At 41.9% G+C, this 72,089-nt stretch overlaps 3 protein-coding genes across 10 annotated transcripts; 1 reads left to right on the forward strand and 2 right to left on the reverse strand.

Moving 5' to 3' along the window:
• Positions 1-2,317: 2,317 nt before the first annotated feature.
• On the reverse strand, positions 2,318-2,994 carry LOC139424642 (protein FAM174C-like). Its single transcript, XM_071176712.1, has 2 exons — positions 2,577-2,994; positions 2,318-2,453 (listed from the first exon to the last, which is right to left on the reverse strand). Exons 1-2 carry the CDS (start codon positions 2,849-2,851, stop codon positions 2,318-2,320), a joined length of 411 nt encoding a protein of 136 aa, XP_071032813.1. The 5' UTR covers positions 2,852-2,994.
• Positions 2,995-4,009: 1,015 nt separating this feature from the next.
• LOC139424711 (polypyrimidine tract-binding protein 1-like) lies at positions 4,010-31,076 on the reverse strand. 5 transcript variants are annotated; one of them, XM_071101285.1, is made up of 16 exons: positions 30,962-31,068; positions 30,150-30,203; positions 24,428-24,458; positions 16,425-16,488; positions 16,110-16,282; positions 15,723-15,869; positions 13,287-13,445; positions 13,100-13,210; positions 12,735-12,912; positions 11,306-11,386; positions 10,894-11,030; positions 8,637-8,670; positions 7,324-7,416; positions 6,980-7,196; positions 6,728-6,805; positions 4,010-6,601 (listed from the first exon to the last, which is right to left on the reverse strand). In XM_071101285.1, the coding sequence occupies exons 1-16, from the start codon at positions 30,967-30,969 to the stop codon at positions 6,469-6,471; spliced, it is 1,698 nt and encodes a 565-aa protein (XP_070957386.1). In that variant the 5' UTR covers positions 30,970-31,068; the 3' UTR covers positions 4,010-6,468. The 5 variants fall into 5 exon arrangements, with proteins under 5 accessions (XP_070957386.1, XP_070957628.1, XP_071032940.1 ...); XM_071176839.1 differs by having other exon boundaries at positions 4,012-6,601; positions 12,723-12,912; positions 30,962-31,075; XM_071101527.1 differs by lacking the exon at positions 24,428-24,458 and having other exon boundaries at positions 30,962-31,076.
• A 32,991-nt stretch (positions 31,077-64,067) lies between these two features.
• On the forward strand, positions 64,068-67,648 carry LOC139364675 (uncharacterized). Of its 4 annotated transcripts, none has more exons than XM_071101833.1 (4): positions 64,068-64,147; positions 64,663-64,793; positions 65,572-65,685; positions 65,829-67,173. In XM_071101833.1, the coding sequence occupies exons 3-4, from the start codon at positions 65,586-65,588 to the stop codon at positions 66,731-66,733; spliced, it is 1,005 nt and encodes a 334-aa protein (XP_070957934.1). In that variant the 5' UTR covers positions 64,068-64,147; positions 64,663-64,793; positions 65,572-65,585; the 3' UTR covers positions 66,734-67,173. The 4 variants fall into 4 exon arrangements, with proteins under 4 accessions (XP_070957934.1, XP_070957757.1, XP_070957848.1 ...); XM_071101656.1 differs by having other exon boundaries at positions 64,074-64,147; positions 64,663-64,965; positions 65,829-67,648; XM_071101923.1 differs by having other exon boundaries at positions 64,086-64,147; positions 64,663-64,826; positions 65,829-66,837.
• Positions 67,649-72,089: the final 4,441 nt, after the last annotated feature.

The following is a 72,089-nucleotide window of genomic DNA, read 5'->3' on the forward strand; positions in this document are numbered from 1 at the left end:
CCCTGGTAGTCAGTTCCAACTGTGTGCTCCCAGTCCCCCTACTCATTCTCTATAGAGGTCTGATGGCTGGAGAATAGTCTACATTGGCTGGGTGAGTGAGTGAGTTGCATACTCTGCAAAACAGACACTCATGGCACTTGATGCCAGATTCTGGACCCTATTCAAACAAGCAACAGTAACTGGGTTTTGTGGCATATGTTTTTGAGATAAGACTACACATTTGGATCCATGTACTTGACATAACAGTACAAATCAAAAAGGAGATGCTATATTAATTCAGAAATGCCATTTTCTGTCATGAGGGAAAATATAGTTTTACACTTATCCCAGAAACACAATCACAAGTTTCGCTTCTTGAATAGCATCCAAAATGACTTAAAGATACATTAGGGAGGGTATCAGGGTGATCAGCCAGATTAATGGGCCTGCTACTTTAGCCAGAGCAAAATGGCAGAGATATTGACATTGTTTAAAGGGTACAATCAATTTTTCCAATATGTGTAATCACAAGAGAGACACCTAGGAGTATTCTCAGCAGGATAGCTGCCCTTTTGAGAGAACTCTCTCTTCTGATTATCGGGAAGGTAACCTCACATTCTACTATCAATACAGTTACCTCCTGGAAAGAAAGGTACAATTAACCAAGATTTTACAATGTATAAAGCAGTGTGTTATATCGTTGGGTTTCCCCCTAGCAATTGCTATGGAAACAAGTACAGTAGTGACAGAGACTTCCAGGGATCCACTTAAAAAGTAAGTGCTTCAGCAACTTGAGTATGGTTTGGAAACGTAATACACAATAGATTCCAAAACTTATTTTGACTAACCAAGGATTGGTAAAGGATTTATTTTTTTTAAATAACGTAGTATCTTGTTTTTTTTGTTCTCTGGACAAAACACAGAGTAAATGTTTCAAAAAGTGAAAATAAACTTCATAAACATAAATACAATTTCAATCAGTCAACAGCAACCATGTGTAACAAAAAGCAAAGAACCAGCTCTGAAATTAGTCATTCTTTAGAAAATCCCATCATATGTTTTTTTTCTCTTTACAGTTTAACTGATATGAGTAACATCTTCTCTTACAAAGTTGCAGGTAAACATAAAGAAGGGCGTGATATTTATGATCGCCAGTGGAATTGCATATTGATTAGCCTGCATTTCCTAAATAAGGTGCTATAATTAGAGACAAATTCCATACTGTCTGAGATTGTAAAAATGTCTTAAGTCTTGCTTTCTGAAAAACTCTGTTGTGTTAATAGTATTGTGAACATATTAGGTCTGGGTCTTCCAAATAGAGCAGGTACATCCTACAGTACAACATTCTGGTGCTGGTGCATAGTTCAAATGGGGTGGGGATATTGGTAGGCTGGTTTAGTTTACAGTAGTTTGTAAACACAATCAGGCTATTAGCCACTAGCCTAACTAATGGTCCAGGTATGATTCAAGGTGGACATCAAAATATATAGGATGACATGGCAACAGTATTTTGAGACAAAGAAATAAAACCTTGGCAACACCACATCGACCGGGTTAATTGAGATATTTCATTTTGTTCATTGTTGTCTTTGTTATGCACAGTTCAAGATGGGCAGAGGGGACATAGTGGTCCACTTTACACAATACAACGCATTGTCGCTGAGCTGATTTGAAAACATTATTCTGCTCACATTCACTCAAGCAGCTTTGGCATCAGACCCAGCACAACTGGTTTGGTCTTGTAATGTTACAAATCCCATTTCTTCCTCTTCAGATAGAATCAAAGGTCGGTTTGGTCACCAAAAACACCATGTCTTCTTCATACCCAGGCAGCTATACAACATGAGTGTTCATCAGAGGATAGAGCAGTCATTTTGATAGCCAGTTTTGCTGTTTTCATGGCCAAGAGAATAAGAAAAACAATGATATGCAATAATAATCATTGAAAAATATGCTTTGGGAATATCTCCATTCTTTCCCTAGTCCAATATGTGTTCTTTGACAAGACCCGGACTTATCTGGCAAAGATAAAACAAAGACAGACAGAGCACAAGTTAGATCAATCAAGTAATAATGACACTAACAAGGTTTGAAGGTGTAATAATTGAATCAGGGGTCATTGTCTAATAACAAACCACACATGTTGACACAATAACATGTTCAATGTGATTGGTGGACCAAGTTACATGAAAAAAAGCTGTCCTTTAAAAAGTTTGAGGTACTGTTCTTTTATTTGAGTGATCTTTAGTCTCAGTATCAATGCAAACTTGCAAAGTAAAGGACTTTGTATAGTTAGTACAGGAGTAACATTGCGTGGACTGTAGACATGGTATCTAACTCACTTTCTCAGGGACCTGGCTTCATATACAGTGTCGTCCTCCTCCTCATCACTCTCCAGAGCAGCCATCTCCACGCTGTCATCATAGTTTGACAACAGGCCATATTTCTTCCGAGAGGTTGTTGTTTTCTTCAGCCTAAACATAACATAATTAAAATGTCATATACACACTGAAACAGGCATTCAAAGCTGAAATGAATTAGGCAACCATCGCTACCAACTACTAAGTAGTATGTTATAATCAACTTGTTATACTCACCGCACAGCTCTCACGAGGAAATAGAGCACTCCAATTGTGGTGATTCCAATAAGGACATACAATGTTCTTTGTATCATTGAATTATCTACATTGAAAGCGTTGAAAAAGTTCCGGTGATTGTTCTTGGACGTCGTGTTGTTGGCACTCGAATTCGTGATATGTTTGGTGTTGATGGCAGTAGTAATGCCTGTTGGCGAAATCGTGGATTCCTCTGCTATGGTTGAAATAGCCCACAACGTCGGTAAAATAATCCTCATGACTCCTTGAAATGGCATTTTTGTTGTCGGTTAACACTAAAAAAATATGGAGTAACACTAGAATTAAATCGGAACGTTGTTTCAATCGAGGTAATAGCAAGTTCACTCGAGCATTTCGTTGAAAGCATACGTGGTTTTGTTTGTTTTGATAAGTACATTCATCCACTGGGAAGTTCTTCCTGTAGTGACGCAGTTGTCCAGCAGTGTCACGGGTATTCGTGTACGTTTTAACGTTTAAATGTATACATGTCTTATTTTACTGTCAGGTGGGTCTACCTTCATTTACAATGTTTGGGGAAATGGAAAACGTAATGAAAGTAATAATACAATAGTAATTTTAACTAGAAACCTAATCAGCACAGCGTATCATGATTATCATCAGCCCAAATGCCAGCAGATGGCGATATTGAGTCGCTTAATCTGTAACGACCCAATATCGCCATCTGCCTGCATTTGGGCTAGATTATCATCTAACTAATTAATACATTGCTTAAATAGGCTCATCAGAAGAAAAAAACTATATAATATATAAAAAATCTGACCAGAGAAATCTCAAGGCCCTAGTTATAGCCACACATTTTCCTGGTCAGGCTGTCAGGAAAAACGGGCCCCTATCTATGACATGAAACAAAACTAGCAAGCTACTACACAATGCAGTTAATAAAGAAGTTGGCTCTCAGCGTTACTAGTATTTAGGATACAATACATTTACTCAGACTTTACTGAATTTGACCACCAGTGCCCCCTCAAACTTGTGATGTATGATGCCACACAAGGTACCTTCCAAAAGTAGTTAGGGACACAAATGCCCAGGCTCATAATACTCAAAAGTATTGTATGCAAGTTTTACCATTTCAAATCAATACTTTTTATTTTACCTTTAACTATTAACCTTGATTTAATAGTGCTGCTCATGTCCAGTTCTTTCATAAGTATTTGGGCAGATAAGCTCAAATAGGAACTATGGTCATTCGTGTGTGTTTGTAATATATTGAAAATTATGAGCATGCAGGGCTCTATTGCAAAAGAGACCTTGGTCTCAATGGGAACTCCTGTTAAAATAGATTCAAGTTAGTTAGTATTTAGCCCAGAAACCAATGGGAGCAGTCTTTATAGATCAAATGCTTTGCGGGACAAAGAAGAAACAGGTGAAGAACCTAAAGAGGAAATGACAAGTGAAAAGCAGAGAAAATATTTATTGAAGGCACAAGAACCAGGAAAGTGTGAGCTATACAGAACACTACACAATGACAAAACAATTTACATGTGTTACAAAACAAATGTCATTTGTTTCCTATGACACTTAACTGAGGCTCAAGAATGGTCCCAAGCTATAATCAAAATATTCATGTTTCATTGATATAAAACCTATATTGCTTCTGAATAGATACTTTTTGTGGTACAAAACAAAATCATTTTACGCAGCTTTTCATCCCAACCCCCCCGGCAAGCAACATCACCTTGAAGAAAATCTGCCATCTTTAGTGATCGAGGTTATAATTATTTTAAATGCTTTGCAATTTTGCATAATTGGTAAACCCACTCTTGCTATGGCCTGGGGTATGCAAAGTACGTAAAATGGCTTTATTGTCAACACATGCTACATATTGATATCGAAGCAAGTGTCACTTATCCTTAAGTCAGGTTGAGAAATTGTGATTCTTCTACATTGGAGTCCATGCATAGGTTAGCATGTAATAAACTGATATGGTCAAGGAACCTCAAGTGATTGAACAAAGCGGCTGAGCCCTATGACGCTGAAATTCTATTATTGCTTTTGCACCAGGTCAACATTATGAGAAACTGAGGAGTTGATGCACAACTAAATTGTGAAAAACTAAAAGAACCACGTACTCAACATTTCCAACAGAAAATGATGCACAAGTGAAATATCTATGAATTAATACCGACCTTTCAAGTAACTGTTCATAAGTGGTCTACGTGTCCAATGTAGCCAGCGTATAGAGTCACTGCTGACGTATAGTTGTCTGACGTGTGCAATTCCTACAAGTCTGAGGGCTTGTAAAGTCAGAAACATATACATTCATTACAACTAAACAGACAAAAAAAAAGGCTCCAACATTTGAAAAGCACCTGTCCAAAAATTGCTAAATGGATCTCAAATTGAGAGGCACGTTGTCCAGACGAGTCCAGTTCCTAGACTACCATGACAGAGAGGGTGCCATATAGCCGCTTTTAGCATTGACTGAATGTAAAATAAGTCCACTAACCCATGAGAAGGCCTTTGTGAACACTTATGAGTGACAGACTTTTGAAAATATTCACACATTTCTTAACATGTAAAATGACCATCATTCGTTCTTAGACGCAATTGTAAATGATATGACCGTCATTCATCTTGGCATTAAACCAACTGAGAAGCTTAATTCATAGATCACAGCAGCACAGTCACAAATAGTCTGCATATGTGTAAGACTCAAAAGAGCCTTGTAAATGTGCAACAATGTGCGGGCAGACTCCCACACTGGTAGTGAACTATGAATAAAGCTGTGAGTCTCATGTTAGCTACAATAACTTGCAAAAAAAGCCTCATTTGGTTTTGAGCTGAAGTGTATGACAGAAGTTGTACAAATGTACTAAATCAAACAGTCACTGCATCAGAGGGAGGCAAGCAATTAGGACAAAAATCATAAACAATACACTTTTATCAGGAAAGCTCAGCCAATAGACCTTTTGCAAAGGCACAGTGGTTAAGGCAACCACTGACCAAGACCTGCAACCACTGACCAATTGGCCACAATTGTTATATTGGAATAACAATTGTGGCCAATATTGGATTTGTACAAAAATGATTGCATACATTTCAGAAAATTCTAAACAACCTACATCTAGAGATACATTAAACAAGACTAGGAATATGAATCACATAACCCATTGTACCGGCGTGTGGGTGTGTATGTATATATAGCATTGTGGATTGAATCTTGCAACTAGTTATCTCAACTTTTAAAACAAGAGGGCACTTTAAAACAAGTCAAACAAATTATAAAAAAATACATGGGGGGGGGGGGGGAGGAGAAATGGGGGGGGAATGGACAACCTTGAAATACATTTCATACAAAATGGTAAACCCATAAATCAGCTGTAAACCTGGTCTTTGCAAACAAAGGGTTTGAGAGGGGAAGATGGCCAAAACAATTATCTTGTCAAATGCCCAAAATATACATTTGAAGGACGTAAGACTTCTTTAGTAAGGCACAGAAAACATCAGAAGGCAAAGAGGACATGAGGCATCACAGAAGTACCTCAGTGCCTAGTGGTACTGGACCCCAAAGGCAAATGGAACTTTGCAGTAGGCTGAAGTTTAGGCTAGGCGAGTGTCTTTAGTAAGACTCAGAAAGGCAAGTGTAAACTACTTGTGTCTGTGCAGAGAGACAGAGCAAGGAATTCATTCACCTCAAAAAGGCAAGATAATAGAAAACTAAGAATGTAAAACCCAAGTAAAACCAGGTGTTAAATTACTTTTTCCATAGGTCAATGTACATAGCTTTGCGTATATAAATATCATATACTAGGAATGATGTAAATTAATTCTGTGGTTGAGGCTACTATGAAGAGCCGAGTCACCACAACTCACTACGGCCCGTTAAGCAGTAGCGTTTTGGGTTGCCCCCTCAGATTGTGGATTTGGAGAAGGACACCCTCAGGTGGTGGTTCTCGCCCAGGTCATGATTGTGGAACTTGATGAGGGACTCGATGGCCTCCTCCACTGAGTCCATCTGGACCAAAGCCATCTTGCGGTCTTTCCTAAAAAACAATGCACCAAAACGTTTCACATACGGTCCGATATGCAGACATTCCTTAAAACATCATCCATACAACCACATAGAAAATAGACTGGTTTTTTTTAGAAATGGGGAAAAGATAACTTACTGGAAGAACTTGAAGGCCATGACCATTGCACCAGAGCTCGCAAACAGCATCTTAAGGTCATCCTCAACCACAGAGGGACTAAAAAGAAAGACACAATTGTAAAACTTGACAAGACTTTAGCAGTAGTTCACCAAGACATCCTGTAGCTATTGGCTGAGTTTTTCCTGTACCATGAAAGTGGTACCTGAGGACTAGCAGCTATCGAAAGAGTCAGTGGGCTCATTGCAGCAGAAACGCCTCCAGTCTACTTACGGGATGTTTGAGAGGTGCAGGGTGGCTGAGGGAGGGAATATGTTTGAGTAGTTCTTGGAGCCGGGCTTCTTGAAGCGGTGCAGAGGGGAGTTGCTGTAGTCCTTTGTCAGGCCCTGGTCCTCGTGGCCCTCACGGGGCAGCTGAACGTTGGTGTGTTTGGACAGGGTGACTCGCAGCGCTGTCCCGTGTAGCCTCTGGCCATTCAGGTGGCTCATTGCTGTTGGAAGCAGAGGTTAAGCACTGAGTCTTCAAATCCAAGATGTACATCGCTCCCTACATATGGTTTTGTTTAGCACTACTTTTCCTGGATTATTCCTTTCCAATAAAGTTTAGCTGGGCCTTACCTAGCTGCGCCTGAGTCCCATCAGACATCTGGATCAGAGCATTCTCCTTCTTGTTGAACAGGATCTTCACTCTCATTACATCACCATATACACCTTCACATACATTTAGGATGGGGAGAGAACAACAACTGTTTGAAACCATGTCTTTGAGCACCTTTAAGATTTTAACACCTATTTGGGCCCTATTGGGAAGCTTGTGTATATGAATAACTTCAGTTCACAATCAAGATGCTCCTCCATTTAGTCAAATGAGAAGGGGGTGAAATGCATTCTAGCAAGAGAGACTGAAGCCACTGATCATTAAAATGTTGCATCATGGCCACTATTGTGAATTACTCAAGAGGTACAGTTTGTGTGACTTCACTACACCATAAATGTTAATCAAAAAGAGTAGACTACCGTGTGGACATCGGTTTAAATAAACTCAAGGCAGTGGAACTGTGAAACGTAGCTACACTTGGATGGAAAAAGGGAAAATGAGGGTTTTATGTAGTTTATCAAGGAGGAAATGACGTGTGTCTACCAAGTGACCCCTCCCTGTTGAATTGGTAAATAACATTGAAGACCATTAATGGTTAGAAAAACTCAAACTAAAAAACAGGGACTGAGTCAGAAATAAGGATCCTAAACAATGCAAAAAAAATGGCCATATGTACTCTGACCATTAACCAAAAGCAATTGATACAGCGTTCGTAAAAAGGGCATGCAAAATGAAAAAAATCCAGCATGCAAATTTACCATGAAAGCTATGACTGAACAGACAAATTATAAAATCTCATGTAAGTTACAGCATCTCACTGAATTTCCCACAAGATATTCTTATCAATTCAAATGCACAACCTGCAGTCTTGTAATTTCGACTATGCTTAAGAGAATAGTAAACTCTGATAAAAACAATTATTCATAAGTTCTCAGGTCATGAAATGGTCAATAGTATTAAAGAGACTAGTCAGCAATATCTATATAGCGTGGGACCTAAAAATGCAGCCTTGAGAGATCGGCACAAAATTTGCATTGCTTTTAAGGTCCACATATATTCTTTACCAATTTGGCTGAAGTTGACGACCAGACTCAAACCATATCAACTATAGACATTTCAGATAAGGAAACATTTGTGACCAATCTATTCCTTTAAAACATTTGCTATGCCTGTGGACACAAACATTGAAAATGCTGCAACTTTTCCACCAAGTTTCTCAAATCAACACGCAAAACGCATGAAACCAAAACATTTGAAACAAACTGGTTATGAAAAATAGAACTGAACAAACAAGTAGTAATCATTTTTAAAAAAGGTGCCAATGACAACATACCGAAAAGAATAAAGAGGCTTTGGGGCGTAACTCTCTTTATAAGACAGCAGAGGAAGGCAGCGGAGGGAGGAAGGGACAGGAAAAAGATCGGAGGCAGGAGAGTGGAGGAGGTTCAACATATCATCCACAGCGGAGGCAGTTCCACGGGGTTGGATCATGAGGAGGGTTAATAAATTGGACAGGAGAGAGGAAGGGGAGGGGAGGGGGGGTATGTAACAACATGATATGAGCAGAGATGAGTGGATATGTTTATATGTGGTGTGTTGAAGATGTGGTGTAATGGTTCAGAGAAAGAAAGTGGATACATGGGGCGTGCAGTCAGTTTGGCAAAAAAAAAGGTTATATATATTTTTTAAAGAGGGTGAGATAGGGGGAATGGGGACAGAGAGAAACAAGAAAGAGGTAAAAAAAACAAAACAAGGTCAGTATACAAAGAAATATGAAGTGTTCCATCCAGCATAGAATGTGCTTTAAAAAGGGTTTAAATGATATAAAGATCACCGAACCTACAATGAAACTAGGAAGAATGATACACAAGTGGCTGAGACAATATTTATTCTATAATTCTGTCTGAGTTTAAGTGTACCATTGGCATTAACATAAATAGATACACTTTAAATGAATGATTGTAGAAATATAGGTTGGGCTTAAGCTGAAGGCCATGCAAACGATAAAAGCAATGTTGGCTCTAAATTGGATGAAAAATGGCTCTACATGTATGTGATAGGTTAGGGGAATGATTTCTCAAAGAACAATTTAAAGTGTATCATGTTTAGTAGATGAAGAGGGACTGGTAACATTATGTTGAGAAATTGAACGTTAATAGAAATTCCACACAGTTTATGTACAGTATGTAGGTCCTACTGCCTGCTTTAATGAAAACGTGCCAATATTTAGAATTATAATAATGATTGAATGAGTCAACATAAATGTATCTTCTGCCTGTGAAACACCAGTAACGGGATGGTACAACACAGGAGTGAGAGGGAAAAAAAACTAGGGAAGAAGAAACCAGGAGCTCTGCTACACTGTACTTGTATACAATGCCTTTTTGAAGGAGTTGACAGAGGAAAAGGGGGGTGCTATATTAGGGTTGGACGACTTCAACCTTTGTCCTTTCGTGACTAGGTGCCCATAAAACCTTGTGAAATACATTAGCCACCCCCAATTTGTTTTTCTTTTTTAAAATACATTTAAACTAAGCTAAAATGACAATTGGGCAAAAGCGCGAAATCGAATGCAACTGGACGAATCATGACAAAAAGCCTGGAAGCGCAGGTAATGGTAAAAATGTTCTAATGTTCCTTTCTGGTGGAAGAGCAAAATATGACAAGTTAGTGTCTTACCGTAGAGAGTTAGGTTATAGGCTAGATAGAAACAGTCTACCGTTTAAACAATTGCTTTATTTGCCTCACGAAACAATAGATAAATAAGTTGTTTGTTCTCTCTCATAAAGCTGTCATTGAGAATAGCCTATGCCTATAGACTTTAATTCTTGTTCATTTGTGAAAGTCACATCAACTCAGGACGACACCTTTGTAGGATACTATACATGTATTTGGGTAATAAGCTAGACAAGGTAGTTGAGAAGTGTCCATTATTTAAAAAAATAAATAGGTTTAGGCAATAGCCTAAATGCCCAGGCATCCGACAGAGAAACATTTTTGCACTGCTTTCGTGAATTAAGCTAAACCATTGTCTGTCACATCACGAGGTCGTCACCATCTATCATGGCTGTCAGAAGAGGCTATCGTAATATTGCCCCAGCTCTATGCTGCTGTATATCACCTAGGCATGACTTCATGCATGTGTGTGTGTGAGAGAGAAGGGGGGCAGAATTCTAAACATTTTCAATAGACATGGTACATTAACATAAATGTTTGAACACCGAGTGCCAGCATATAATACACAGCCATCAATGTACTTGGCATGTTTCATATGGACCCACTGAAGCAGCTCTCTCCACATACTGGCTGCAGTCCAATTCTCTACCCTTTTCCCCAAAGTGTGCACTCATTCACTTCCTCTCATGGATTTAAAAGTAAGTACCTGGCGGGACGAAATATGGTGTTGAGTAACCCAGACTTATGACAATCAACTTCCTTTAAAAACACATGAAGGAAGAGAGAGCAAGTGCACACTTGGGGGAACAGGGTAGGAAATAGGAAGGAAACCAACATCTACAGAGAAGCTCACAGCTGGAGACCCCGTTGACCTGGGCCACCAGGGTGCGAGAGTGAGGCAAGGCAGGACTAACCTCTGGGTTGAGGTTACTGAGCAGCAGAACAGAGTTGCCACCGGTGAGTTGGTGGAAGCCCATTCTGCCTGCAGCCACTGCAGCCCCAGGCATGGTCAGATGGGCCAGGCCTCCAGGAACCCCCTGCATCGTCAGGCCTGTGGAGGGAAGCAAATGGAGCGGGATAACAATTCAGTGAACAAGCTTCGAAATGGGTTGACAGATAAACGGCTGGACAGGAAGCCGCACAATTGACACTAATCTGCTCATAGGTAAAGGTCTGCAAAAGTATCAAAGTAGTCAGTGTAGCCACTCAATGGTAGTAGATGAGGACAGTTTCCCCCTTTAAATGTAAAGTTCTAGTGAACAAGTCTTATGTACAATCCAATGTTGGTCAGGAGCAAGCTGAGCGTCAGAGGAGGAGCCAACTAACCTGCAGCTTGCTGAATGGTGAAGGCTGGGGGGAAGGCGTGAGCTCCCGCATATGGGTTGGCCGAGATAATCCCAGGAGGACCTTGAGAAAAACACGTGGATACAGAGGAGTGTTAATCAATTGCTTGAATTTTCAATTTATTGTAAATTATACAAACATAAATGTTCAAATTATTGTACAGGGGAAAAGGTACAGGGGTCAGCCATATACAATATATACACACACAAAAAAAAGTATGTTGGCACCCCTTCAAATTAGTAGATTTGGCTATTTCAGCCACACCCATTGCTGACGGGTGTATAAATTGAGCACACAGCCATGCAATCTCCATAGACAAATACTGCCAGTAAAATGTCCTTACTGTAGAGCTTAGTGACTTTCAACGTAGCACCGTCATAAGATGCCACCTTTCCAAAAAGTCAGTTCGGCAAATCATGCTAGAGCAGCTCCGGTCAACTGTAGGTGCCATTCTTATGAAGTGGAATCGTCTAGGAGCAACAAAGGCACAGCCGCGAAGTGATCGGCCACACAAATTCACAGAATGGGAACACTGAGTGCTGAAGCGCATAAAAATTATCTGTCCTCAAAACTCGAGTTCCAAACTTCCTCTGGAAGCAAAGTCAGCACAATAACTGCTCGCCAGGAGCTTCATGAAATGGGTTTCGATGGTCGAGCAGCCGCACACAAGCCTAAAATCAACATGCGCAATGCCAAGCGTCAGCTGGAGTGGTGTAAAGCTCTCTGCCATTGGACTCTAGCGCAGTGGAAATGTATTCTCTGGAGTGATGAATCACACTTCACCGTCTGGCAGTCCGACGGACTAATTTGGGTTTGGCGGATGCCAGGAGAACGCTACCTGCCCCAATGCATAGTGCCAACTCTAAACTTCGGTGGAGGAGGAATAATGGTCTGGGGTTGTTTTTCATGGTTTGAGCTTGGCCCCTTAGTTCCAGTGAAGGGAAATCTTAACGCTACAGCATACAATGACCTTCAAGAAGATTCTGTGTTCCAACTTTGTGGCAACAGTTTGGGGAAGGCCCTTTCCTGTTTTAGCATGACAACACCCCTGTACACAAAGCGAAGTCCATACTGAAATGGTTTGTCGAGATAAGTGTGGAAGAACTGGCCTGCACAAAGCACACAACACCAGTACCCAACCTCACTAATGCTCGTGGCTGAATGGAAGCAAGTCCCCGCAGTAATGTTCCAATATCTAGTGGAAAGCCTTCCCAAAAGAGTGGAGGCTGTTATAGCAGTAAAGGGGGGACCAACTGCATATTAATGCCCATGATTTTGGAAGGCGATGCTCAAGGAGGTGGTGCCAACATACTTTTGGTCATGTAGTGTAGCTCCCTACCTGTTCAGTTGTGTCTAAATGAAAAGCGAGAAAGGACGGAGGTATTTGAAACATATTTACCATAGTACTCACCGAAAGCTGCAGCCATAGCCTGGTGGTCGATGGCGGGATGGCTGTCCCCCGTGGGCAGGTCGGGACGCGTGTAGTCCCGGCTCTTGTCGTTGTTGTACTTCACATTCAGGCTGGTCAGCTTGGAGAAGTTGATGCGGAGGGTGCAGCAGGCGTTGTAGATGTTCTGCCCATCTAAAGACTTCAACACAGGGCAACAGTTTCAACATTAAACTATCTATAAAAGTGTCCAAATAGCCAGGATTTGCTCATTTGTCTTTCAGAGTATTCCCCCCCCCCATTTTCAAAATGTTAACACATTCAAGTCAGGATCTAAGAATACAATGAAGTGCTGTGTATTATTGTGACAGGTAGAGGGTGCCACTCACAAGTTTTGTGTGCTGAGCAGTCAGGCCGTCAGAGTACTGCAGCAGGGCCTGGAACTGGTTGTTTTTGGTGAAAGTGATGATCTTCAGCACCGCTCCGAACTTGGAGAAGATCTGCGAGCGACGACAGCATGGTCAGGGGGAATACAAACATAGACCTAAACATTCATACATGTAATGAGTGTGTTACCTGATGCAGCACGTCCAGGGTGACGGGGTAGAAGAGGTTCTCCACTATGACACGCAGGACGGGGCTGGCCCCGCTCATGCCGGCCGAGGCATCCACCCCTGCCATGGGCACGCCCCCCGTCTGCACTACGTTCACCGCCTGCAGTGCCGCCTGGGCTCTCTGTGGGGAGGGGAAGAGAGGAGGGTGGTTCAGTGGAAGAGTTGAAAAGCTCAGGTAGAAATGTAACGAGTAGAGCTGATGTGACTCCCAGACTAGAGGTCGACCAACTTAGATTGTTCAACGGCGATACCAATTGGAGGACCAAAGAAAGCCAACACCGATTTTTTTTTTTTATTAATAAAAAAATATATTTTTATTACATACGCAGATTTGTATATATTTTTGTAATAATGACAATTACAACAATACTTGAATGAACACTATATTTTAAAACAAATATGATACATAAATAAAATCAATTTAGTCTCAAATAATGAAACATGCTCAATTTGCAAAAACACATACCTTGACTATTGGATGTTTGAATGGGCACTTTGAATTGCCAGCCTAATCTCGTTAGTTGAAGCCAAACAGTGCTTTGATACAAGCATTGCTAAGAGCTGCTGGCAAACGCAGTAAAGTTTGAATGAATGCTTACGAGCCTGCTGCCGCCTACCACCGCTCAGACTGCTCTATCAAATCATAGAAAAACGAGCCTTTGGTCATTAATATTGTCAAATCTGGAAACTATCATTTCGAAAACTAAATGTTTATTCTTTCAGTGAAATACGGAACCGTTCCGTATTTTATCAAAAGGGTGACATCCATAAGTCTAAATATTGCTGTTACATTGCACAACATTCAATGTTATGTCATAATTATGTCAAATTCTGGCAAGTTAGGGCCGCTTGGCTTGTTGCGAACTAACTGTTGCACATACCCTGACTGCGTACAATGAACGCAATTAAAGTGAGACAAATTACCTAGTTAATATTGCCTGCTAACATGAATGTATTTTAACTAAATATGCAGGTTTAAAAAAAACTTACGTGTATTGATTTTAAGAAAGGCATCGATGTTTATGGTTAGGTACGTGCAGCGATTCTGCTTTTTTCGCAAATGCTCTTTTGTTAAATCATCCGTTTGGCAAAGTAGGCTGTGATTCGATGATCAATGCGTTGCCTGTTAATTTATCATATGCAATGCAGGACAAGCTAGTTAACGTCAAACATGTGTAGCTAACTAGTGATTATGTATTTTTTTCTAAGATAAGTTTAATGCTAGCTAGCAACTTACCGTGGCTCCTTGCTGCACTCGCGTAACAGGTGGTCAGCCTGCCACGCAGTCTCCTCATGGAGTGCAATGTAATTGCAAAAACGCTGATTACCGATTGCTCTGAAAACTTGAAATCGGCCCTAATTAAATCGGCCATGCCTTAGGTCGACCTCTACCGCAGACAGTCTGTGTTCTACACAAAACATTTAAATAAGTTAAGATCTTTAAGTTTCACCTCACTGAATAAACTCAGGTTAGCAATATAGCCCAAGTCCCTAGTAGCTTGACATTTACAAGTGAAATAGCCGTAAAAAAAAAACACGTGTGTGTGTGTGGGGGGGGGGGGAGAGATGACATGTTTGTATACACATCAGTGGAAACTCTGGGGCCTATTTGTGAGTGTAATACACCTGGTGGGAAGAAAAACACCCCATGGAGAGAAACTTCATATCAGAAAAACAAACATCTTGGAATGTTCATGTGCACCGCAGCAGTGTTTATGTTCACTGTATGGGTCAATGAGCAGATAAGACTAAGAGCGGAGTCGATTTGAGCGGGGAGCAGGGAGAGCACAGCTGTGGCTTCCATTGGTCGCCATTGGCATGCAGTCTCCCAGGGGAGTGCCTCATTTGGAGGGCGCATAGTACACACTACACACTCAACCACAAGATATGCAGGGAAAGGTAAACAAGCCTTTAAGCTTGTGAAACACACTGCAAAAGAAGGTAGAAGTTGAACAAATTAGCAGTCGAATGCCGACAGCTCCCTTTTCGCTAACATGGAAAATCTTAATTCTGATTGGCTGTTGTCAGCTACGATGCTGACAAGTAGACAGGTGGTTTGCTTGTGCAGCCACACAAGCCCTGGCAAGAACACAGTTCCCAATGAGTCATTCTGACCCTGAAAAACAGGAAACAGAGGGGCGAGCTAGAGCCCATAGCTTCCATGGCCGGTTCAAAATATCTCTTAAGAGGAAACCCACTTCATGTTGGCTCTAAGCCTCAAAGTCTTTGCTCAGCGCTTCCTACAAACAAAACAAAAAACAATCTGAATGAAGAGCCCTTGAGTCAAGTCCATATGTAGGCCTACAACTTCTCTTATGGCCTTCCAAAAGAGTACACCTGAGCAGATAAACGGTTGTGAACAGTTAAGAAGGATGCACACTACATGAACGTGACTCACCACTTGGTTGGGGGAGTTGTCAGTCTTGAGCTCCTGGTGGTTGGAGTACTGCAGGAAGATGGGATGGTTGCGGATGACGGGCGTCACAGAGGCATAATAGCTGACCATGGCCTGGGCCGCGTCCTCCGTGTTCATCTCTACGAAGGCCTGGGCACACAGGAGAAAGCAAAAAGAATAACATCTGTGAACAGCACTACATGTTCCTTTCTGGACAACACTTGGCGGCTGCTACTACCACCACCACCACCATTAGCTAGAGCTAATGAGCCAGTGGTTCTCAAACCTCTTCTCGGGGACCCCCCAGACATCTCACAATTTTGCTGTAGCCCCTGGGCTTTAAATCAGGTCTATTAGTTCTGGAATAGAAATGCATGCAAGAACACTTACCTGGTTTTTTCCTTTGAGCATGAGCAGGTTGGTGACTTTACCAAAGGACAGGCCCAGGGAGATGACCTCAGCCTCGTTGATGTCGTCGGGGAGCTTGCGCATGTGGATTACACGCGACGGGATGCCCGGGCTCCTTATGTCACCTTTGAACTTCTTGCTGTCATTGCCATTGGCTGTGGAAAAAATGCAGAGCACAGTTTGGATGTACATCCTTTTGGAGAAATAGATGTGTTGGAAGAGGTGATGCTCAACTTTAAAAAGTTTGTTAATTTCTTTGATATTAAAACAACAAAAAATAGCGTTTTCAAAACTAACCTGCTGCGCAGGTCATTATATTGGGTCCGTTTGAGGCGCAGGAGAAAAGCTCGTCTGATCCTCTCTGCAAAGGGGAAAGGACATGTTGAGACCAATGCAGAATCTCCCCACCGGCATGAACTGATAAAGGGAAAAGGGAGAAACAACTTCCCATGTATATTGGCAACAAAAAAGAAACGTAACAATAGCCACTAAGTAAACCATCCACGTTGACCTTGCAAAAACAATGGGAAAACAGATATTGACAATGGCACGGGTTGTCCCAGTCACAGGTCGTCACCATCACAGCCTAAACTAACAGATATGATCCTTCAACAGCCTTGCCTTCAAACAGGAGACCCATTGAGTCAAACACGGGCCAGCTGGCATCGCCTTGTGACAATGAAAACAGGAAAGGGTCAGCTTCTTAGCTAACAGGAAAGGTTCTAGGACCACCCCTGAGCTACAAGTAGATGACCAAATGGTGAGGCCAACGTACAAACGTCATTCGCAGACAAAAGCAGAGACGAATGTGCATAGATGGGAGCATATGCAGACTGACGGGGATCCAATGACAGGACTTGTAGCCTCATTAGGCCCTCTATGGTCACACCCTGTCCCACTCAACTCCTACCCCCACTGCCTATGCATTGTATGTGCATGCACGCAACTATGGGTGTTGGGGGTCACAGTACTGGCATAGGTTTTAGTGAGAGAACCAGAGAGGGAAGGAGAAAAACAACTCCATTTCTGGGTCGCCAAACTGCAAGAATGAGGGCGGGGGAGGGAACAGAAACCAGAGTCACTGGCCTGGCGGTACATCACCCCCGTAGTCTAGCCAACCCCGGGTGGTTACTAGTGGGGGTTGGAGACGGCTCAGATGGTGACCCGTTCACGCTTTCTTCATAGTGTGGGCCAAGCCCCCCAAAACTCATTAGCTACAAGCTCCATTCACCAATCTGGCCCTCATACCACCATGGCCACCTAATCAGCCCCAGCTTCCAATTGGCTGATTCACCCCCCCTCCCTCCTCTAATTATTCGCCAGGTCATTGCTGTAAATGAAAATGTGTTCAGTCAACTTATCTGGTAAAATAAAAATAAATAACCATCCGTTAGCTTTAAACAATCTTAAATGTTATTTTCTTGGTATCTTACCAAAAGGGGCACAGTCCAAATATTGTCTTTAATCTATAAACCCATATTAATAAAGAAAAGAGTCAAGCTCAATTCTGATTTAAAACATACATACAGTTGAAGTCGGAAGTTTACATAGTTAGGTTGGAGTCATTAGAACTCGTTTTTCAATCACAGGTACAAAAGTATCTATATCCATAGTAAAACGAGTCCTATATCGACATAACCTGAAAGGCTCAGCAAGGAGAAACCACTGCTCCAAAACCGCCATAAAAATAACCAAACTACAGTTTAAACTGCACATGGGGACAAAGATGGTACTTTTTGGAGAAATGTTAGCTGGTCTGATGAAACATAATGACTATTGTCATGTTGATGAAAAAGGGGAGATTAAAGCTGAAATAACTCAATCATTCTCTCTGCTATTATTCTGACATTTCACATTCTTAAAAATAAAGTGGTGATCTAACGGACATAAGACGGGGAGATTTTAATTGGATTAATGTCAGGGATTGTGAAAAACAGTTTAAATGCATTTGGCTAAGGTCTACAGTTGAAGTCGGAAGTTTACATATGCCTCAGAATAATAGTAGAGAGAATGATTCATTTCAGCTTTTATTTCATTCATCACATTCCCAGTGTGTCAGAAGTTACGCTCAATTAGTATTTGCTAGCATTGCCTTCAAATTGTTTAACTTGGGTAAAACGTTTGGGTAGCCTTCCACAAGCTTCCCACAATAAGTTGGGTGAATTTTGGCCCATTCCTCCTGACAGAGCTGGTGTAACTGAGTCAGGTTTGTAGGCCTCCTTGCTCGCACAGGCTTTTTCAGTTCTGCCCACAAATGTTCTATGGGATTGAGGTCAGAGCTTTGTGATGGCCACTCCAATACCTTGACTTTGTTGTCCTTAAGCCACAACTTTGGAAGTATGCTTGGGGTCATTGTCCATTTGGAAGACCCATTTGCGACCAAGCTTTAAATTCCTGACATGTTGCTTCAATATATCCACAATTTTCCTGCCTCATAATTCCATCTATTTTGTGAAGTGCACCAGTCCCTCTTGCAGCAAAGCACCCCCACAACATGATGCTGCCAGGGCCTTTGCTGTTGTTCTGGGATTGATTTGCACTTTTCACATCAAAGTACGGTCATCTCTAGGAAACAGAACGCGTCTCCTTCCTGAGCGGTATGACAGCTGCGTGGTCCCATGGTGTTTATACTTGCGTACTATTGTTTGTACAGATGAACGTGGTACCTTCAGGCATTTGGAAATTGCTCCCAAGAATGAACCAGACTTGGAGGTCTACAATCTTTTTTCTGGGGTCTTGGCTGATTTCTTTTGATTTTCCATTGATATCAAGCAAAGACGCACTGAGTTTGAAGGTAGGCCTTGAAATACATCCACAGCTACACCTCCAATTGACTCAAATCTTGTCAATTAGCCTAATCGAAGCTTCTAAAGCCATAACATAATTTTCTGGAAACTTCCAAGCTGTTTAAAGAATCTGTCTGTAAACAATTGTTGGAAAAATGCACAAAGTAGATGTCCTAAGCCACTTGCCAAAACTATAGTTTGTTAACAAGACATTTGTGGAGGGGTTGAAAAACGAGTTAATGACTCCAACCTAAGTATGTAAACTTCTGACTTCAAATGTTCAAGATCCTATAAAAATGGGAGGTAGAGTGAAGTATGCTTTACAACATGTGTAAGAGGCTGCACACCAGCTGTCCTCTATATAACATCAACAAAAAGGGGAAACTGAAAAGGCTAGCGACCGTCCGCTAGCCAGCTCTTTTCAAGTGATCACCGGAGTACACAAATAAACAGACTTCCGCAGGGCTGAGACGCCAACAGAATGCCCTCTCCTCTCCCCCACCAGCCACTCCAAATTCCACTAGGTTGGGACTCAATGAAAACCATACATGAGGGGCAGGGGGGCTAGTGTGGGTAAAGGTCTTTAAAAAGAGGCTTAGTAGCTAAATGCATGTTCCTGGTGCTGTTATGACACTTTAAATAGGATATTGCAGGGCTGGCAGGCAAAGTCAGAGAGCAGGCTTTGTCTGCCACTAATATCCCTCTCATGCAGACCAAAATTCCACTAATTTACCATGCCCGTTTTTTTTTATACCAGCTTATTATATATCTGAAAGGGGTAGGGGGTTAAAAAAAATACATGTCTAATTGAAATCCACCTAAAGATCTAGTCATGAATCCTGCATACAGGAAAATACAGGTATCAGGTCTGTGTGAATGGTTCTCTGCTTTTTTGCAGGTAAATTAATTTACACTTCCATTTTTAAACACCTCCCGAATTTGAAATGCAAACAGACCATGGTTTTAACACCATCACCCACCCCTCCAAATTGTCCAGTTACCCACTGATATGTATAAAGGGGTGGAGATATATGCACACACGCAAGAAAGAGGTTAATAAAAGGCTATTTGAAAGGGGGGGGGGGGGGGGGGTCATATACACATTTTTTTCAATGGGTTATATACCACATCTTCAGTCTGAAATGGGTATAACATTCTCACCAATGGCCTTTACACTGGTGAGAAAAAACGGTCACTGCAATCAATTGGCCAGACTGTCTCCTAGCCACTTTTTGATTAGACTAAAACTTATGTATTGGGCTGTGAAGTGTTAAGCCCGTTAAATATTATGTTCTATAAAATAAAACTACACGATCAGAACAGGCACCTTTGCCAGAAAACTCAGTTAATCAGCAATGTTTCAAAATGCTGTGCTGAGGCAATAGGTTTACAAATGTTAATGAAGTGACTTGTGTTATAGAGAAGTTTAGGCATAAATTAAATAGATTCGAAAAGGTGAGACAAAAAAAAACATACTTTAAGAGTTAACAGGCGAGCAGGAGACAATTACACCTCAAGAATGGGGCCGTTACCGGGGCAGCCTTGAATGTCACTCTGTCATCATAGGAACCCTAGCCTGTGGCACCAGGTGAGGTGAACTGCTAGGCCAAACCAAACTCCTGACTTTTGGCCTGAACACAGAAAAGGCTGATTCTCCTCGGACCAACAGCTAGGTGTACGTTTCTCCCAGCAATTACCAAGCTGCACACAATATTTGCGAAACCAGTTATGACGCCTCTAAAGAAAAGTTAATTAAGAACGGCAACTCAATGCTTTGCCTCTTGGAGCCACTAGGTCTGGGCTGCCGTGAGTTTAAATCTAGCTCATAACGTATATCAAATCAAATGTTATTGGTCACATACACATGGTTAGCAATGTTATTGCGAAAGTAGCGAAATGCTTGTGCTTCCATTTCTGATAGTGCAGTAATATCTAACAATTCCACAACAAATACCTAACACACAAATATATGTAAAGGAATGGAATAAGAATATAAATATATGGATGAGCAATGACAGAGCGGCATAGGCTACGATGCAATAGATGTCATATGTATATACTGTATTCTATGAGTAATGCTAGATATGTAAACATTATTAAAATGGCATCATTAAAGTGACAAATGCTCCATTTACTCAAATGGCCAATGATTTCAAGTCTGTATGTAGGCAGCAGCCTCAGTGTTAGTGATGGATATTTAATAGTCTGATGGCCTTGAGATAGAAGCTGTTTTTCAGTATCTTGGTCCCAACTTTGATGCACCTGTACTGACCTCGCCTGCTAGATGGTAGCGGGGTGAACAGGCAGTGGCTCAGGTGGTTGTTTTCCTTGATATTATTTGGCCTTCCTGTGACATCGGGTGCTGTAGGTGTCCTGGAGGGCAGGTAGATTGCACAACTCTCTGGAGAAGCCTGCGGTTGTGGGCGGTGCAATTTTGCCGCCTTCACCACATGGTCTGTGTGGGTGGACCATTTCAGTTTGTCCATGATATGTACACTGAGGAACTTAACTTTCCACTTTCTCCACTGCTGTCCCATCGATGTGGACAGGGGGGTGCTTCTTCTGCAGTTTCCCCGAAGTCCACGATCATCTCCTTTGTTTTGTTGACATTGAATGAGAGATTATTTTCCTGACACAACACTCAGTGGCCCTCACCTCCTCCCTGTAGGCTGTCTCGTCATTGTTGGTGATCAAGCCTACTACTATTGTGTTGTCTGCAAACTTAATGATTGAGTTGAAGGCGTGCATGGCCACGCAGTCATGGGTGAACAGGGAGTACAGGAGGGGGCTGAGAACACACCCTTGTGGGGCCCCACAGCAAAGTGGAGATGTTGTTTCCTACCTTCACCACCTGTGGGCGGCCCACCGGGAAGTCCAGCACCCAATGACCCAGGGCATCGAGCTTAATGATGCGCTTGGAGGGTACTATGGTGTTGAATGCTGAGCTACAGTCAATGAACAGCATTCTCACATAGGTATTCCTCTTGTCCAGATGGGACAGGGCAGTGTGACGGCGATTGCATCGTCTGTGGACGGATTGGGGCGGTAAGAAAATTGAAGTGGGTCTAGAGTGACAGGTAGGGTGATTTGATCCTTGACTAGTCTCTCAAAGCACTTCATGATGACAGACATGAGTGCTACGGGGCAATAGTCATTTAGTTCAGTTACCTTAGCTTTCTTGGGAACAGGAACAATGGTGGCCATCTTGAAGCATGTGGAGACTGTAGACTGGGATAGGGAGAGACTGAATATGTCCGTAAACACACCAGCCAGTTGGTCTGCACATGCTCTAGGGACATGACTAGGGATGTGCTGGCTACCTAACAACATTTGCTAATGGCGACTGCAATGATCAAAAACAGGTTCTTTACCATATTTTTCCTAATTAGCTTGCATTGGGAAACAGAGGCCAAAGGAACAACATGCATGTAGAAAATGGGGGGGAAACATATTTGCATGTGCTGAATAGGTTCCATTCATCCCCATGCCCCCACCCTCTCCCATCCTTGAGGAATGCAATAGAGAACATCAACACAGCCAAGGTAAATAGCATTTTTTTTTTATTACCCACTCCCCACACCAATTTGATAAAAAAAAGTAAGCGAACAATATGCAACGTTATAGGATTTTAGTTAGCCGATGGAAAAGCCCCAAAGGGCATTTGACGAGTAAAACAGTAGATAACACCTCCATAGTGGCATTTCAAGAACATGATGTAAAAGGGTTACAATTTTCTCCAGGATAACCACCGTTAACCACAACTGATCCAGTGAATAAACCAACTAAATACTGCACTTGCCTTCTTACAATATTACTAACTAAGCCTAACAGTAAAGGAACACCATTTGGTACCCATCTAAATGAGTTCCATCCAAGACCCTCCAGGCCTTTTTGATACAGTCAACAGGCCATTCTTTGAGGCCGGCAGTTTGTAATGACACACCTCGGGGGAGAACAGGAAACAAGAGGCAATTAGAAAACGGATGGAAAAAACACCCATATTCCAGTAAACTGCTCTCTTTTCCTGTGAAAATAAACCACTCCATATTACCACCTTAAGGTTCCCGCTGGCTTGTGCGTAACAAAATAGCCTTGTCATATACATGTGGTACCTGTAAGAATCTGTCTTTGTGCTACGGATCCCCGTGGCTAGGAACATACCACAGAATATTATCAGTCTAAAAGAGCAACGGGGAATGCGGTTGCTGTGGGGTGGCGTTTGAAGGGTAGACTGGAAGACAGAAGTAACAGTGTTGTAGAACACAGACGACTAACACGCCGAGCTAGGAACACTTAGCGTTTGATCGCTATCCCAAACCCACATATCCTGGAGGAGGCACTCAACATCAGGGAGACGAGGTAGCACTTACCACTGCGTGTCTGCACTCGTTCAAACTTCCACCATCTAGAAACATCTGCTTTTGCTCAAGCTAGCTAGCCCCGGCCCACAGACTGCAGGGCTCCAACGGGGGATATTGTGTGTGTTTAAAGTTGTTATTTTCCTGGGAAGGGTCTCAAGGGAGGGATGAGACCATCATACGAGTGGTACAGAATTAGAGGGGCTAAAAGTGAGTGGGACATGTACTGACGTAATCAGTGATGAGACAGAAGTCCCTAAAGAGAGAAGAGGGCTTGGAGGAGCCAGAGAGCTGGAAGACGAACATACCACAGAGAGTATTCCAGCCACAATGCCAAAGACAACCAATAATTACACCCTACCGTTTCCACAGCAACAGCAATGTTCTCACCACACCGGATGCAAACAGCTTAAGAGATTTAAACTTGGCAACTGGTTACCAGTGACTGGGCATTGTGTGCTTTACTTAATTGACGTGTAGCGAAATGTAACAAAACAAGCAACATTAATTGTATCTACTACTAGTTTGTGAATGCCTCCTTTACAGTTTCACAACACTGTTTAAATAGCCAACTACCATACAAACAAAGGAACCTGTAAGGGAACTTGAAACCACAACCTTTGAAAACAGAATATTCCCATTGCCAGATCCGGTTGTAGGCTTGCCTTCTTATGCTAGCTTCTTTGAACTCTTTCATTTCTGATGCAGCAACACTGGGCATGGCTGTGTGACCCCAATAATCCAGATGACAGGACTAAATGTAGCCTTAGAAACAACTGGGCTACAATTTGTAAATCCTGCACGGCACACTGCTACATCTTTAAATCATCCTAATCTGAAGACCTAGTCAAACACCTTGTTGAATAGAGCTGGGAATTGCCAGGGACGTCACGATACGGTATTATCACGAAACGTAGGTGCCAATTCGATATGTATTGGGATTCGATACTGCTGGTTTTATTGTGATGAGGTTCTAAACATATTGCTCTCTATATGTCTGCTGCAGAGAGACAAGAGAGCATGAGAAAATGAGTTGATTAGTCAGAAATAAATGCTGAAAAGTAGATCCATAGCACAGTATCTTGGACGATATAACTATCGATTTTTCGCCACACCACTAATGTCGAAGAGGAAAAAGGAGAAAAGAGGTGCCTACCTTTGTACCAACTGTAATATCATGGACACTGCTGTGAAGAAAAGAGAAGACAGGAATGTTAGAAGCAGTATAGATGAAAAATTGAAACTCCAAACATCTAGGGTTAAGGAACTAAGAGGTTCACTATTGTGTAGTAAAGATTCAAGAATCCGCAAAATGGTAGAGAAAAAGCAACAGCTAGCCAACTAGATTAGTTTATCAGTTGCAGAAAAGTTGGAAAAGCCAGTCAGTCAACATTTGCACAATGAGGCTGCTCAATATGTTTTATTGTCCCAGGTTCTAACCTTAAACAGGCGCTATACAGGCTGCCTAGCCAACAATACATATTGTTCTGTTAAATAAGAGCTGGATGTCACGTCTGATAGAAAAGGCCGAGTTCAGACCAAACACTTCCTTACTCATATGCAAAAATCACCTACACTCAGCACTTAGGCCTGTACTGAAGTCAATGACTAGTCAAAAAGGGACTCGCTTTTTATACTACAGTAATGCTTAAATTCACAAAAAGTTACATGAACTGTTGAAGATTATCACATAAAACAAAAATGTATAATATCTCTTAATCCTGTGTGTTTACCACACACACACCTTATTTTTATTGTTTATCCAAAAACGGCATTAGATTTTTCCATAGGCTTTTTCCTGTTATATGAAACCTATATAAATTTGACGAATTTTGCTTAACAAGTCACATAATAAGTTGCATAGATTAAATTTGTGCAATAAAAGTGTTTAACGTGATTTTTAAATGAATACCTCATCTCATCATGAATACTTATCTCATCTCTCTCTTTAAATGAATACCTCATCTCATCATGAATACTTATCTCATCTCTCTCTTTAAATGAATACCTCACCCAACCCATTCAATTATCTGTAAAGCCCCTCAGTCGAGCAGTCAATTTCCAAACACAGATTCAACCACACAGTTATTAATTACACTTTGGATGGTATCAATACACCCTGTCACTACAAAGTTACCGGCGTCCTTCCCAACTCAGTTGCCGGAGAGGAAGGAAACCACTCAGGGATTTCACAGGACGACAATGGTGACTTCAAAACAGTTACTGAGTTTAATAGCTGTGATAGAAAACTGGAGGACGGATCAACAATGTTGTAGTTACTCCACAATACTAACCTAACTGACAGAGTGAAAAGAAGGAAGCCTGTTCAGAATAGAACTATTCCAAAACATGCATCCTGTTTGCAATAAGGCACTAAAGTAAAACTGCAAAAAATGTGGCAAAACAATTGACTTTTTGTCCTGAAAGTGTTACGTTTGGAGCAAATCCAATACGACACATTACTGCGTACCACTCTCTATATTTTCAAGCATAGTGGTGGCTACATCATGTTATGGGTAAGCTTGTAATCGTTAAGGACTGGGGAGTTTTTCCAGGATAAAATGTAACTGAATGGAGCTAAGCACAGCCAAAATCCTAGAGGAAAACCTGCTTCAGTCTGCTTTCCACCAGGCACTGAGTTGAATGCACCTTTCAGCAGGACAATAACCAATCACACAATATGACAAATCTTTACTTGTAAATTAGATTTCTGAATTTCATTTTCAATCAATTTGAAGACATTTCTAAAAACATGTTGTTCTCACTTTGTCATTATGGGGTATTGTGTGTAAACGGGTGAGAAAAAAATCTATTTAATCCACTTTGAACTCAGGCTGTAACAACAAGCTGTGGAATAAGTCAAGGGGTATGAATACTTAGTGACTTCACAATCTAAAAAAAAATATACGGTTTCTAAATAAGCTTTGTTGTACAATTAAAAAAGGTAAAATGCACTGCATTTCAAATAGTCAGGAATAATCTAATGAATGCAGGGCTTGCGAAATTATACCTAAATTATAAGCCTTCCACAACCATAAGACCCACTAATAATGTAAGTATTTTATCAAAATCGTTTAACCTGCTTTTTTTACAATAATCACTGGTCTGGCTTTCAGGTAAAGTTGAAGTCGGAAGTTTACATACACTTAGGTTTCAGTCATTAAAAATAATTTTTCAAACACTCCACAAATGTCTTGTTAACAAACTATAAGTTTTGGCAAGTCGCTTGGGACATCTACTTTGTGCATGACAAAATTCATTTTTCCAACAATCGTTTACAGACAGATTATTTCACTGAATCACAATTCCAGTTGGTCAGAAGTTCACATACACTAAGTTGACTGTGCCTTTAAACAGCTTGGAAAATTCCAGAAAATGATGTCATGGCTTTAGAAGCTTCTGATAGGCTAATTGACATCATTTGAGTCAATTGGAGGTGTACCTGTGGATGCATTTCAAGGCCTACCTTCAAACTCAGTGCGTCTTTGCTTGGCATCATGGGCAAATCAAAAGAAATCAGCTAAGACCTCAGAAAAAAATTGTAGACCTCCACAAGTCTGGTTCATCCTTGGGAGTAATTTCTAAACGCCTGAAGGTACCACACGTTCATCTGTACAAACAATAGTACGCAAGTATAAACACCATGGGACCACGCAGCCGTCATACCGCTCAGGAAGGAGACGCGTTCTGTTTCCTATAGATGACCGCACTTGTGCGAAAAGTGCAAATCAATCCCAGAACAACAGCAAAGGCCCTTGTGAAGATGCTGGAGAAATCAGGTACAAAAGTATCTATAGCCACAGTAAAACGAGTCCTATATCGACATAACCTGAAAGGCCGCTCAGCAAGGAAGAAACCACAGCTCCAAAACCGCCAAAAAAAGCCGGACTACGGTTTGTAACTGCACATGGGGACAAAGATCATACTTTTTGGAGAAATGTCCTCTGGTCTGATGAAACAAATAGAACTGTTGGGCTATAATGACCATCGTTATGTTTGGAGGAAAACGGGGGAGGCTTGCAAGCCAAAGAACAACATCCCAACCATGAAGCACGGGGGTGGCAGCATCATGTTGTGGGGGTGCTTTGCTGCAGGAGGGACTGGTGCACTTCACAAAAAAGATGGCATCATGAGGCAGGAAAATCATGTGGATATATTGAAGCAACATCTCAAGACATCAGTCAGGAAGTTAAAGCTTGGTCGCAAATGGGTCTTCCAAATGGACTATGACCCCAAGCATACTTCCAAAGTTGTGGCAAAATGGCTTAAGGACAACAAAGTCAAGGTATTGGAGTGGCCATCACAAAGCCCTGACCTCAATCCCATAGAACATTTGCGGGCAGAACTGAAAAAGCGTATGAAGCATACGCAAGGAGGCCTACAAACACGACTCAGTTACACCAGCTTTGTCAGGAGGAATGGGCCAAAATTCACCCAACTTATTGTGGGAAGCTTGTGGAAGGCTACCCGAAACATTTGACCCAAGTTTAACAATTTAAAAGGCAATGCTACCAAATAGTAACCGAGTGCATATAAACTTCGGACCCACTGGGAATGTGATATAAGAAATAAAATCTGAAAAATAATTCTCTACTATTATTGACATTTCACATTCTTAAAATAAAGTGGTGATCCTAACTGACCTAAGACATGGAATCTTTACTAGGATACAAATGTCAGGAATTGTGAAAAACTGAGTTTAAATGTATTTGGCTAAAGTGTATGTAAACTTCCGACTTCAACTGTATGTCTATGAAAATTCATTTTTAGTATTTTATGTTTTTATTTTTTACCAGAACCATACATAATGCACGTTCACTAATAATGACTAACTTCTTGTAGCAGGCATTCTAGAAAAAAAATGTAACAGGTCTCAAACGCTCAAGCCCACATGCTAGTGAGTAGCCAGCTAATATTTCAAGTTTAGCCAATTTGGATCCACTTGCTAACTAACAAGACAGAACAGTTGAATTGTTTGGAACAGCATGCTAGCCTGTCCACTTTGTTCTGATATAATTGTGCTTCATGCTTATTGCACATTTACAAAACCGACTAGACAGCTAGTATAACAGTCTTCGGCTAAAATGGTGCTAGCAGTATGTGAAAAACCAAGTACCGTCTGCGCTGTGCGCAATTTGAGGAGTTGAGACATAAAAAGGGTATTGTTAGGAAGGTTGATGTCTCCTCTAGTACAGTAAATTGTCTCAATGTGTTTCGTTGTCCATATGACTGATTCTGTTGGACCAAACTCAAACACTAATAGCGAGTTGAAACCGCTTGTTATAGAGGAAGTGATCTCTCATCTGTGTTGTTGTGAGTGGCATGGGGAAGGGATTGGTGTGTGTAAGCACAGAGGAAGAGGCGAAGCGAAAGGCAAAGCAAACTGTGCGTTTCTATGAGTTTATTTGGACCCATGCTTGTCACCTGCCTTCCCGCCTTTGGGACAATGACTTCCATTGTTAGGGCAGACATGAGCATCTCATCACTGTATTCAGATCTCTGGTGTAAAATGGGTAGGTGCACATAGCACAGAAGGAGACGAGACCAAGTGGACATAAAACGCTGATGAAAACTTGACTCTTGCAATACAAGCCCTACTTGAGAGATCGTCAAATGGTTCCCCACTTCCAACTGTATTCACATGTGTTTAATGTACATAATATGTACAAGAAAGCATGTTAAAAAAATTTTTTAAATGAAGCATGTAAAAAATGAATATAGACCTATCATTCTATGAAAAAAAAAAACTGTTTATTGATACACTACTGCTTAGAACTATTTAAGATGTGCCAAATAAATTGGCTCCAGCTCAGGGCTCCAGCTATGCACTTGGTTTGCCAACTTGTTAGCTAAGTGGCTAGCATGCAAGAGCAAGTTTCTTGGTTACAGCAGAGACAATCCCCTCCTTGACCAAAATCCATGCTGCCCAAATTTGTTTAATACGTACATTTTATATTATCGTTTTTTCAGTTCGTAAAGAAATATTGCCCCTTGTCTGCACTGCTGGTAATACCATACACACCAATATGGTACAGGGACGGTATGAAACAATCTGGATACCAGCCAACCCTAGTCTATTTAAACGCATTCCCTTGATAACCCTCATGTTAAAGGCCAATAGAGAAAACAGTGCAAACATTCCCTTTCCCACAGCTCTGCCCGTGAAATATTAGTCGTATTTGGGGCCTTGGCCCCGCCGACACTCAGTTGAAGATTAACCTCTCATGAGCTACAAGCAGGAAACACAGCCTAAGAGCTCCCTCCCATCTCCAACCCTTCCTAAATCAACATTTGACAGATTAGCCACTTGTGATCACTAAAATCATTTTACCACTGGCTGAAAACAGCATTGACATGGCACTGTTATTTAGGACAATTGTGTGCCAAATATGTCCCTCAAACTCCACAGACACAAATATCTGCAGCCATGAAAAATAAGTTGAGGTTTCGATGCCCACAGGCAACTTTTGCACAAAAATAAATACTTACCACTTTACACATGTTGAAACCTATTGGAAAACAAAACTATTTTCCATGTCAAAATGATATGCTTTCAGAGTAGGCTTGACACTAAGTAGACTAATAAAGGATAAACTGACGGGAAGGGGGAGGATGAGCGAGACAATGCAACAGCTCAAATTACAGGTCAAATCACTCAATGCTCACACCAAGTCATTGCATGCGGAGAAACCGACTCAACACTCACCACCCTTATGGGGGTTATTCGGCATCAACAATGAGCATCTCACAATGCTACAAGAATGAGATGTAAAAATGTATTCCAACATACGCACAACATACGTACGTTTATTATCAGATATTCACAACGAATTAACTGGTACCTTACATTTATAAAATATACTCAAATAATTACTTACTCTAGTTCAGTGACGTAAGTGGATCCCATGGGATACAAATCAGTCTCTGGACGGCTAGAAGGAAGAACTGTGGCGTTAATATCAAGCCTGGTAGCTAGCTAAGTCACATTATCTTGTCTTTTCACTTGACCTAAACTTCAAGTTGCTGCAAATCTAGCATAACGATGTGTCTAGCAATATTAATTTTTTTTTTTTAAATAATAATGTTCAAGTTTAGAATATTGTTCATCTCTGCAGTAGAAACGGACCTTCAGAACAACAAGATGCATAGCCACGTTGTTGCCAAGACTTTTAACTAAAGCTAGCAAATATATAGTTAAATTGTCAGTCATTTAACAGTCTGCTGTGCTCGCTAGACAATAAGGTAGGTTATGATGGAGAACGTTCTAGCTGCCACAGGTGGTTTCAAAATGTTCAGTGCAGTAGCTACAACATGCGCAAAAGGCAACACAGATGAGCAAAACTACAGTGCTCAGTCCACGCAATATGCACCAGTTGCTTGAATGTCTTGCTTTTATAAGATAACGGTACAGAACAATTGAATTCAGACAAAAAGTAAAATGTTAATTTAAAAAATAAACACCCACATAGACTGCTGGTGCTAACTAAAACACCAAAGCAACGATCTAACATTAGTGGGTCTATAACGGGTACACAGAAAGCAGTTTTACCATGTTTCCATCGCAACCGAAATATAACACCGCTCATTTTCGTTACAGGATATAGCAATTTACAGATAATTACTTAGTTAAATACGTGCATATTCGTTTGTAGCTCTTTTCTCATGAACATAACTTCTACCTTGAACTTACCCGTCCATTGCACAACACAAAACTAGATAGTTACACAGTTTGATTAGACCATCAAGTCTGTTTTGCTTGGCCGACTTTTCTTATACCCTTACAAAATGGCGGAGAACAGAGAAACGAAACGTGATTAGCCTAGCTAGCTAGTAAATTTGTGGGCGTTTGAGACGAGAAGTGGGCGCTGCGCTGATAGGATAAGACGAGAGTTGCCAGAGAGGGGCGGTCTCAAACTAAGTTTAAGTTTGATTGTAAATGGTCAGTTACAAATCCATTCTGCATGATGATGAAATTAGTTTATGCATTTTCATAAATGTTATGCAGAATTAATTTGTGATGCAACTGCGTATATGTTTTCAGAGACCGTTCTGCAAGGTACCCTGGACGACTGTAAGGGAAATGGACAATCAAGTATTCTTCATATGCCTAAAGAAAAAAATAAAGGACAAAGATGCTATCAATTATGTCCATGTCAGTAAATTTTTTGGCAATCTATCCAAATTACTTGGCATGCTATGATTTCCAAAAAAACGAATATCCTACAGCTGGGCCTATAGGCACAAAGTCGTTCTTGTTTCGTAAGATGTAGGCCTAAATCTGTGAGCATGTCCTTGGCAAATGTATGAGATACTGGGAAGACAAAAACAGTCGGGAATTGATTGTTTAACACCTTCACCTCTCTTTGCCGATGTCAGTGCATAGGCTACCCTCTGTGCAGACGCAGCTGCCTGATCGGACATTTATCTAGGCGGATTGGATTTCAACCTTGTTTAGCATCAAAGGCTATGGGACTCTTTGATGTGGTAAAACCTCTGTAGTGGACAGGGAGACGAGCCCCCATACCACCTGAACCTAAGATGCCTCACTGCAATGGCAACATCCTATACAAAAAAAAATCAAAATTCCTCTACCCTTCATTTAAAATGTAACAATTAAACAATAAGACAACATAAGGAGAGATGGGTTGAATGCAATTTATGTAAAATGGCATAACTAGGCTACACTGACAACGACAACTGTGCAGATGAAAGATAATAATCTATTAAAATACAATGTACGTTTTTTTATTAACATGTACAGAAGATTTGCATCATGTCAACATATACTGAACAAAAATATAGACGCATCATGGAACAATTTCAAAGATCATGTAAAAATCTGTCAATTGAAATAAATAAATTTGGCCATAGTCTATGGATTTCACATGACTGGGAATACAGATATACATCTGTTGGTCACAGATACCTTTTAAAAAAAAGTGGGGTCATGGGTCAGAAAACCAATCATGCGGCATGACACATTTCCTTCACATAGAGTTGATCAGGCTGTTGATTTTGACCTGTGGAATGTTGTCCCATTCCTCTTCAATGGCTGTGTGAAGTTTCTGGATATTGGCAGGAACTGGAACATGCTGTCGTATGTTGATCCACAGCATCCCAAACATGCACAATGTGTGACATGTCTGGTGAGTATGAAAGCCCTAGAAAAACTGGGACATTTTCAGTTTCCAGGAATTGTGCACAGAGCCTCGCAACATGGGGCCGTGCATTATCATGCTGAAACATGAGGGGATGGTGGCGGATGAATGGCACGACAATGGGCCTCAGGATCTCGTCATGGTATCTCTGTGCATTCAAATTGCCATCGATAAAATGCCAATTGTGTTCCTGCCCATACCATAATCCCCCCGCCACCATGGGGCACTCGGTTCACAACATTGACATCCCGCGGTTGTGAAGCCGGTTGGATACATTCTCAAAAACGACATTGGAGGCAGCTTGTGGTAGAGAAACAAACATTAAATTGTCTGGCAACAACTCAAATCAATCTTTATTTGTCACATGCGCCGAATACAAGAAGTGTAGGTAGAACTTACAGTGAAATGCTTACTTACAAGCCCTTAACCAACACTGCAGTTTAAGAAGAGTTAAGAAAATATTTACCAAATAAACTAAAGTAAAAAATAACTAAAAGTAACACAATAAAATACAGTAAATAACAATAACAGCTCTGGTGGACGTTCCTGCGATCAGCATTCCAATTGCACGCTCCCTCAAAACTTGATACGGGGCGGCAGGGTAGCCTAGTGGTTAGAGTGTTGGACTAGTAACCGGAAGGTTGCAAGTTCAAACCCCCGAGCTGACAAGGTACAAATCTGTCGTTCTGCCCCTGAACAGGCAGTTAACCCACTGTTCCTAGGCCGTCATTGAAAATAAGAATTTGTTCTTAACTGACTTGCCTAGTTAAATAAAGGTAAAAAAAAAAAAAAAAAAAAAATACATCTGTGGCATTGTGTTGCGTGACAAAACTGCACATTTTACTGTGGCCTTTTATTGTCCCCAGCACAAGGTGCACCTGTGTAATGATCCTGCTGTTTAATCAGCTTCTTGACATGCCACACCTGTTAGGTGAATGGATTATCTTGGCAAAAGATACATGCTCACTAACAGGGATGTAAAAAAAATTAGTGCACAACATTTGAAAGAAATAAGCTTTTTGTGTGTATGGAACATTTCTGGCATTGTTTATTTCAGCTCATGAAACATGGGATCAAAACTTTACATGTTGCGTTTCTATTTTTGTTCAGAGTACATACTGTACATACACTGAATAAATACTGGAAGGAATTAAACTTAATGTGAATGGGTTTAATTGCAGTGGAAGCTCCTCGACTCACCTGCCAACAGTATCTCACAAGCATCTCTATATATCAGGTAACACACCATAAATAATTACCTCACATGCTCCCTTTCAGAAAATTACCTTTCTGTTTGGGTGCAGGTGATACACCTGCCCATTGATGAATAATTGATGTGTCCACCATAGACCAGACCAGACTGAAGCCCATTGTTTCTCTAGGCTCATAGCCTACACCATTCATCATCACACAGCCAAAATACATTGAGCTACAGTACAGGTCTGTCTAGGGCTGCATGTTCTGAAAGGGAATATGTGAACAATTCTATTCTGATAGTTCCAAAGATGTACCCCTACCTAACAGTGTTAAATAAATACATGAGTAATAATGCAAGACATACTAATATAAAGTTGCTTCTTATTTATACAAATCTCCAAACATATGGTTCAGCTATCAGAGCCATAGATATACCTCAGGAATTCTTGAAAGACTGGACAATCAGAACTTTTTTTTCCACAAATATTTTTCTTAATATTAACAACATTTAAAATAGCCTATATATTTTGATATATGTGTCAGCTATCCCACCATGTAAAGAAACAACCTGTTTTATTAAATGCAACTAACTGGATGTGCTAACTCTGTCAGACGCCATCAGACGTATTTCATACTTCCCGAGTGGAAAACTCGGGATCATCTTTCTACGAGTTAGCAAATTGGAAATGTCCAAGTTTCCTACTTCCAACTAGCACGTAAACGCGGCAATAGAGCCAACATGGAAATGAATAATATTAAAAGTATTTTGAAAACTTCTCAAACAAATCTTTCCCTTCATAAAATTCCTCTAAATGTATACAGAACAAAAATATAAACGCAACATGTAAAGTGTTGGTTCCATATTTCATGAGCTGAAATAAACGATTCCAGACATTTTCCATATACACAAAAAGCTTATTTCTCAAAAATGTTGTGCACAAATTTGTTTACATCCCTGTTAGTCAACGCTTCTCCTTTGCCAAGATAATCCACCTGATTAAGTGTGGCATATCGAAAAGCTGATTAAACAGCATGATCATTACACAGGTGTAACTTGTGCTGGGGACAATAAAAGGCCACTCTAAAATGTGCAGCTTTGTTACACAACACAATGCCACAGATGTCTCAAGTTGAGGGAGCGTGCAATTGGCATGCTGACTGAAGGAATATCCACTAGAGCTGTGTGCAGATCATTTAATGTTAATTTCTCTACCATAAGCCGCCTCGAACATTGTTTTAGAGAATTTGGCAGTACGTCCAACCGGCCTCACAACCGCAGACAACGTGTAACCATGCCAGCCCAGGACCTCCGCATCCGGCTTAGTCACCTGCGGGATCGCCTGACACCAGCCACCCGGACAGCTGATGAGACTGAGGAGTATTTCTGTCTGTAATAAAGCCCTTTCGTGGGGAAAAAAATAATTCCAATTGGCTGGGCCTGGCTCCCCAGTGGCTGTGCCCATTGTGCACCACCCTATGGGACTCGCAATCACAGCCAGTTGTGATACAGCCCGGGATCGAACCAGGGTCTGTCGTGACACCTCTAGCACTGAGATGCAGTGCCTTAGACTGTTGCAACACGCGGGAGCCTACACTCCATCCAAATCATGGCCAATAATCCATTCAAATTTTTAGGACAATCCTAATAGTGTGCTGGTTATTATCGGCAGTGTCACACACGATTATGTTGGTCAAGTGCGTTCGATTGACTTGGAAACGGGTTCGCCGTTTCCAGTTTCATGTGCTGCCGTGTGCTGTTAAATCTGCGCTTGAGCGCCACCGTGTGGTTAACTGACGTAGGGTTTCCACCACTTCCAAATTTGTCAGACGAAGCCCCGCGCCATTCATTCTCAAAAGGGGCACGCGGAGCAATACGCAGGTGATTGTGAGGTTGAAAAATCTCTGCTCTACTTTATGCAAATATCACGCGGCCACCGCTTCCGTTAACCAATCAGGTGAGGAGCAGATGTTTGCTTGAAAATATTCCGTTCATGAAACATAGTTCTACCTGTGATTAGTTCCGGGCAAGCACAACAACAAAAAAATCGAGGAAAGCCAGTCATCGATGTGGCTTTGTAAAAATACAGAGACACAATCATACAGTCAATGGCATGGAGGAGGATTGCAGAGACTGTTGGTGTTGATGGTGGGTGAAGAGAGATTATACGTTTGCTTGTGCTGCTAACTAGCTAGGAACATAAATCAACCTAAACCTAAAAACTGACCAAAGCCACAATTTGTGAATGTGTTGACGAAATAAAAATTGTGAAATTTGCACACCAAAGGTTAGGAATCACCAGTAACACGCAATACCATTGTAAATGGTACACTAAGCATGCATTTACCCTGTAGTATGCTACCAATTGGATTATGGTATTTTAACATTGTGATTCTCAGTTTATGGCGCTTTCATTTTACCTGTGTCACGAGATTGACGATTATAGCTCACTTTCTGTAAAATACATAGGCCTACTTGTAAAACATAAACATTGTTGTGCAAATCTATCTTCACCCACCATCAACATGTCTGCAATCCTCCTCCATGCCACTGAACTTCTGATTTTGTCTCTGTATTCTAAAAGTTTTCTCAGCAAATAAAGGAGGCAGAATTACAACTCTCCATGCCCCATTATTTTCCTTTTAGACGTTTTTAATTAGCCTACAAATTGTCAGTGACATATTTTAATGTACAGTAATGTATATAGAATGCAAGGGTTGGATTTACTCTAAACAATTTAATGTCAGAAAAATGTACAAAATCTGGTTTATGGTTAGCCTCATATACAGGTATCATTTTAAATTGAGAACATATAGCTAGCTCAACAATGTGCAAATTATGTGTGAGTTTAGCTATTCTCTGTTTCAGATGTACAATGACAATGGACACATGAATTGTATATGCCCATTAGGCTAGTAATGTCATCATACTCTAGGCCTGTCTGCATTGGTGATGCATTCCATTATGATAAACTGCTAAATGGGTTCACCTCAGCTGATATCTTGAGACCGAGTGAATCAAATAAAACAGATTGGAAAGCTCACAACTGGACAAAAAGGTCATGTTCATTTAAGAAAGCAACACAGGAAACACAGACAAATTAGAGACAGATCCCCTTCATACATTTTTATTGCAGAATTGTGATGTGTGATTAATGAACATTGACACTAGTTCATCTTGAATAATGTTTTTACATGAACAATTAAAAAAAGTTTAAACACTTCAATTAATCAACATTGAATGAATCAACATATCATTTCAAAATGTACAAATGATCTAACTTGTTTGTAAATGTTAGACATCTTAGTATGTAGGCTATTGTTACTAAAGCATAATTTTGGACAAAAAAGATCATACCAAAGGTATGCTCCACTCCCTGATCTAAAGGGTGAGCAGACTTCTATTCCAGCCCAGCAATAATACACGTTATTATCAACTCATTAGGTTTGATACATTGAATCAAGTATGTTAGTGCTGGGCTGGAACAGAAGCCTGCACACCCAGCATACCTCCGGGAGAAGGATTGGCCTGTTACAGTTGTAATAAGTTTGTAGCCTACATTGTGTGTGACTTTTAACTGTATTGTTGGGTACAACATGTGATAACATAAGTACACATACAACCCATGGCATACAAGGGCGTGCCAGTAGTCTCTTGGGACATTCACTGGGACCTCTTCATCTGCAGACAGGCTTTCGCAGCTCTCCATGTCTCAGGAAAGACAACATCACAAAGCAACAGGTTTAATTTTATTTCAATTACACAGCCCTGATTATTATCTGCCCGTCTTCATAGTTCTCATCTCTAAGGACTAGAACTGGATACTCTTTTCATGATGTCATCCCACAACCCGCCCTATTTAACTATGACAGCTGGAGCAGAAAATGATTTCACCCTCTTCCATTGCTGATATCTACAAATGTATTTAGAGCCTGAGTTAATTTAAAATTATAAATATGCCTAAATCAAGATACCATGTTAATATGAAGAAAGCTAACTGATGATATTTCACATAGCCAAGTATGTAAAGTTGGCTAGCTAGCAGCTCACTAGCCTACACACTAATTAGCCTACATAGCTAGCTGGCTAATAATACATCGTTTAACATTTTCGAAAATGTACGGACTTACTTACTTGAATAGGTTCATGCCCACGCCAACGAAGCTGCCAATCTTTTGTAGCGAAGCGTTGTCGAGCGGAGCCACCTCTTCTGGTTGAGACGTTTCACACGCTTTGAAAACATGCCATAATTTTCGCGGTGTATTTGAACGTTCTAAAATTCCAATGACATTCAAAATACTGTTGTCACAACATTAGATGATTGCTTGTTGATGTTTCAAAGCAAATGCACAAACTTAGTGTCGCAGAGCATATAAAAATTAGGTAATAAGATATTTGACAATAATCGACGTTATTGATTTTGCACTCTACAGCAAAGGCATAGGAGCAATGGAAGAGGTAAGGAATTTTGCTTTACACTGATTTTGTTTTGCAAATAGGCTACATTTCTTTTCTAATATCTACACTAAGCTGTCCTCGGATGAGTAGTTTATAACACACATTGTGTCTGTGTTTTCAGATTTGATAGCCTCATTTTAGTAGGCTAAAATGTATATTCCCCCCCCCCCCCCCCCCAATTGATCTAATAAACAATACTTCCTGGGAGGATTATTTAGTGTAACATTTGAGGTGTAGGTACTCCGCTCTGATGAGCTCCTGCCCAAGTCAAGCACTGGTTAATGCAAATAGTTGATTTAACTGTCACTGGTTGCCAGACACTCAAAGCTTACATTTTTATTTTTTGTTACTTTGAAAGCCCACCTGCCATGTCCAAGCAGGTGTTATGCTGGAGGATCTTAGGAAATTAGTCACTTGGGCTCACTCTCATGGCTCCCACTGTCCCCACAAGCTTTGGCACAAGGGAAAACTTAACCCAGGGGTTGGGCATCAGTGCAAAGTTAATTGGAGATGTGAGGTTGGACATGCCTTCGACTGGGCCTTGACACTTGCCACAGAGGTGAAAGTTGAGGAGGAAAAGACAGAGGAGGAGGTGGATGTAGGTCATAGGAGCAAGAGGAGGAGAATACAATGCCTGTCCTCGGAAGAGGAGATGGTATATACCCCATTCATTGGGAATATTACTGATGAAAATGGGGTTGAATCTGATATGAGCCTCTGTAGCCTTGTGACCCATGTGTCAAGAGAGGGAGGAGATGCCCCAGTGAGAATGCTGGAAGAGGCCTTGACTTTAAAGTCCAAGCAGCAGAGAACTGTGAAACAACCATTCTTTCCTAGGATGATTGTTAAGGAGCAACCCAAAGGCAATATCAACATGGAAGTTAGGTTGGAGCTAGAGCAAAATAACAATGAGACAAACCAAGAGGGAAGGGGCATTGAGAAGAGGACAGTTCTAAAGGAGGAAAGCCCAGGCCCAAATGAAAACCTCATTACAGCTCTTGACATCACCCCTCTCCGAAGCTGCCTTTCAGACATTGAGCGGGCCCCAGAAGATGAGGTGTGGGAGACTCCTAAGGGTGGACAGTGTTCCCTCTCCCCTCCTAAACCTAAGCCCCTATTCCAGGGCCAGGGTGAAACCCACATGCAGGGCTCCTGTTGTGCTGCCGTCTTCCCACCTACACCTGAGAGATCAGGTGCGGCCTCAGGGCACTGTCCCCCTAATAAAGGCAAGGTGAAGGCAGCACCCAAGAAACCAGCAGAGAAAAGTGAGTACATCTGCTGCGGTAATGATTATTATTGGACAGATTTACTAATAGCACCTGCTTTGTACAGAGGTTATGGTAAATATATTTTCATGTGAGTAGGACTTTACATTACAGCACAGAATATAGTGGTTATAACACCAAATCAAATTTTATGTCACATGTGCCGAATACAACAGGTGTAGGTAGACCTAACAGTGAAATTCTTACTTACAAGCACTTGACCAACAATGCTTTAATCCAGTCCTCAAGGGCCTGATTGGTGTCACACTTTTTCTCCATCCCTAGCAAACACAGCTGATTAATCAAAGTGCATTCTAAACTGAAGATCATGATTAGGGGATTAGTGGATTCAGGTGTGTTAGCTGTTGCAAAACTGTAACACCAATCAGGCCTTCCAGGACTGGAATTGCCCACCCCTGCTTTAAGAAGTTAATAAAAAAGTGTTAAGTGAAAAACATGAGTAAAAACATTGAAGAAAAAAAGTAACAAATAAACAGTAGCAGTAAAATAACAAGCGAGGCTATATACAAGGGGTATCGGTACAGAGTCAATGGGCGGGGGCACCAGTTAGTTGAGGTAATATGTACGTGACTATGCATAGATTATAAACAGAGAGGAGCAGCAGTGTAAAAGAGGGGTCTGGGTAGCCCTTTGATTAGCTGTTCAGGAGTCTTATGGCTTGGGGGGGGGTAGAAGCTGTTATGAAGCCTTTTGGACCTCGACTTGGCGCTCCAGTACCGCTTGCCGTGTGGTAGCAGAGAGAACAGTCTATGACTAGGGTGGCTGGAGTCTTTGACAATTTTTAGGGACTTCCTCTGACACCGCCTAGCATAGAGGTCCAGGGATGGGAGGAAGCTTGGCCCCAGTGATGTACTGGGCCGTACGCACTACCCGTGCCTTGCGGTCAGAGGCCGAGCAGTTGCCATACCAGGCAGTGATGCAACCAATACTCTCGATGGTGCAGCTGTAGAACCTTTTGAGGATCTGAGGACCCATGCCAAATCTTTTCAGTCTCCTGAAGAGGAATAGGTTTTGTCGTGCCCTCTTCATGACTGTTTGGGCCATTGTAGATTGTTGGTGATGTGTTCACCAAAGAACTTGAAGCTCTCGACCTGCTCCACTACAGCCCCGTCAATGAGAATGGGGGCGTGCTCGGTCCTCCTTTTCCTGTAGTCCACAACCATCTCCTTTGTCTTGATCACGTTGAGGGAGAGGTTGTTGTCCTGGCACCACACAGCCAGGTCTCTGACCTCCTCCCTATATATAGGCTGTCTCATAGTTTTTTTTAAAATATTTTTTTTGAATTTTACCCCCTTTTTCTCCCCAATTTCGTGGTATCCAATTGTTGTAGTAGCTACTATCTTGTCTCATTGCTACAACTCCCGTACGGGCTCGGGAGAGACGAAGGCTGAATGTCATGCATCCTCCGATACACAACCCAACCAGCCGTACTGCTTCTTAACACAGCGCGCAGCCAACCCGGAAGCCAGCCGCACCAATGTGACGGAGGCTACACCGTGCACCTGGCCACCTTGGCTAGCGCGCACTGCGCCCGGCCCGCCACAGGAGTCGCTGGTGCGCGATGAGACAAGGAGATCCCTACCGACCAATCCCTCCCTAACCCGGACGACGCTAGGCCAATTGTGCGTCGCCCCACGGACCTCCCGGTCGCGGCCGGTTACGACAGAGCCTGGGCGCGAACCCAGGGACTCTGATGGCACAGCTGGCGCTGCAGTACAGCGCCCTTAACCACTGCGCCACCCGGGAGGCCCTGGCTGTCTCATTGTTGTCGGTGATCAGGCCTACCACCATTGTGTAATCGGCAAACTTGATGGTGGTGTTGGATACGTACCTGGCCATGCAGTCATGAGTGAACAGGGAGTACAGGAGGGGACTGAGCACACACCCCAGAGGGGCCCCCATGTTGAGGATCAGCATGGCGGATGTTGTTCCCTACCCTTACCACCTGGGGGCAGCCCGTCACGAAGTACAGGATCCAGTTGGTGATTGCTACCAAATGTAAACTTCCGACTTCCGACTTCAACTGTATATAGACAGCTATGAAAAATATAGATGTAAACTCTCTTGGTAAAAAGTGTGGTCTACAGCTTATCATGAGATACTCTACCTCAGGTGAGTAAAACCTAGAGAGTTCCTTAGATTTCGTTCACCAGTTGTTAACAAATATGCATAGGCCACCGCCTCGTCTTACCAATAGGCCGCTGTTCTATGCTGCAGAAAAAACTTAAAACCCACCAGCTGTATGTTGTCATCATTCAGCCACGACTCGGTGAAACATAAGATATTACATTTTTTTATGTTCCGTTGGTAGTATATACGTGCTCGTAGTTTGTCTATTTGATTGTAAGTTGGCTAAAGGTAGATTGCCCTCCGTATTCTTAAAAGGCACCCGGACTGTCGTCCATGATACCTCCGTCTTTTCCTCCTGCAGGGATGGACAGAGATGAGGGCCTTGTCGGGTGTCTGGAGTAAATCCTTCCCGTCTGACTCGTTGAAGAAGAATTCCTCCAGTACGGGGGGAGTAATCGCTGCCCTGATATCAAGAAGCTCTTTTAGGTCATAAGACACAGTGGCAGAAACATTATGTACAAAATAAGTTAGAAATAATGCAAAAAAAACATGCACAATTGGTTGCGGGATCGTAAAACGGCGGCCATATCCTTCGGCGCCATTATCGATGGTAATAGTATGATTGTTTACATTGTAGTTACTCACATTTAAATTACTGTAATGTTTATTCAATGTAAATGTTGTCTGGGGCAAGGTTAATAGTGTGACTGTTATTTTTCTATCTTCCAGGAGGGCCAAAGAGAGCAGAGGCCAGCCTGGGCAATCTCATGACCTTTGTCATGTGGCTAAACTCTCAAAACCATTCGGGGGCCCGCTGTCCAGGCAGCCTGCCTATCGCCGAGCTGGACAGGTTATTGGTCGCCTTCTTCCAGTATGTGTGGGAGGAGTCCCGCCTGCAGGCCCTGAGCAGCAGCACTCTTACGACATACGCCCGTATGCTGGACCGTGATCTGCAGAACCAGGGCTGCAGCTTCAGTATCCGGAAGTCAGCCGAGTTCACAAACACCATTAGGGAACTGGATAGCTGCTGCCAGCACTTGAAACAGAGAGAGTGGGACAGAGATATCCTGGTGATCCAGAGCTTGAGGAGAGAAGAGGAGGCTGCACTGAGGCAGGCAGGGGTCCTGTCTAGGGCCACACCGGATGGGCTGCTCAACCTTGTCCTGCTCAACAACCTCAAGGCCTTTGGGAAGTTCCACCTCCAGGGAGTCTGGCCCGGGCGAGTCTCCGACTTCCACACGGCCACGGAGACCCACCCAGGGACGGGCGACAGGGAAAAACTGGAATACCTGGAGTGGAACAATACTAATTTCCCAGAACAGAGCCCTGTACGGATGCACGGCCTGGCCGACGACCCAGAACGCTGCCCCCTGTGGGACTACAAGCTCTATGTATCCAAGCGTGTTGGAAGCCACCTGATCGCCTCTGATGCTATGTACTGTTGCCCACTGAGCCAGTATAGGCCCTGGGATAATTACTGGTTCAGCCGCCATGCCATGCCCAAACCTCGCCTGGAAAAGATGATTAAGTCTCTGAGCCACCATATACTCTCCGTTCGTAATGGGAGGGAAGCAGCCGCATATTAGTCAGCAGGTACTAATAGAAGAACATTGATTGTATTTTAAATGTATACTGTATGTGCATACATACATTCAAAGTGTGATATCCTAGCATGACGTGTGTTTAATTATACCATTGAATGTTGTATGCTATGTTATGGTTGAAATACTCATAAATGGTATTACAAAAAAAATCTTATATTCATGACAATGATTCCTCATATTTCTAAGTTACACCAGTCTCCAGCCACTCTCATAATTGAATGAAGGTTATTTTCATTAACTCGTGTCATAAATACTGTTCCCCTAAATTACATACTGTAGCCTGCATGAGAGAGTTACAGAAATGAGGAGCGAGAGAGGACCTCAATCACAGAATTCAATAGAACACAACTCTATGCTTACAATCACAACTCTTACTTGTCCCGAAGATCGCCCACGCAATGCTACACTACTACCAGCTAGTGCTTTTTATTAGGCTAGATTGCAGTAGACTTTAGTCTTGACTCTTTAGTGCTGAACATACACATGAAATGAAACTGATTTATTATTTATTGAATGACTTTCAGGACAGGAGCATATACAATCTAGTACGATACCACAACCTTCTACAACATTGTAAAATGCTTTAAGAATGGCAATTTGAAAATGTTGTGAGAAACATTGTGAACTGTAATTCAAACGTTGGACAAGGGAAACCTTTTTATCCTAAATCAAAACGTTGATTGCATACTAGTTGGGTCAACGAGAGAGAGAAACAGGATATGGAAAGGAATAACATTACTATTTGACTTAAAAAATGTAACCTTTATTTAACTATGCAAGACGGTTAAGAACTAATTCTTATTTACGATGATGGCCTACACTGGCCAAATCCGGACCACGCTGGGCCAATTGTGCACCGCCCTATGGGACTCCCAATCAAGGCCGGTTGTGATACACCCTAAATTCAAACCAGGGTGTCTGTAGTGATGCCTCTAGCAATGAGATGCAGTGCCTTAGATCCACTCGGGAGCAAAGACTGATTGTAAATTAAAGAAGCCTCAGGTTAATCTATTCCTACACGGAGTTCCTTTCTTATCACTAAAAATAGGGATATCAGACAAGGATTTCTGAATATGAAATTGTGGAAACCACTCTGGGGAGCTGATTTTTTTGTTGTCTTGTAATTGTTCACGCAACCAAGTACCTAGTACTATCTATCTGAAGCAGGGCCTGCTTACCTCCTTGCCCGACCAAATCAAATATTGATCATTTATTTGACCGAGACACGCGCTGACAGAAAGACCCATCAATCTCAGCTAAAGCATCCGAGCGAGCAAAACAGTGCCCCTCTGTCTCAATAGTATGGCATACTATTTCTGGCGAGACAGTATCAGATACATGGGCTACATACAGTGGGGCAAAAAAGTATTTAGTCAGCCACCAATTGTGCAAGTTCTCCCATTTAAAAAGACGAGAGGCCTGTAATTTTCATCATAGGTACACTTCAACTATGACAAACAAAATGAGAAAAAAAATCCAGAAAATCACATTGTAGGATTTTTTTATGAATTTATTTGCAATTTATTTGGTCACCTACAAACAAGCAAGATTTCTGGCTCTCACAGACCTGTAACTTCTTCTTTGAGGCTCCTCTGTCCTCCACTCGTTACCTGTATTAATGGCACCTGTTTGAACTTGTTATCAGTATAAAAAGACACCTGTCCACAACCTCAAACAGTCACACTCCAAACTCCACTATGGCCAAGACCAAAGAGCTGTCAAAGGACACCAGAAACAAAATTGTAGACCTGCACCAGGCTGGGAAGACTGAATCTGCAATAGGTAATCAGCTTGGTTTGAAGAAATCAACTGTGGGAGCAATTATTAGGAAATGGAAGACATACAAGAACACTGATAATCTCCCTCGATCTGGGGCTCCACGCAAGATCTCACCCCGTGGGGTCAAAATGATCACAAGAACGGTGAGCAAAAATCCCAGAACCACACGGGGGGACCTAGTGAATGACCTGCAGAGAGCTGGGACCAAAGTAACAAAGCCTACCATACGCCGCCAGGGACTCAAATCCTGCAGTGCCAGACGTGTCTCCCTGCTTAAGCCAGTACATGTCCAGGCCCGTCTGAAGTTTGCTAGAGAGCATTTGGATGATCCAGAAGGAGATTGGGAGAATGTAATTTGGTCAGATGAAACCAAAATATAACTTTTTAGTAAAAACTCAACTCGTCGTGTTTGGAGGACAAAGAATGCTGAGTTGCATTCAAAGAACACCATACCTACTGTGAAGCATGGGGGTGGAAACATCAGTTTTTCTGCAAAGGGACCAGGACGACTGATCCGTGTAAAGGAAACAATGAATGGGGCCATGTATCGTGAGATTTTGAGTGAAATCCTCCTTCCATCAGCAAACGCATTGAAGATGAAACATGGCTGGGTCTTTCAGCATGACAATGATCCCAAACACACCGCCCGGGCAACGAAGGAGTGGCTTCGTAAGAAGCATTTTAAGGTCCTGGAGTGGCCTAGCCAGTCTCCAGATCTCAAATCTTTGGAGGGAGTTGAAAAGTCCATGTTGCCCAGCAACAGCCCCAAAACATCACTGCTCTAGAGGAGATCTGCATGGACGAATGGGCCAAAATACGAGCAACAGTGTGTGAAAACCTTGTGAAGACTTACAGAAAACATTTGACCTCTGTCATTGCCAACAAAGGGTATATAACAAAGTATTGAGATAAACTTTTGTTATTGACCAAATACTTATTTTCCACCATAATTTGCAAATAAATTCATAAAAAATCCTACAATGTGATTTTCTGGAAAAAATTATCTCATTTTGTCTGTCATAGTGTACCTATGATGAAAATTACAGGGGGTCGCTCTTTCAAATACTTTTTCAGGTGATATAGCTTCAGCAGTGGGGAAGAGGCGAAGCGAGATGGATCACTCTCGCCAAAATCTGTCAAGAATAAGCCCAATGCATTGCTATGGGCATAATATACAGACATAAACTTGGTGCCTGCCTTCTGGCATTTGGGACAAAGACTCCCATTGTTAGGGAAGAGATGATCACATCTCGTCATTATATACAGATCTCTGGTTTCAGCCTCTTGTGAATTGGAAAGGAAAGTTGGTGAGTGCACATTGTAGTTTGCTGGATTGCACGAAAGGAAATTGATGTTTGGCCCAAATGATATAATTACTCCTGTCTAAATAAAATCATAAAAAATACTTCACCAGGGAGCATGACCTAGCCACAGTGTTCATGAGCTTCTTTACATTAGTTTGTTGTGGTTTGTTTTAAATCACAAGTGTGTCGGCCTATGCCTAACCAGGTAGCACAAACATCTGGACTGATTCCGGCATGCCAGATCTAAAACTGCTGGCCCAGCTACCGTATCCAGCCCCAGTCTGAAATGAATGACGGTACAGACTAGGCCCGAGTCATTCGGGCCAGATACGGCAGCCTGAACTGAATCAAAGTTGCCATTTTAGGGACAGAAACGGCCCAGGAATGCCCAAATCCACTCGAGTCTTAATCGAAATTACGGATTGCCTCTTAACCGCTGGTCGTGCCCTTATGACATAGTCTGAACATCTCAATTGTCAGTAGAAACCACATTTGTTTAAGCAAGTCAGCCATATCAGCTATGTTTTTTTTAAAGGCAGTAAATGAGGCTGAATGAACTGTTTCGCTGCCAGACAAGGCTCTGCTAATAGCCAGGTGTAGCAGTGGTAGGGTGTTGGGACTGCTGTTGGGACAGCTTTAGGCCCTAACAGTTTGTGGGCACAGTTTGTCACCGTTAGAGTGCAATTAATGTATTGTTTAGTGACTTTGCTGGCATGAATCCACATTTTTTTTTGTTTTTTTGCCCCACCAAGATTTACATGCTAAAATCATCACTGTATAAGTGGTAGAAACGCCTTCGCTCTGTACATTATCTGGAACAAAACTCAGGCAGTACCAAGTTGTCCATTATTTCTAGATAATGTAAAGTGTTGATCCCTTACATGTATGTATGTAATGTATATAAATGTATGTATTTCGCTCTGGGTCTTTCTGTCGTTTCCTTGCTGTAGCCTTGGACGTGAGTCTTTCTTCTGACAGCCTCGGATCAATTTCCCTCAGAAAATAACTATTTTCTGTGATCTATTGTCAGGCTATGTCATAATAGTATTCTAATTCCTAATTATATGGTAAGGCCGCTGTTTGTGTCTCACACCAGTCTATCTTATGTCCCCTGCCCAATATTCATGGATACAGCTCTCACATGATAAACACATGGTTCGTGCTATTCAGAATCCTTTGGACGTCCCTACCCCATTGAAGTTGACTTTAAAATGGTTAAAGTTAGGTAAGAGATTTGGTTATGGTTTAGTGTAGGGACATCCCAAGGATCCTAGGATAGCACTGACCATAAACATATAGGAGCTATGGATGCAAGGACTGGCCATCCATTATATATAAATTATAGTTTTAACCATGTTTTGAGGCTATACAGTGTTTGTTTTCAGTGAAACAGGCCTATATTTGGTTCTGATGGGACAGTTCAACTAAGCTTATTTTTTCAAAAATCAATTGGCCTAGTGAAAGTCTACACACACCCTTGAACAGTTCACATTGAAGATGGACTCCTTTACTGTCCAGCCACACAAGCTCAGGCTGCCAGCCTTCAGATTCACATTTAGAGTTTTCTGCGCACGGTGGTGGAAGGTGGAGACAGTCCATCAGAGATGCTGAGGGTGGAGAGGCAGAGTCTCCTGGTAGGAAGACAAACAAGAAGACATGCATTGTTGAGCACATCACTTTACATGGGGTTCAAGTGAGGAATTGGGTCAGATAGAAACACTCATCATTCAATAGAATGTTGTTTTACATCATACTTATAGTTTTATTTTTTTTATAGATTTGCTTTTCAATGAAAGAAGACAACAGCTGATTGGCTCACAGGGTTGGGTAGGTTACTTTCTAAATGTAATCCGTTACAGTTACTAGTTACCTGTCCAAAATTGTAATCGGTTTTGGATGACCTAAACGCCGTAATGTAATCTGATTACATTCAGTTACTTTTAGATTACTTTCCCCTTAAGAGTCATTTGAAGAACACAAAAATGAATGTTACCAATTGAACCATATCTATTGCAGAATAAATCAATGTTAAAGTTTACATAGCTGGCCATATATGGATGTTAAATTTTACTTTATGGTTTGGTTATGCAGGCTTCTTCCAACTGCATCACATTCTACTACATACGATTAAATTATATCTTTACATTAAAAACCAAAGTTTATCAGAATTCCAGTCATTCCAATAAATGTTATTATACCCTTTGATCTTCAAGAATAGGACTTGGAAATATGAAAGTATAGATTAGCCTAATTGTTTTATCTGAGCATAACCCCAAAACTAAAGATGAATTAGCTAGCCCTACTCTGTTTATGATTTTGTTGTTATGAAGGACTGAAAAAAATTGAGAACATTTCTTTTAATAAAATAAAAATTGGGCTCATTGATTTGAGTTGAAAAATAAATGCTGTGCTCATGGAATGGCATGCTTTGAGCATTTGAAAATGAAATGCATATACTGCATTTGCTATAGGCCCATTGTTTACCTTTTTGTTGGTGACAGTTTGATATCTTGACAATATGCAGCTGTTTAAACGGCAAATCCACAGATGAAACGGCCTCTCCGCCTCTGTTTTGGTAAAAAGCTGAGGGATGGGCCTGGAGATATGTAACCACTCTTAGATTAATTGACAGAGCTATGGATACAAGGACTGACCATCCATGATATCAACATTATTGTTTTAACCATGTTATGAGGCTATACAGTGTTTGTTTACATTTGGGGCAGCAGGTAGCCTAGAGGTTAGAGCGTTGGGCCAGTAACCAAAAGGTTGCTAGATCGAATCCCCGAGCTGACAGAGCTATGGATACAGTTAACCAGTGTTCTTAGGCCGTCATACAAAAATGGATGTAGCAACTACAGATTGCCCCCTGCCTATCAAAAGTGTGCGAGTTTGCGCATGTGTCCATTAGGCCTATGGATAACATTTATTTTTTATCAGCATGAATTAGATTGAGCAATAAAAGCCCCACTTTTATTCCATAGGCTGGGATCCGCACTATGGCTGTCCACTGGTTTCAAAAACAATGATTGATAGGTAGCTTAAACGTATTGAATTCAACCATTATTGGGTTGAAATACACATTTACATTTGTGAACAACCATCCACAACGACTACAATCTGTAAGGCGCAAATAGCGGTAAGGAGGACAGCAGTGGTGTAGTCTACGGCGATACGGATATCACTTATTGATATCTACATAGCACATTGATGTGAATCAAACCGCTGCTCTCTAAGCAATAGTGTGATTCACATCAATGTGCTATGTAGATATCAATAATAAGTGATATCCGTATCACCGTAGACTACACCACTGCTGTCATCCTGACCTCCAAGCATTTATTCAAGTTGGATAATCTTTGGATGCAGACAGCAGTCAAACCATTGGAAGACATAACTTGTACTGTAGCCTACAAAAGCCTATTCCTGCTCTTTTCCCCTGATCCATCAAATACATTTGGTGTATTTATGGTTAGACTCGCTCACGTTGAACAAATTTAAACTTGCTGATTTGAATGTCATTGAGGAAACAGAGCACTGTCAAATATTTTTTTCATAAACATCCTTTCTAGAATTTAAAAGTAATCTAGTTTTTCAAAAGTATCTGTAATCTGATTACAATATTTTTGCTGGTAAAGTAGCCGGATTACAGTTACAGGTTTTTTGTAATCCCTTACATTTAACGTGTTACATGTAATCCGTTACTCCCCAACTCTGCTGATAAAGTACTTAGGATGGAAACGAGACTTTCAGACAAAGACATGTTCAACATCGTTATTGAATACTTGGAAAGTCACAAGGACTGTGTTGTCTACTTTGCTAAGTGGTGGGACGAGATGCTTTCATTTGAGGATCAAGTGTTTCTGGCGCTTATGAAGTTGCGTCACAGCTACACCAACTTGCACCTGGCTCAACTATTCCGTTGTGGTGCAAGCACTGTCAGCAATGTTACCATCACTTTCATTCACGTGATCCACAAGCTCTTTTACATTAGCATCACAAAGACTGTTCCAAGTCGAGAGAAACACCAAACGTGCTTGCCTGCGTCTTTTCAGGGGTCCAGCAGAAACTGCAGGATGGTCATTGACTATACGGACAAAAGTTAATACTCCCAGTCCGATGGATCTGAAGCAAACCTGATTCTCACCCAATATGTTATTGTCTTCTCACTATTCAAACCACCCAATCGAATAAACAGTTTATGAGGCTCTTAGCCTATAGATCACATATTCGTGTCATGACAAAACTCGACATATATTTTGGAATTTCTGTGCTTCCTTGACAATCGCTAATCAAAATCCAAAACCAGCACATTTTTTCACAAAAGTTGTCTGAGAGGGACCAAGTGTGAAAATCTTAGACACACCAGGGAGAGGAGCGTGGTATGCGGTTCGACTTGAAACAAGGAAGCGTAGTAGAATCCATCAGTGGCAATTTTAGCATGTAAATCTTGGTGGCGCAAACAAATTTTAAAAATTGTTGGGATGCATGTCAGCAAAGCCACTACACAACACGACACATTAATTGCACTATAACGGTGACAAACGGTGCCCACAAACTTTTAGGGCCTACATAAAGCTGTCCCAACAGCAGAGTCCCAACAGCGTACCACTGCTACACCTGGCATTCAAAAAAACATCGCTGATATGGCTGACTTGCTTAACAAATGTGGTTTCTACTGACAATTGAGATGTACAAACTATGGCATATGGGGACGACAAGCGGATAAGAGGCCATCCGTAATTTCGACTAAACATTAATGAGTGAGCTACAGTAGGATGGACGTAGTCAATATAACTATTTGTTCAGCACTTTTGAAATGTACAGCGACAGAATTCAGAACATGGGCCGTTTTTTCAGTGTTCTCCCTGTATACCAAGTCAGAACCGCAGGATAAATAAAGGGGGCTTATAAGCAGACAATGAAAACTCTTACAATATTCAATGATTACATTACTCTAAAACAGGTTGTAGGCTACATGTGCACCACCAAGTCAACAGTAGGTGAAATTAAGGAAAAATATACCAAATTATTAGGGTGAGGAAAATGGGCTACTAACAGACATACATTTAGTATTACTTTCTTAGCTACAGTATACATATCTTCCTGGCATATTTCATAATTTATGCAGCAGCATACAATACATTTTTGGACTCATCTTGTTGTGCTGTGATCACTTGAACAGGAAGGTGGCGTGACGGTCATTCGTGGGCAAGTTTTGCCATCATACTTTGTTACCAAAGTCTGGCATTCTCAGGATTTATGGTGCTTTCAAGACAACTGGGAACTCTGGAAAAAAAACAAGGGCGAATCATAATGACCCTTAAACCCAGAATTGGGACCACACATCCACTCTACTGAATAGCAGGCTAGTGAATGCTTGTAGTTAGCCACTGATTCCTTCCAAACCACTCATTGTTGAATGTGCGATTTCCAACTTGTTGTGTGATGTTTGTCCAATGGCCGATGAGCACTGATACGTTTTATCTATAATTTCTCTTAATTATTTCTCTTCATATAACAAATAGAGGTTGACTGATTAATCGGAATGGCCGATTAATTAGGGCCGATTTCAAGTTTTCATAACAATCGGAAATCTGTATTTTTGGGCTCCGATTTTCCTATTTTTTTTATATACCTTTATTTAACTAGGCAAGTCAGTTAAGAACACATTCTTATTTTCAATGACGGCCTAGGAATGTTGGGTTAACTGCCTCGTTCAGGGGCAGAACGACAGATTTTCACCTTGTCAGCTCGGGGGATGCAATCTTGCAACCTTACAGTTAACTAGTCCAACGCAATAATGACCTGCCTCTCACTCGTTGCACTCCACAAGGTAAGTTGCTAGCTATCATTAAACTTCTCATAAAAAACAATCATAATCACTAGTTAACTACACATGGTTGATGATATTACTAGATATTATCTAACGTGTCTGACTGAGCATACAAGTATCTAAGTATCTGACTGAGCGGTGGTAGGCAGAAGCAGGCGCGTAAACATTCATTCAAACAGCACCTGTGAGTTTTGCCAGCAGCTCTTCGTTGTGCTTCAAGCATTGCGCTGAGCCTATCAACTCCAGAGATGAGGCTAATGTATCCGAAGTGAAATGGCTAGCTAGTTAGCGCGCGCTAATAGCGTTTCAAACATCACTCGCTCTGAGTCTTCTAGTAGTTGTTCCCCTTGCTCTGCATGGGTAACGCTGCTTCAAGGGTGGCTGTTGTCGTTGTGTTGCTGGTTCGAGCCCAGGAAGGAGCGAGGAGATGGATGGAAGCTAAACTGTTACACTGGCAATACTAAAGTGCCTATAAGAACATCCAATAGTCAAAGATTAATGAAATACAAATGGTATAGAGGGAAATAGTCCTATAATAACTACAACCGAAAACTTCTTACCTGGGAATATTGAAGACTCATGTTAAAAGGAACCACCAGCTTTCATATGTTCTCATGTTCTGAGCAAGGAACTGAAACGTTAGTTTAACAGTATAACTTTGGACCGTCCCCTCGCCCATACCCGGGCGCGAACCAGGGACCCTCTGCACACAACAACAGTCACCCACGAAGCATCGTTACCCATCGCTCCAAAAGCCGCGGCCCTTGCAGAGCAAGGGGAACCACTACTTCAAGGTCTCAGAGCAAGTGACGTCACCGATTGAAACACTATTTAGCGCGCACCACCGCTAACTAGCTAACCGTTTCACACCCGTTGCATCCAAAGTAAATACTTATTTTCCACCATAATTTGCAAATAAATTCATTAAAAATCCTACAATGTGATTTTCTGGATGTTCTCTCATTTTGTCTGTCGTAGTTGAAGTGTACCTATGATGAAAATTACAGGCCTCTCTCATCTTTTTAAGTGGGAGAACTTGCACAATTGGTGGCTGACTAAATACTTTTTTGCCCCACTGTATATCTTTATGTACATATTCTTCATCCCTTTACACTTGTGTGTATAAGGTAGCTCTTGTGAAATTGTTAGGTTAGATTACTCGTTGGTTATTACTGCATTTTCGGAACTAGAAGCACAAGCATTTTGCTACACTCACATTAACATCTGCTTACCATGTGTATGTGACAAATAAAATGTGATTTGATTTTGATTTGGAGCTTCGGCTAAGCTGAGGGTGGTCATTTCTGGGGTTCCACTATTTATGTCCATAGATTATATAAAAGAAAAATGTAGAGGGGGCATTAAAAGACCTCATCCGAAACCCTAACGTCCTCCTCTTCTCCCCCCTCCACCAAATTAAAGCCACGAGATACAGTGACTGGAGCAGCAGTCAACGCTGACCACACCGCTGGAGTGCCTTCTACTTTGCTTAGATCACGGGAGTAATAACATTTTAACAGGTTCACATGGCATAATTTAGAGGACTTCCTATAGGGGTTTCAATAAGATAGTTCAAATCTGACACTTCACGCAACACATTGAAAGGACCACAATATTTTGCCTGAAAAGGTGAACTTACAAGAGGCAGAAGAGCAAGTACACGATCACCGGAACTAAACTCACGCAGCTCAGCCTGTCCGTCATATTTCAGTTTCATTTTCCGTTGAGAAGATTTTAGTTTCTTTCGCCAGTTCACCAGCCCTATACAACTTCAACCTAAAACCATTTACATAGTCAATAAGGTTCTGAGGTGGTTCTTCAGGCAAACAACCATCCTGCAACACTGCTAAAGGCCCATGCACCTTATGACCAAACACTAAGTAATTTGGGCTAAACCCTGTGCTTTCCTGCACTACTTCACGAGCAGCTAGTAACAGCCAAGGTAACCCCTCCTCCCAATCTGCAGACAGTTCTGTACAGTATGCACGAAGCAAGAATTTTAAAGTTTGATGAAAACGTTCCAAAGCTCCCTAGCTCTGGGCATGGAACGCAGTAGACTTGTTGTGTTTAACTTTAAGCTGTTTGAGAACCTGAGCAAATAAATGGGAGGTAAAGTTAGACCCCAGATCTGACTGGATGATTTTTGGAATCTCAAATGTTGAAATAAATTGAGTTAACGCTTTAACTACTGATTTTGAAGTTATGGTACGCAAGGAAAAAGCTGCCGGATATCTGGTTGCTTGACACATAACAGTTAATAAGTAGCTATGACCTGACTTGGACCTTGGTAAAGGCCCAACACAATCGATAATAAGATGCTCAAAAGGTTGCCCTATGGCTGGTATTGGATACAAAGGTGCTGGTTTACAACCTGGTTTGGCTTGCTTGTGCGCTGACACGTATCACAAGTTTTAATAAACTGAGATACATCCCGCTTTAAACGAGCCCAGAAAAAATTACGAAGTATGCGATCATAAGTTTTACGAACACCCATGTGACCTGCCACGTCACCATGGGAAATTTGCAACACTTTATTTCGCAAAGTAGTAGGTACAACTATTTGAAAGACTGGTTCTCCTAGACCCTGATCATAGTGTGGAACCCATTTCCTGACCAACAGCCCATCAAGAAGAAAATAACACTGAGCACTATTCCTCACCACTGAATCAGGAACAACTTTATCAAACAGATCAGCCAAGTTAGTATCGGCCTTTTGCTCAGCCATCAATGAATCTCTAGATCTAGTCAACTGTTCTGTCTGGAGTTTGACTGGCAACTCAAGACTTTCTGGCTTACTCTCAATCTCCTTACGAGAGTCAGCGCGGGTAACCGCACAAACTGGAAATACCTCAGGAGACACACAGTTTTGATCCGGCGATTCCCTTGCATGTGACACTGAAGGTTGCTTCTTACAGATGTTTAGTTTGCCATCTGCCCACACCTTACTACCTGCCAAGTCATTCCCCAAAATCATGTGGACTCCCTCTACTGGCAACTGGGGTCTAACCAACATCTACATCACCCTCTACCAGACCACATTTTAGGGTAACTTCATGTAAAGGACAAAATAATGGAACTCAACCCATAACACATACCATTACACAACTGCCAGTATCAGACTCTTTAGAGAACGGCAAAACAGATTCCAGAATAAAATAATCTAAAGCTCCAGTGTCTCCTAAGATCTTGATTGAAAAATGTTGGTTGCCATCTACCAGGGACACTACACCATCTGATATAAAGGCTGAAAAAAATCACCGTGGGATGACTGAGAATCAAACTCAACAAGTGGCTGAAAAAGCTCACCCTGGTGGTCAGAGGCTGTAACAGGACTTGCCATCACAGCAGGTTTAACTTGACCTGACTTTTTTGATTTAAGCAGAGGACAATCTTTCTTGCAATGTCCTTCAACTAAACAGTAGCGACCGGTATTAGCATTAACCGGTGCTTTAAGTCCTCCAGACCCAAACTTCTGCTGAGGTCTTTGGAAAGAAGCCCCAGAAAAAGGTGACCTACTATTCCTAAGAGTAATGTTATTATTATGGTACATGAAACTGTTTGACTCAAAATGGCTTTTATGTGTTAGCCTGTACTCATCTGCAAGGATTGCTGCATCACTTGGAGATTAATGTATGTAGCAACCTGGTCAGACAGGAACTGTTCTAACACAATCAAATTAGACAGACCCTCAAAAGTACTAACTTCAGAAGCTGTACACCAACGATTAAATGCAGAAGTCAAATCACGAACAAACTCAGAATAGGTTTGTGAATCTAACTTTTTCCTGTAACGAAAACGTTGACGATATGCCTCTGGCACAAGCTCGTAGAACTGCTGATTTAACTTTAGCAAAAACTTTACTGTCAGCTACACTCAGTGCTGTAAAAGCCTCACGTGCTTTACCTGTAAGTACACATTGCAACAACATAGTCATGTCCAAATCTGACCAAGCTCTAGCTTCCGCAATACGCTCAAATAAAGCAAAGTATGTGTCTGGATCTGACTCATCAAATTTAGGCAACAAACAAAGATTCTGTGAAACTGTGGTAGTCCTTCTGGTCTATTAGAGTGATTGAGAAATGCTATCTCTAACTGCATTTGCAACAGCTCCCTTTGCTGCCCAAAAGTTAATGAAGGGCTAGACTGAAAACCTGCACCCTCACTACTAGCAGACTGACCCCAAAAAACACCCATTTCTCTAAGACCCTGCTTTAATATAGTTTTAACAGTCTCTTTAATTTTTTCATCAACAATCTCAATCTGATAATGTTCAGCAATTTAAATTAACTGCTCCTTAGTACGCAACTCTAAGGCTACCTCTGAAGGAGCTTGAACAAAACTACTCAAAATGGAAGACATTTTCCTCAACCAATACAACTATTACAAATGCAAAAAAAAAAAATGAAAACTCACCTGCTGTCAGTCTGGGTTTCAAATAAACAAACAATAATAAGACAAAGACAATCTAGACAAAACCTTAACCAACTATAACAAAATGTTAAAGTAAGCTAAAATACTAAAGTAAGACGAGCCCCAACTTGTCACAGGCCGGCTCATAGCCTGTGGCAAAAATAAGGGGACGTGAACAACAGGTCTAGGCCAATTTAAAAAATATATTTATTGTAAACAAAACTATTAACTTTAAACTAAGAAAAGGAATGAGGTGTGGAAGTATCATAATGTAAGGTGTATGTAAAGTGCATGGATGCGTGAATCTGTGTGTGTGAATGACTGAGTGAAAATTATGGAAAATTACAAAAGACCAAACAAAACAGATTCATACCTGGAGGAGCAGAGAGAGAGAGAGGGAGAGGTGTAGTCATAGCAGATAATATTCTAATCTTTGGTGACTTTAATATTCACATGGAAAAGTCCACAGACCCACTCCAAAGGGCTTTCGGAGCCATCATCAACTCAGTGGGTTTTGTCCAACATGTCTCTGGACCCACTCACTGTCACAGTCATACACTGGACCTAGTTTTGTCCCATGGAATAAATGTTGTGGATCTTAATGTTTTTCCTCATAATCCTGGACTATCGGACCACCATTTTATTACGTTTACAATTGCAACAAATAATCAGCTCAGACCCCAACCCAGGAACATCAAAAGTCGTGCTATAAATTCACAGACAACACAAAGATTCCTTGATGTCCTTCCAGATTCCCTCGGTCTACCCAAGGACGCCAGAGGACAAAAATCAGTTAACCACCTAACTGAGGAACTCAATTTAACCTTGTGCAATACCCTAGATGCAGTTGCACCCCTAAAAACTAAAAACATTTCTCATAAGAAACTAGCTCCCTGGTACACAGAAAATACCCGAGCTCTGAAGCAAGCTTCCAGAAAATTGGAACGGAAATGGCGCCACACCAAACTGGAAGTCTTCCGACTAGCTTGGAAAGACAGTACCGTGCAGTACCGAAGAGCCCTTACTGCTGCTCGTTCATCCTATTTTTCTAACTTAATTGAGGAAAATAAGAACAATCTGAAATCCAATTGGTCTGCACGGACAAGTTCTGGCCTGGTTTAGATCTTATCTGTCGGAAAGATATCAGTTTGTCTCTGTGAATGGTTTGTCCTCTGACAAATCAACTGTAAATTGCGGTGTTCCTCAAGGTTCCGTTTTAGGACCACTATTGTTTTCACTATATATTTTACCTCTTGGGGATGACATTCGAAAACATAATGTTAACTTTCAATGCTATGCGGGTGACACACAGCTGTACATTTCAATGAAATATGGTGAAGCCCCAAAATTGCCCTCGCTAGAAGCATGTGTTTCAGACATAAGGAAGTGGATGGCTGCAAACTTTCTACTTTTAAACTCGGACAAAACAGAGATGCTTGTTCTAGGTCCCAAGAAACTAAGAGATCTTCTGTTGAATCTGACAATTAATCTTAATGGTTGTACAGTCGTCTCAAATAAAACTGTGAAGGACCTCGGCGTTACTCTGGACCCTGATCTCTCTTTTGAAGAACATATCAAGACCATTTCAAGGACAGCTTTTTTTCCATCTACGTAACATTCCAAAAATCAGAAACTTTCTGTCCAAAAATGATGCAGAAAAATGAATCCATGCTTTTGTCACTTCTAGGTTAGACTACTGCAACGCTCTACTTTCCGGCTACCCGGATAAAGCACTAAATAAACTTCAGTTAGTGCTAAATACAGCAGCTAGAATCCTGACTAGAACCAAAAAAAATTATCATATTACTCTAGTGCTAGCCTCCCTACACTGGCTTCCTGTCAAGGCAAGGGCTAATTTCAAGGTTTTACTGCTAACCTACAAAGCATTACATGGGCTTGCTCCTACCTATCTCTCTGATTTGGTCCTGCCGTACATACCTACACGTACGCTACGGTCACAAGACGCAGGCCTCCTAATTGTCCCTAGAATTTCTAAGCAAACAGCTGGAGGCAGGGCTTTCTCCTATAGAGCTCCATTTTTATGGAATGGTCTGCCTACCCATGTAAGAGACGCAAACTCGGTCTCAACCTTTAAGTCTTTACTGAAGACTCATCTCCTCAGTGGGTCATATGATTGAGTGTGGTCTGGCCCAGGAGTGGGAAGGTGAACGGAAAGGCTCTGGAGCAACGAACCGCCCTTGCTGTCTCTGCCTGGCCAGTTCCCCTCTTTCCACTGGGATTCTCTGCCTCTAACCCTATTACAGGGGCTGAGTCACTGGCTTACTGGGGCTCTTTCATACCGTCCCTGGGATCGGTGCGTCACTTGAGTGGGTTGGCGGAGATCTTTGTGGGCTATACTCGGCCTTGTCTCAGGATGGTAAGTTGGTGGTTGAAGATATCCCTCTAGTGGTGTGGGGGCTGTGCTTTGGCAAAGTGGGTGGGGTTATATCCTTCCTGTTTGGCCCTGTCCGGGGGTGTCCTTGGATGGAGCCACAGTGTCTCCTAACCCCTCCTGTCTCAGCCTCCAGTATTTATGCTGCAATAGTTTATGTGTCGGGGGGCTAGGGTCAGTTTGTTATATCTGGAGTACTTCTCCTGTCCTATTCGGTGTCCTGTGTGAATTTAAGTGTGCTCTCTCTAATTCTTTCTTTCTTTCTCTCTCTCGGAGGACCTGAGCCCTAGGACCATGCCTCAGGACTACCTGACATGATGACTTGCTGTCCCCAGTCCACCTGGCCGTGCTGCTGCTCCAGTTTCAACTGTTCTGCCTTATTATTATTGGACCATGCTGGTCATTTATGAACATTTGAACATCTTGGCCATGTTCTGTTATAATCTCCACCCGGCACAGCCAGAATAGGACTGGCCACCCCACATAGCCTGGTTCCTCTCTAGGTTTCTTCCTAGGTTTTGGCCTTTCTAGAGAGTTTTTCCTAGCCACCGTGCTTCTACACCTGCATTGCTTGCTGTTTGGGGTTTTAGGCTGGGTTTCTGTACAGCACTTTGAGATATCAGCTGATGTACGAAGGGCTATATAAATACATTTGATTTGATTTTGATTTGAGGTGATTAGTGACAGTTTAAATACTCTGATCCCAGGTGACTCCAATGACTCCAATCACTAACGACCCTCCTCTGCCTGCAGGAGGAGGAGCCGTGACAACTCCTAATAATACCAATGATGGAATGTCTCAGTGTGATGATAATTAGAGTTGTGGTATTTGTTATACTTCAGTGGAATGCCAAAAGCCTTATTGCTAACTGTCAGGAGTTTAAGAAATGTGTAATAGATTTAGAGATCAAACCTGATGTGATATGTGTTCAAGAAACATGGCTTAGACTACATCTTGATTTTATTATTCCTTGTTATTGTTCAATCAGATCTGATAGATCAATTGGACAGGGTGGTGGTTGTGCTACATTCATAAGAGAAGGTCTTGTATATCGTAATATAACTGTCCTATCTGAATATGAACGTGTGATGGTGGGAATCTACAGTGCCGGTAGTAATATTAAGTTACACCATTTTTACAACCCTTGTCGTCAACTATCTGTAGCGATGTTTGATGAAATACCAGGGGAATTGTGCTCTAGAAAGATATGGTGCAGTGACTTTAATACACACATGGGGAAGCACACTTAAAGATGCTAATGGTACTACTGTGGAAGATGTGATGGAAACGAGCATTAGTATGTTTTAACGATGGATGTGGTCCAACAGTTAATGTTGTTACAGGGGTTACATCCTGCCTGGACCTCTAACTATATTGTATCTATGTGTGAATGGAATGTAATGAATGATTCTACTGTTGGAAGTGGTCATTTCCTGATTTGGTATACCATGATCTTTGATGTTACTATTCTAGATAGGGCACCATTCAGAAGATAGGGCTTTCATATTGCAGACTGGGAAAAGTTTGGTGATCATTGCTTAAAGTTTGTTCGACAGTTGTCTTTAGAGAGGCTGGTTGATGTATGTGCTGCCTCTGATTTTGAGTGCTGCAAATGTATATGTACCAGTGAGTGAAGTGGGTGAGAAAAGGAAGATGGTTCCTTGGTGGACTGAAGAGTACACTGTGGCTATTCAAGAATGAAATAGGGCTTACAGAGTGCTGCGTAGGAATATGACTCCTGAGAATATAGTTTCCAAAGAAATGTACTAAAGCTCTTTGGAAACCTTGGAAATTAACTAGATTCTCAGGAGTTATATTCCTACGCCCGTAGGAGCTTTCTCCATCCAATGAATCTATCAGCCTGTGTTGCTTTCCCCCATAATTCACTGTGCTGGAAATAGGGCTGTGGGGGTCATGACATTTTGACAGCTGGTGTTGTCAAGCAAACAACTGTCGGTCTCACAGTAATTGACCGTTACTTAACATAAACACGTTTAGCATCTCCTGGCTTCCACACATAGCCTACAAGCCACTGATGCAGACCTTTGGAACATCTACATTTTAAAAAGTCTAATAAATCCATGTAATATAGTCTACACCTTCAGAAAAAATCCATTATTTATTTTAGACGGGTCTAAAGAAGCATGATTTGAAGAAAATGTAGTGTATTTCAGAAGAACAGAATAGCATACTCTGTTGTCCTGATCTGGCTATGCCAAATACAGATACACTAGTTAATTTAGCAGACAAGATTTGCTTAGAATTCCATGGCATTATTTTATAGTATGAAGAATACAATTGAACAAAGCTGAATAAAATCAAAAGGATATTTTCTCCAAACGATTTGAGGTAGTGCGCACATGTGGCTATTCTGTGTTGAGCGGTTAACAAAGAAATAGGTACTCCTATATGAGTAACTTTAGTTGTTCTACAAATGTTGAGCTATATGTTTTGATGTTTAATACATTGTAAGGCTGCATGATGCAACTAATGATGATTTGGAAAAAGTCGCACGAACGGCATGACCTCTTCTTTGTTTTTTGCGCAGGCTGTAAACACTTCATCAGTCTTTCATTCACAATCTGACAACACTTAATAATGCCTCAAATTTCACGCCGGCATCCCCTTTGTGTGGTCGTAATGCACCCTAAAAATCTTTGCAATGTGCTTAATATTAGGAGAGTTGAGAAATATATATAGTAGGCCTAGCCTATAGAAAGCTGATGGGATCCTCCTCTTTTTAATAGAGGCCATCACTCTGTTTTCTTGCACAATTGCATAGCCTATAGAAATGTTGCCAACATGAGCTCATGGGCTCTCATGAAGTGTTTGATTAGATTTTGGATTAGATTTTCATTGATGTCAGAGTGATTAGAGAGACAATAGAGTTCTGAGTACCAGTCAGTTAGCAAGTTTGGTAGGCTACTAATGACCATCAGCAGCATCAGAGCTTGGAGAAGCCTAATTACCTTGACTAAGCGGTCAAGTGGAATTTGGCTGCCTTCATGACATGTGACCACCACAAAATCCCTACATATGGTCATTAAGAGAAATGCATGGAGACAAATCTGCTCTACAATAGGCAGGGGTACTGAGCTGGGGGGTGCATGGTCTATGCTGAAGAAGATGACTGGAAGAAGCAAGTCCACTCAAATTCCAGTTTTGGTTGTGTGTTAAAAAATTGTCTGTAACTGATATAGAAAAAGCTGACTTGTTGGCAAAGACATTTGCTAGGGTACATAGTGGGGTTATTTTGGATGAAGTATGTAAGCAATGCAGGTGTGAGATTTTAAATGCTCATGTTAATGTGTATAAGAAAAAGGAACACTAGACTTCTTTGGATGCTGTTTTTACCATACATGAGATGCATTCAGCCTTAATTGGCTGTGGATATACAGCCCCAGGTCATGATCAATTGTGCTATGTAATGTTTAAGCATCTACCTCATGCATGTTCTCCTGGGATTATTTAATAAGATTTGGAGTGAGATGGTTATACCTTCTGGTTGGAAATGTGCAGTAATATTACCTTTTGTAAAGCCTGGTAAGGACCCTTCGTGTGCTGATAGTTACAGACCAATAGAACTGACCTCTAACTTGTGTAAACTGATGGAAAAGATGATAGACAATAGATCATATTTTGTCATATGTCATATTTTCTGGAACATAGAGGTTTATTTTTTATTTATTTAAGTAGGCAAGTCAGTTAAGAACAAATTCTTATTTACAATGACAGCCTAGTAATGGCTACTGTCTTTGACATTGAAAAGGCCTATGACACTATGTGGAGAGAAGGCTTACTGATTAAGATGGAAAGACTTGGTATTGGTGGCAGATTATATAACTGGGTTTTGTCCTCCTTATTTATTCGCTCTTTTCGAGATAAATAGGATCCATTTTATCTGATGCCTATGGAGTTGACAATCCTGGTGAGATGCCTTTGGATATACAGCGTAAAGAAAATGGTAGGTTGAAAGGCTGTGAGGTTGAGCATCCCACTGCTACCATACGGCGGCGCACAATTGGTCCAGCGACGTCCAGGTTAGGGGAGGGTTTGGCCGGGGTAGGCTGTCATTGTAAAATAAGAATTTGTCCTTAACTGACTTACCTAGTTAAATAAAGGTTAAATGACAAATAAATACTGTTCTAGATGACTGTTGGGAATATACTAGTAGACAAGGCAGTGGTTTTGGTTGGACAGTTGGAAAGCTTGCTGATGAAAGTGGTTTGAGGGAGTTGGAGGTTGGCCAGTCTGTGGTCATAGGGTATGTTCCTCCATGGCTACTCCCAGATCTCATTGTTGATCTAACCTGGGTAGAGGAAAGGAAAGAATGGTCAGTAGTCAGTGATATAGAAAAACTGGTTGATGCTTTTTTACCGCTTTTCACAGATGGATCTAAGGACCCAGATAGTGGGCGCACAGCAGCAGGCGTTTTAAGTTCCCAAATTTGATGTGCACATATGTAGAAGACTAATAGATGAACTGTCAGTATACTCAGTTGAACTGTTGCCGACAATAGTTGCCCTCCAGTGGGGGCTATCGCGTTTCAGGTAAGACCAAAATGCAGACTTTGTTGAAGTAACAATGTGTATTACAGCAACAGGGGCAAGCAAATGACAGGTCAAGGCAGGCAGGGGTCGATAATCCAGAGTAGTGGGGCAAAGGTCCAGGACGGCAGGCAGGCTCAGGTCAGGCAGAGGTCGGCAATCCAGAGTAGAGACTAAGGTACAGGGTGGTAGGCAGGCTCAGGCAAAGTGGTCAGGCAGGCGGGCTCAGAGTCAGGACAGGCAAGGGGGGGAAAAAAGAGAGAGACTGGGGAAAAGCAGGATCTGAGAAAACTGCTGGTTGACTTGTCAAACAAGATGAACTGGCAACAGAGAACACAGGTATAAGTACCCAGGGGATAATGGGGAAGATGGGCGACACCTAGAGGGGGGTGGAGATGAGCACAAGGACAGGTGAAACAGATCAGGGTGTGACAGGTGGACGTACAACCTGTTAGAATTATAGTATGCTCAGATTCTCTGTCTCTATTGAGTAGTTTATCATCTGGTAAATCTAATAAGAGTGACCTACTATTGGAGGTATTAATGTTATTATGGAGAATTGAGTGAGATTCTGCTGGGTCCCAGCACATTCGGGTGTAGAAGGGAATGAAATTGTAGACAAGTTAGCTGAAACAAGATATAATTTATATTAATTAATTTACACTCCAGCACAGTAGCTGGCGGAATGAACCTTTAATGTTGGTTTGCGGACCGCCATTATATCATAGAAGAAGACACACCCACAACTTCAACTTCCTTTTCGAAACCCCAACCGACACACACCCAGTTTACCTACAGTCAAAACAATATCTCAATCTTCTGAAACCAAATGGCTGGTAAGTACTGTATAAATGTGCCTTATAAAGATGTTTTGCTAAACATTTTTGATATGAGAGAATGTCTTAACTTTGAGGACAGAATTTCAATTTCACTTTCATTTCTACCAGTCAAGAGTAATCACTAGCCAAAAACTCAACTCCACAACCTATGATGGAGTTGCGCAACGACGAGTGTGGGCAAACTGCACCTCTGACTACATCGACTCGCTGTCAGTCAATAGTTGTAAAAAATGTCATTATTTAATGCCTACTGAAAAATACTAAAGGCTGATCAGGGAGGACCATGTTGAACTGGTACTAGTAGAGAGCTATAGGTGCCAGTGGATACGGTACAGCTGCCACAGGTCTGTCCGGCAAGAACACGTCAGATGTCTTCAGATCAGGTTTATTACAGATAAGGGTTCACCACACTCCTTGTATTGGCAGGAATGCAATTCATATCTTGATGGAATTGAAGCAACAGACTGAAACTTGTATCTTCTTATTTTCATTGTGCTCTTCTGTCTGGATAGTCAATCAATTGAATGATGTCCGGGAGCAGTTTGTCAGCCTGGTGACAGAGGCTAATATCAAGGCTCTACTAGACAGACTTCAGCATCCACATGAAGGCAGAAGATTTATCAACAAGTTGGAGGCAGAAGAGGTGATACAAAAAAACCCTGAGAGGGCCGACAAGGCACGTTCTCTTATTGATATGGTGATTAGTAAAGGTGATGCTGCTTGCAAGATGATGTTAACCACATGGCATAATCTAGACCCCTCCAGCCAGATATTGAACACACCGGCACATATCCTCACAAGCCAAAGGGCACTAGGTCAGTACTACTTACCCATTTAACTTCTCCCAGACCAGCTCAATTTCAAATAGAATAGCCCTGTTTACATTGATATAGCACTGCTATGCCTGTTTATACAAAAAATGTGATAAAAAAACATGATCTACTTTATCAAACACTGTATAATGCTCAGTAAATTCTGTTGGTATATCATAATATTTACAAAATGCACAATAATTTGCTATTTTGTTCGGGGTGCAACTTTGTTTTTAGAAGTGGGGGGGACATACCTTTTGTGTGTGTGTGTGTGTGTGTGTGTTTTTTTTTACCCCCGTCGTTGGAGAAGCACTCCAAACAGCCTACCCGACCGCTCAGAGGCATCCGCATGGTCCTAAAGCACACTGCTGCCTCACTTTGTATCACATTCCAATGATAAAACTGGGGGGGACAACAAATGCAATTTCAGAATGTGTGTGTGTGTGTAATGCCAAGATCTTATTAATTGCACACAACAAATGTGATCGTACTACAGACAATGATGTTCTATGTTCAACAAACAAAGTAAACGGAACAGGATGTTGCAGTGAAATGGTTGCAGGCACCATTATTACATTAGTATTTTCTCTTTGATATTTCCATCAAAAGGATCCTCCTCAAGGATGCCTCCATGTCAAGGTTCTCCTCCAGCATCGTCTCGTGTCATGGGTGCTGAAAGAATGGCAAATGAAATAAAAACTACAGTGATTAATTATAACTACAGTAAGTGGGTGCCATTTGTAATTCTAAGATTTTACATGGAGAATTGTCAAATTACGCATTCCACTGTTCATAACCAAACACATTTATAATGTGATCTCATTACTTATGTTGTGATGTAACTGTTTCACCTGTTATGCCTCCAGCTATGCCTATTCACCAAGCCCACCCAAACCTGAAGAGGAAGGCTGAAAGCATTGGAATTGGGACTGTTGGAAGCACTGTAAATAACGCCAAGAGGCCCAAAATTGAGGACCACCTTGAGAAAAACATGAAGACCGCACCCAAGGCACCTGTACCCAAGAAGCCTGCTGCAGCTAAGGAGCCTAAAGTCAAGAATCCTACTGCAGCTAAGGAGCCTAAAGTCAAGAAGCCTGCTGCAGCTAAGGAGCCTACAGTCAAGAAGCCTGCTGCAGCTAAGGAGCCTAAAGTCAAGAAGCCTGCTGCAGCTAAGGAGCCTAAAGTCAAGAAGCCTGCTGCAGCTAAGGAGCCTAAAGTCAAGAAGCCTGCTGCAGCTAAGGAGCCTAAAGTCAAGAAGCCTGCTGCAGCTAAGGAGCCTAAAGTCAAGAAGCCTGCTGCAGCTAAGGAGCCTAAAGTCAAGAAGCCTGCTGCAGCTAAGGAGCCTAAAGTCAAGAAGCCTGCTGCAGCTAAGGGGCCTAAAGTCAAGAATCCTACTGCAGCTAAGGAGCCTAAAGTCAAGAAGCCTGCTGCAGCTAAGGAGCCTAAAGTCAAGAAGCCTGCTGCAGCTAAGGGGCCTAAAGTCAAGAATCCTACTGCAGCTAAGGAGCCTAAAGTCAAGAAGCCTGCTGCAGCTAAGGAGCCTAATGTCAAGAAGCCTGCTGCAGCTAAGGAGCCTAAAGTCAAGAAGCCTGCTGCAGCTAAGGAGCCTAAAGTCAAGAAGCCTGCTGCAGCTAAGGAGCCTAAAGTCAAGAAGCCTGCTGCAGCTAAGGAGCCTAAAGTCAAGAAGCCTGCTGCAGCTAAGGAGCCTAAAGTCAAGAAGCCTGCTGCAGCTAAGGAGCCTAAAGTCAAGAAGCCTGCTGCAAAAAAATAGTTAAATAAAGATTTAAAACATAAGAGCACCAGGTGCATATGCCTAAAATTATTCTTATGAGATGTGAAGTTTTAGGCATATTGCCTTTAAAACATTCAAAGCACGAGCTCCGTGTCTCCGTGCTCTGTGTCACGTTCACTCTCCATGTTTGTTTGTGTTGCAAATTCCCCGTGTGGAAGAACGCAAAGCGTCGTCCAATTGACAAAAAATATTGCCGTAAAGAGTGTGATTTGCGACACAATTAAATAAATGATAGAGCATAATATAGATATAGATATATATAGATAGATATAGATAGACGTTTTTCTATCGTCAGACGATATATATATCGTCATATCTTCCAGCCCTATTATCGATCATAGTCTGCCGCTGGAAAAACATGTCTTATGGCTTCACACCCCTTTCTATAATGTGAATAAAGAGTTACTTGTCTAACAGAACACAGAGGGTGTTCTTTAATGGAAGCCTCTCAAATATAATCCAGTTAGAATCAGGAATTCCCCAGGGTAGCTGTTTAGGCCCCTTACTTTTATCAATGTTTACTAATGACATGCCACTGACTTTGAGTAAAGCCAGAGTGTCTATGTATGCGAATGACTCAACACTATACATGTCAGCTACAGCGACTGAAATGACTCCACACAACAAAGAGCTGCAGTTAGTTTCAGAGTGGGTGGCAAGGAATAAGTTAGCCCTAAATATTTCTAAAACTAAAAGCATTGTATGTGGAACAAAAACACTCACTAAATCAACTAAATCTTGTAATAAATGTGGAAATTGAGCAAATTGAGAAGACTAAACTGCTTGGAGTAACCCTAGATTGTAAATTGTCATGGTCAAAACATATTGATGCAGTAGTGGGTAAGATGGGGAGAAGTCTATAATAAAGCGATGCTGTCTTCTTAACACTATCAACAAGGCAGGTCCTACAGGCCCTAGTTTTGTCGTACCTTGACTACTGTTCAGTCGTGTGGTCAGGTGCCACATAAAAGGACTTAGGAAAATTGCAATTGGCTCAGAACAGGGCAGCACCACTGGCCCTTGGATACATTCAGAGAGCTAATATTAGTAATATGCATGTAAATCTCTCCTGACTGAAAGTGGAAGAGAGATTAACTTCATCACTGCTTTTATTTATTTATGAGAGGTATTGACATGTTGAATGCACCGAGCTGTCTTTCTAAACTACTGGCACACAGCTAGGACACCCATGCATACCCCACAAGACGTCTCTTCACAGTCCCCAAGTCCAGAACAGACTATGTGTAACGCTCAATGAGTGAATGGGTGTGGAGTCAGGCGCAGAGAGCAAAGGATGCGGGAAAAAACACGCTTTAATGTCCCAACAAAAAAAAAATCACAGGAACAAAATAGTATACCCAACACAGGTATAACTACAAAACAAAATAGTACCCTATCGTGAAATACAAGGACAGCGAGAAGGACAGCGAGAAGGACAGCGAGAAGGACAGCGAGAAGGACAGCGAGAAACCCAGCAAAACACTAACCACTCTAACACATACAGATGAACAAGCCCGCACAAACAGAAGCGGGCTAAACAAACTTAAAAAACCCCACCCTAACAACCAAACAAGGAACAGGTGAAACCAATTAGACAAAACCAAACGAACACAGAACAAAGGATCGGTGGCAGCTAGTAGACCGGCGACGATGACCGCCGAGCGCCACCCGAACAAGAAGGGGAGCCACCTTCGGTAATATTCGTGACACTATGGGAGGCACACAGTACTACCTAGAGCCATGACTACATGGAACTCTATTCCACATCAAGTAACTGATGCAAGCAGTATAATTAGATTTTAAAAAACAGATAAAAAAAAACACCTTATGGAACAGCGGGGACTGTGAAGCAACACAAAACATTGGCACACACACACACACACACACACATAATAACATACGCACTATACATACACATGGATTTAGTACTGTAGATATGTGGTAGTGGTGGAGTAGGGGCCTGTGTTAGATTTGCTAACTTCTTAGTAATGACTCGGGACGTCGGGTTTGATACGAAAGCTTATTTTAGTAAGAATACTTGTTTACGTTACATTTAACAACAATTGTTTTGGTACAGAGCAATGCAGGTAAGATGCTGTTGGAAAGTCAGCCACAATCACCCGCACCTGCACATAATTGGCGCGTTATCACTCATTCCTCTCGCAAGGCATTCTGGGACTTGCAGTCAAAAAGCGTAATTCAACACAACCCAATACAATTACATATGCAAATAAATCTAAAGAAATATCTTTAGATACAGCTCAAAGAATAAACTTAAACATTAACTCTGTAACACATTAAAGTTACAACATCCTCCCCCCCCCCGATGAACAATTGTGTTCATCAAGATCTCTAGGCAGTATATCAACTGAATAGGTCTCCTCAACAAAGTCCCTGAAGCAGTACGAACTGAACATGATCTAACTAAGCCATCTCGGCCTGGAAACAGTTCCTCAATCTTTCCTAGTTTCCAGGTTTGTCTGGGTAGGTTATCTTCTCCAATGAGTACAACGTCACCCGCTTTCAGTGGGGTGGGCTGTGGTGTGTCACAGCGGTGTGCTGACTTTAGATCCAGCAAGTAGTCTCTTCGCCAACTGTTCCAGAAACTGGTCACAAGTCTCTGCCTGTACTTCCATCTGCGTGTCATTTCCCGCTTGTGTAACGTTGGGTGCTGAGTGTCACTTGCTCCAGAATGCATCACCTTCTCATGTTGGTACTGTATCAGCATTTCTGAGTATCTGGATTTATTGGGCAGAACCCATGGGTGCTGCTCTCTGAATGTGAAGTTGGACTGTTGCAGTCTTCCTCCTACACTGAGCAGTTCGTGTTCGTCCAGGAAAGGTTTCAGTTCTCTGATTTTACAGTCATTGTTTAGGCTTTTTCCTGCCTTCAGTAGTTTGATCTCCTGTCCGAAACTCTGTTGTTGTGTTACCTTAATCCAGTACTTTTCTGCATCGAACAGTTCGTCAGCAGTCAGTTCACCTTGCATCTTTATGGTTGTACGAGCATTGGCTATGAATCTCTTTATCCAGGCGGTGACTCTGAACACTCTTTTCAGTTTGCTGTACCTTTCAAGCTCCAACACAGGTTCAGTGCTGTCTGTGCTGTTTGCTGCGAGTTGTACAGTAGCCTGGCAACTGGACTTGAGTTCTATATTCACCTCATCCGGAACCTTGTTATCATCAGTCTCTTCGGACTGATTGGGTGATGTCAGAATTCTGGGTCCATTCCACCATAGCTCGCTCTGTGTCAAGTTTCTAACAGTTTGTCCTCTTGTAGGGAGGTCAGCTGGATTCGTTTTCCCTTCAATATGTGACCATGACTCTGGATTGGTCAAGGACTGGATCTCCGTCACTCTGTTCGCAACAAACTGTTTCCATTTCTGAGCTGAGCTGCAAATCCAATGCAGCACGATCATCGAGTCTGTCCACATGTTAATCTGTTTTTCTTCCATTTTCAGTGTGGTCATCAAGTTGTTTGCTAGTCTCGCTCCAATCACAGCTCCCATGAGCTCCAGGCGTGGCAGCGTCATTTTCTTAAGTGGGGCTACCCTGGACTTGGATGCGACTAGACTTGTTGTTTCCCTGTCTTGTGACTCACCTTGCAAGTAAGCTACTGCACTGTAAGCCCTTTCACTTGCATCACAGAACACGTGTAGTTTCAGGGTGTGGTTATTCTGTGGCCGCATGTCTGTTCTGTACCACCTTGGTATGGTGAGCTGGTGTAACTGGGGTAGTTCTGAACACCACTGTTGCCATTCTCGTGTCAGATCAGGTGGTAATTCTTCGTCCCAGCTGAGTCCCCTCTCCCACATTTCCTGGAACATGCACTTGATCCTGATGGTGAAGGGAGTTAAGAAACCAAGAGGGTCGAAGATACGTGCAGACGACTGCAGAACACTTCTCTTCGTGTTTTCCTTTTGCTTTAGAATGCTCAGTAACGGCCTGAGGTCAAACACAAAGTCATCCGTTTCCGGCCTCCATACTAAACCTAAAACCTTCAGCGCTAATCCTTGTGTTTCTAGCGTCAATGGGTGGTCAGTTGTCGTACTCTCCTCCCATTTTGTTTTCAATTCAGGAGAATTTGTCATCCACTTGCAGAGGTCCATGCCTGCATTCGACAGCATTCGCTTTGCAGTTGTTGTCACAAGGTAAGCCTCTTCAACATTGCGTGAACTTGCAATGAAGTCATCTACGTAGAGTGACTCTCTCAGTATCTCTACAACTTCTGGTTGTTCTGTTTCATATTGTTTCAGGTGCTTCCTGATTGTAGCTGCCAGCAAAAATGGACTTGGGGAAGCTCCAAATACCACTCTTTTCATCCTCAGCACACGCAGCTCCTCTTCATTTTCTCCTCTTGGTGGGCCAGTGAGCCATAGAAATCTCACGGCGTCTCTGTCTCTCTCTGCTAGGGATATCTGCAGGAAAGCTTTCTTGATGTCTGCCATGAATGCGATCTCATGTAGTCTGAACTTTATCAGAACGCTGAGCAGATCCGGATTCAGGTTCGGTCCTGTGAGTAGACAGTCATTGAGAGATGGACAGCCATCTTCATGGGACGAGGCATCAAACACCACTCTCAGTTTTGTTGTCACCTTATCTTCTCGGAGTACTGCATGGTGAGGTAAGTAGTATTTTACATTGTCTGCACTTGATGCGTTGTCCTTGGGCACGTCCTCTGCCATATCTTGTTGTAAGTAGTCTTCTACTACTTCATTGTATCTGCTGTACAACGTCACATCCTTCTTCAGCCTTTTCTTCAGACATTCAAACCGTTTCTTGGCGATTCTATAGTTGTCTTGGAGTTCTGGCATTTCTCGTTTCCATGGCAACTCCACATGGTATCGCCCATCTTTGAAGGTGGTTGTTTCCTCAAACCTTTGTAGAGCCTCGGTTTCCTCTGGGTTCTGTGTTTTCTCTCTTAGAATACCCAGAGACTCAAGCTCCCAGAATGCATGCAATTGCTTGGAGACTAGTGTGTCTTCATCAAGTGGGATGAACATGCAAGTTGCCTCGGCGACACTTGACATGGACACGGGTCCCTGCACCGACCATCCAAAGGTGCTCTCTAAAGCAACTAGCGTCTCCGTCAGTCGCTCCACTCTGCCTGATACTATCTGCCAGTAGTAGTCTGCTCCTATCAGGACAGAGAGTTCAGGATCATTGTCATCTCCTGGAAAGTCTGCGAGCTGCAGTCCCCTTTTACTGAGCTCATACTGAATCCGTTCACCAGGAACCTTCATCACAGCTGTGCACACTTGTGGGGTTTCAATTGCCTCTATCTCTATTCTCTGCTGTTTGTCTCAGACATTCTCCAAGATGACTTTCACTGTGTT

Source organism: Oncorhynchus clarkii, chromosome 1 (assembly GCF_045791955.1).
Source record: "Oncorhynchus clarkii lewisi isolate Uvic-CL-2024 chromosome 1, UVic_Ocla_1.0, whole genome shotgun sequence".
Classification (NCBI taxonomy): Eukaryota; Metazoa; Chordata; class Actinopteri; order Salmoniformes; family Salmonidae; genus Oncorhynchus; species Oncorhynchus clarkii.

Coding starts and splice junctions, on each gene's coding strand:
- LOC139424642 (XM_071176712.1), bottom strand. CDS start 2,851: ATGCCATTTCAAGGAGTCATGAGGATTATTTTACCGACGTTGTGGGCT. Junction 2,454..2,576: donor TTCCTCGTGAGAGCTGTGCG/GTGAGTATAACA, acceptor TGTTATGTTTAG/GCTGAAGAAAACAACAACCT.
- LOC139424711 (XM_071176839.1), bottom strand. Junction 11,387..12,722: donor AGCTTTCGGTGAGTACTATG/GTAAATATGTTT, acceptor GTTTTTCTCAAG/GTCCTCCTGGGATTATCTCG. Junction 7,417..8,636: donor AAGCCTCTTTATTCTTTTCG/GTATGTTGTCAT, acceptor ATGTATGTGAAG/GTGTATATGGTGATGTAATG.
- LOC139364675 (XM_071101656.1), top strand. Junction 64,966..65,571: donor CACAAGCCAAAGGGCACTAG/GTCAGTACTACT, acceptor TTCCATCAAAAG/GATCCTCCTCAAGGATGCCT. Junction 65,686..65,828: donor AGTGATTAATTATAACTACA/GTAAGTGGGTGC, acceptor TTATGCCTCCAG/CTATGCCTATTCACCAAGCC.